Raw genomic sequence first — 60,948 nt, 5'->3', positions numbered from 1 at the left:
ATTTGTTATTATACTCTTAATTATTAGGCTACTTTTGATAGCTCACTGAGCTGTACATTTAACTTTTGTGCACATTTCTAAACATACTGTATGCTCTATACAGTAGAGATTTAAAAATACACACTTTTAGTTGGCCACAAAGTACTCAATCTCTAGTAATAAATAGAATGAAAGATGTGCATAACCTCTATGCAAGGATTCCATGCTCTTTTTAATTATGTTACCTAATTATCTATTCTATTGTGAGAGAAGTTTTGTATGTCAAGCTTCTGTGAGACTACCTTCTAAATTCTTAGGTATAGCAGTTTAATATTTTTAAAAAATGGCTAAATACAAGTAGGAACAGTTACCTCTGCTCCTTTTTGACATATACTTCCAGTTCATTATTGAATAGAAACAGCGAAAGACCTTCCTCTTTGGTTTGAGTCTGACTTTGGAAAGAATTGTTGTATTTCATTAAGTGATGTTTTAGTTTTCTGGATAAATTTCCTCAAGTTATGGGCATTTTCTTTTCTTAAAATCTATTTGTTTATTCAAAAAACAGAGTGACGGAAACAGAGAGAGAGAGAGAGAGAGAGAGAGAGAGAGAGAGAGATTTTCCATATGTTGGTTCACTCCTTGAACAGCTGCAACAGCCAGGGCTGAGCCAGACTGAAGCCAGCAATCAGGAACTCCAACCGGGTCTCCCATGTGGATAGCAGGGACCAAGCACTTTAGCCATTAAGTGCTGGCTCCTAGAGGCAGTAGCAGGAAGCAAGGTTGAAAACAAAGCAGCTGAACTCTACCAGGCCTCCAATATGGATGCTGGTGTCACCAGCAGCAGATTAACCTACTGTACCACAATGCTGGCCCCATAGGGATTTTTCTTATATCTCCAGTGTGTTAATAATTTTCCTCTCATCCTCCAAGGGAGTTTTGTTCAATTTTACCAGACTTTTTGCTTTAAATAGGTGTCAGCAAATGGTGACCTAGAAGCCAAAATATATACCACCTTTAGAATCCATGATCAAAGAATGGTTTTCACAATTTTAAAAAGTTGGATAAAAATAAAAAGAATATATCATGTTATGTAAAAATTATATTTAATTTGACTTTCAGTGTCCATAAATAAAGTTTTATTGAAACATTATGAAACCCATCTGTTTACATGCTGTCATTGGTTGCTTTTGAATTTCAGTGACAGACATGGACAGTTGTGACAGAGATCATGTGGTCTGCAAAACCTAAAATATTTATTAGCTAGTCCTCTACAAAGTTAAGTGATCCCTATTTCAGAACGTCTTGACATCCTAGTTCCTCAGATGCTCAGAACCATTTGGCAATAGATGAGGAATTATCTACAGAGATTGTTTCTTAGTGACTGTGAGAGTGTGTGTGTGTGTGTGTGTGTGTTAGCAAATGTAATTTAAGAACATATTAATCTGATTTCCAATCACCTGATCAGGTGGGTGGACATTATTGGTGCCATATGCAATGGTCATGTCCCAGGCATCAACAACCCCCACATTGAGATCTTTGAAAATGTCCTTCAGAGTAAGATACTGAATGTAACCATGGAAATCTCCGAATCTCTCTGCCTCAATGTGCATCTCTCTGATGTTTTCTGTCTTCACGATCACTTTGGTGGCTGGGCTTCTCAGGAACAGTCGTTCAATAGCCTGTCGGACACTGATGGCTCTACGAATGAAGATGTCAATGGGGAAGGGTCTGAAGTGTTGTCCAAAGGTGATGACGATGACTGTGTCCTTGTCACCTATTAGCCGGTCAATTTCCTGAGGGATGTAACCATGATCTATCACCGAGAAGAGTTGATACGTGACGAAAGGATGGCTATGTTTTTTCCATTGAATCTGAGTGTGTTTTTCTGCATCCAGAAGCAAATGTTTCTTAAAATTTCCAGTTTCGTGAAGATCAAAGAATTTTAGTGCTGATAAAAAAATAAAGAGACCTTTTAACTAGAAGGTAGTGATTAATATTTAAAAAAGAAAACTCATGTAGATCTGTCCTTTCTTTTTGTAAATTTTTTAACTTAAACAGAGAAGGAGAGAGAGATAGAGAGATCTCATCCACTGGTTCATTCTCCAAATATCTCAAATACCTGCAATAGCCAGGCCTGGGTCAGGCTTTGAAGCCAGGAGCTGGGAACTTGCTCCAGATCTCTGATATAAGTGGCAAAACCCAACCACTTGTGCCCATCACCTACTGCTTCCCAGGGTGCTCATTAGCAGGAATCTTAAATTGGGAGCAGTGCCTGGACTGAAATCCAGGCACTCCAATATGGGGGGCAGGCAGGCATCTTAAGTGGTGTCTTAACAACTCAATTGGTTTGTCAAATATCTTCAAAAATCCTCACCCACCCCTAGATTCTTTCTGACAAAGGCTTTGCTGCCCTCTAAGGTAGATTACAATTCACATGTGTGAAATGTCAATTAGATCTCTTCTCGGCCTTTTGGCTAAGATTAAGTGTAAATGTCAAACAAAATGTAAAATTTTCATGTAATTTATAGAGAAGACCACATTTCTTATGAAACATGGAATAAAATATTAAATTCAGAGACCAAATTCACAAAGATAAAATAAATGGAAAACAAAAGAGACAAAATAAGAGAATTAGACCTCATCAAACATACTATAAAATCAGCCTGAATTTCTAAAAGAATATATCATAGCCACATACTTTTCATTACTTTGGGTAAGTAGTAGATCCACTGACGCAGTGTAGAGTCTCCCATGAGATAGATGAGTTTTCCTTTCAAGCAGCCACTTATTTTAGCTGTATCTAACTGAATCTGGTTGCAAAATGTTGTTAACCATCTTCCTTGTAAAATGTAACCGCCAGGTACAGGGATCTTCATTCCAATTTGGCATTTCTCTTTTACCTCTTTACTCTCTGCTAACAGAGATACTCATAAGTGATTTTATTTGCATAAGTTCAACAGCCAGCCTTGTTTCTTGGTTTTTATCTTTCTTGATCTCTTTCTCCATTCCTCTAACTCCTATTTCTTCCTTCTGCCCCTTGCTACTACAGATATGGTCCCCAACATTTGATGGTTCAACGTGTCATTTTCATCTTTCCAATTGTATGCAAAAATCTAGTAGAAACTGTAATTTGAATTTTAGCTTTGATCTTTTCCTAGGATAGCGATATGAAGTTAGATACTCTCTCGCGATGCTGAGCAGCAGTAGCAAGCCAAAGCACCCAGCCAGCCCCATGATTAGGAGGGTGAACAACCAAAATCTGTAGGGTCCTATGCTGCTAAGCTGGAATCTTCTGTCAGTTGGGTGCATTACATGCATTTTCCATTGCACTTCTACTCATTCATTTGAGAGATTTTTCTCCCAATCTGGTCATTAGTTAAAGTCTCAATGTTTTATCTTTTCTTTACCATCTCTACTGCTTCTCCAGAGACTTAGATCTTAGTTTGCAACCTGAATGATTCTAGTGGTTTACCAATTGTGTCCTGGTATCCAATCACTTATATTTGTTTCAATATTGAAAGAATAATCTTAACTTTTCCATTAAAAAATGCTTAAAAAGCATCAAACATAAAAACTTCAAACATGCAAAGTATTAAGCTTGACTTTAATATCTTTTTTTTTTTTTTGACAGGCGGAGTGGACAGTGAGAGAGAGACAGAGAGAAAGGTCTTCCTTTGCCGTTGGTTCACCCTCCAATGGCCGCCGCGGCCGGCGTGCTGCGGCCGGCGCACCGCACTGGTCTGATGGCAGGAGCCAGGAGCCAGGTGCTTTTCCTGGTCTCCCATGGGGTGCAGGGCCCAAGCACCTGGGCCATCCTCCACTGCACTCCCTGGCCACAGCAGAGAGCTGGCCTGGAAGAGGGGCAACCGGGACAGAATCCGGCGCCCCAACCGGGACTAGAACCCGGTGTGCCGGCGCCGCTAGGCGGAGGATTAGCCTAGTGAGCCGCGGCGCCAGCTAAGCTTGACTTTAATATCTTTTTAACAGGGCTTTGTTAAAAATGATAAACAATGGCCAACAAAAACATATTCTGAAGTATTCCAGCAAGTTCCACTAAAATTACAGATTTCTGGCACATGATCTGCTTCCCAAGGTATGACAGGTATCAATGCACCAAATATTTGGCTATGGTATGACAAAGACCATCAGCTTTCACATGCCACATGTCCTTGTCACTCACTGTGCTGGTAACCCACCATTGAATGTTGGCCATGCCTTGAATATTAGGTTTTGTACTACTGACACTTCTCTACTGATGCCACATTATGTATTAATTAAGAAAAAGGCAGGAATTCTACAAGAAAGGGCTCTCTCTCATGTTACAGTCCTAGAGTGAGCAAGTCAGGGCTAACATGAAGTTGCACAGTGTCAGGGACTCAAGAGCCTCCCAGCATCTTGTTGGCCTGCCATACTTAACATGTGATTCAACCTCATGATCTAACATGGATCTATTTTTCCTCACATCAGATTTTCTGTCCTGAATGTGCTCTACAGTGTGATTTAATGCTATAACTAGTACTCAATATTTTTCACTTTGTGTTTCTGTGTGGGTGCAAACTGTTGAAAGCTTTACTTAATATATGCTAAACTGATCTTCTGTATATAAAGAGAATTGAAAATGAATCATTACGTGAATGGAAGGGGAGAGGGAGCGGGAGATGGGAGGGGTGCGGGTGTTAGGGAAGTTATGGGGTGGGGGGAAGCCATTGTAATGCATAAGCTGTACTTTGGAAAATTATATTTACTAAATAAAAGTGTTTATTTAAAAAAAGATTTACAGTTCAGTTAGTAAGAAGGAGAGAAATGAAAGGAGAAGGCAAATTGTTATGCTTTTAAAGCATGACCCAGAAGTTTTTCAAATCCTTCCATTCAACTTCTAGAAAAACTGAGTCATGGCCATGAATATTAGGAAGAACAGCCATGGATTTCAATACAATCATGGTTTTCATTATTAAAAAGGGAGGAGGAAATTCATACTGGGGGGTCCCCAGCAGTCTCTGCTCTACTATCCTTGCTTAGTTCCAGGGAGGCCTCACAGTCTCTGCTTGCCTGGATCCACAGAATAGCATGTCATTACAGAGTTGTACTGTATGTGTAACTTGTGGACAATGTGGCAAATTTGGAAATTTTCAGGTGGCAAGATTGGAAAATGCACCCAGAATATCTCCTAAGCCTTGGTGATATGGGTTGCTAAAGGGCATTTTCATCATCCTATAATTATGTTGGAATTATGTTGGTTTGGCTTCTGTGAAGCACAATAGCATTTCAGAATATCAGAATCCTAGAAACCTAAAATCCAGAGTTATTATTTCTCTATCAAATAGTGTCTTAGTATACTTCAGTGAGAAGATAGTTTTTGAGCTTTTTTTTAAAAAATCATTTCTTGTATAATATGTATGTGTCAGGGTGTTCAACAATGTCAAATATATAACAGATTCTCTTATGATTTCTCTTACCTGTTAATATGACTTCATACTATTATAATAGTCTTGAGTATTCTGAATAGTTTGGGATAATAATATTAGTATTCATTTATATTTTTCATTAGTTCAGAGATTGTTTTAGGTAGACTAATGGCTTCTAAGATAATGAGATTCTTTTTCCTCATAACTGTTAACCTTCCATGGCTCGAGGGACTTTGCAAATGTGATGAAGAGTATGGATTTTGAGATGGGAATATTATCCTATGATATCTGCTGGGTACAATCTTATCTCATTTGTCCTTAAAAATAGAAGAAGGAGGCAGAAGGGTGGGTCACAGAAATGTGACACAAAGGCTTGATCCAATGTTGTGGCTTTGTAGCTAGAGGAAGAAGACCACAAGGAAGGTAGGCATCCTTAGAAGCTGGAAAATACGAGGAAGCCATTACTGCTAGGAATTGCACGTCAGAAAAACTACAATGACTACAGTTTATATTGATAAGCTTCCCTCCGCATAGACACATGTGAAGCAGCACCCAGCGCAGCACAGAAGGGACTTACTGTTACATTGGGAGACATCAATATGTTGGTTTTTCATTATTTCAACTCCCACTTTGGACCTTCAAAAATAAAACAGTAAATCATCCTGTTGTGTGTCCACACAACACAGGTAACATAAATCACCTGCTTGTACATATAGGATAATTTTTATTTTCTATAACTGAAAACTATAATTTTGTAAGTTTTAGATTTGTTTGGCATTGCAAATGAGTCAGGATCTTGGAGGAGGTTCTGCTCTGCTGAGAGCACCTGAAGCCCAGGACAGGTCTACTCATGTGCTACAAGCAATCTGTGTTTTGTGGAGTTTCTACTCAAAATAGCTGTCTCATCTGCAAGTTCTCCTCTCTTTTGGATTCCACATTCCTTATTCAAGCTCATATAATTTTTTTCTTGGATCATGGTCAACCGTTAAATCATCAACTTATCTCAGTTAATCCCACCTAAATTCCTCAGCACAACTACCAGAGCACATTTTATGATTGTAAATGCCACTCCGTCAGTACTGAAGACCCTTTACTGTCCCCCAATCACATGCCTAAGGAGTCCAGGCTCCTTTCATGGTATATTGACCTTTTATTACAGGGCTCCTGACTCCTTCTTTAACCTGTTTTCTGTTATGTTTACCTTCAGTTTTCCTGACAAACTTACTTTCTGAAGATTGTAAGCTTTATGAAGAGAAGTAATGCGTTTGCTTGGTCCACTGCTGTATCCTTAATGTCTATCAAGTCTGTGTACTGGTCGTGTAAGTGGATGTAGGCCGAAAAGGTTTAATGGGAAAATGAGGTACAATAGATAAAAGTGGAACATGGTTCTCTGCTATGAATGTCTTTTTCAGATCCAATCTAGGGATGCAAATGATCAGCATATTTTCATCCGTACTGGAATTTAGGCATAAGAATGATTGGCCAGTGTGTGAAAGAGATTTAATGAGTTGCACCATTAAAAGGGAAGGAACAGAAACCCAGCTACTTATTCAGCAGGGAGTCATGGACTGTAAGTCAGGAGCCAAAACTTGGATGACTAGGTAAAATTCCAGAATGCATGTTACTTTTCCTTGTTTGGCATTCACCCTTACTTCCTCTTAGCATATTTTTGAGATTTATTTATTTTATAATTTTTATTAAAAATATCTGACACATTAAAAATTGCACATATATGTGGGGCTGCCATAGATCTTTGATGCATGTATACACTGTATAATGGCCAAACACTATAAAACTATGCATCTCCTCAAACACTTAAGGTTTCTATATGGTGAACATATCCAAAATCCTGTCCTCCAAGTTTTTAAGAACATTAATGTTACAGTCACCTTACCATGCAATAGAACTCTGATCATTCTTACTTCTGTATAGCTATATCATATAACGTGTTAATTAACATTTTCATCCTGCCTTCCTCCATGCCCCTAAGCTCTGATAACCTCCATTATATTTTTAACTTCTATGAAATCATCTTTTCTTAGAATTCGTGTAATAGTGAGATTGTGCAGTACCTGTCTTTCTGTGCTTGGCTTATTTCTCTTTACATAATGAGCTCCAGTTTCATCACTGTTGTTGCAATTTGAAGCTCAAATACAGAAATAACTCAAAGTTTGCCTTTGGACACTGCTGAGAAATGGGTTTCTGAAAACCTGTTATTGTACTCTGTCACCAACCTTAAGAACAATGAATCTTCAGGGTGTAGAGGCAGGTGACAATTGGCAGAATGGAAAGGGAAGAGGAAATGAGCTGAACACCTGAGACATATGGGAAGTTAGCCAATAAGCAAAAGAAAGGAACTGAGAGGTGTCTCGGGACTTGGTTCACAGTTCTAGATTTGCACATCTTTAAAGTGGCCCATGAAGAAATGTGGTGGTTCTTACTAAGTGAAAGGTTTTCCAGCTCAGTGGAGAGCAGGGAGGCCAGGAAATGAGCATCTGTGAGCAGGGAAAGGTAGGTGTGGCTTTCATGCAGCCTTAACTCATAAGAGAAACATACTTACATCCGAGTTTGGGGAGGAGTCAGCCATCAGATCACGACTTAGAGAGTATGAAGGGTTACTCCACCCTGAACAGTAGGTGCAGAAAAATATGTGACCACAAGATCAACTGGAAAAGATTCATAGGATTTGGCTTTTTAGAAAAATTAGCCAGACTGTAGTACAGAGAATGGATTAGAGGAGGGTAGGGAAGAGGATCAGTTAGAAAGCTGTTAGGAGGCATCTAGAGGAGATGATGGTGGTCTGACCGTGAGTAGCAGCACTAGGCATGGAGAAAACTGGATGAATATGAAAGACATTCAGATGCAGAATTCGTGCAATATGATATGAAAGGTAAAAGAATATGGGTGTTATCATACTCTTCAGAAAGAACATTTATGAGCACTGAGAAGGAAGTATGTTCCAGAGAACATATTTTGTAAAATTGAGGTCCATAGTTAAAGACATGATTGGATCAGATAATAGCAGTCATCATGTAGAAGTACAAGTATACATACTATGCAGCTCTACCTTGTGCACTCCTGTTTTACTGAACATTTCAATGAAACACAAACTTTGTTGTGTAATTGTGAACAGGGTATCCAAGGAGACACCATATGTTTGACCAGAATCTTGGAGTCGAGGGAGTACATAAGAAGGTCATATCAATAAAGGGTATTGCAGCCCTTTCAAGGAGCAACCCTCAGTGTATAGAGAAGTATACTTACCTGTGAAAAAGGTTTTTTTCCTTGCTGGTAAGATATGAAATATCCCGATTCCTGGATGTCACATGAGTTAGGGCTTCACAGGGCATGTGTTGAGGTTTCATGCAGTAGAAGACATCTTGGTCTCTGCCATTCAAGTATTTGCACCCTTTGGTGTTTGAGTTTAAGGTCAGGCTACATTCAGTGAAGACATGGGAAGTCCCATTGACAAATTGCCCTTTGAAAATAATTCTGTCATAGCCTTGGTTCCTTGCCCTCCAGAGAGCTGATGCCCCTTCACTGGGGTGGATGAGCAAAACAGACAGAGAGACCTGGCCCTCCCAGAACAGAGTGAAGCTGACAAGGTAGGTACCATTGTTGAAGTCGGTCACCTTTCCTGAGGCTCCCGCCTTCAGGTCTGGAGAGAACATCCTGGCCCTCAGGAAATCCCCACCATATTCCTTCCGGTGTCCCATGTAGTCCCTCACCTCCAGCAAGACGTCCAGCTGGTCCCCCATGCAATACTTGTCTTGTGGGTTGAGGATGGTGGCTGTGCTGTGTGTGGCACTGGTGGTGGTGTTCACATGGGTGAAAGGTCTGGGTGGGATCAGCCGATCTAGTCTCTCTAGGATTTCCTTTACTCTCAGCTCAGTCTCTGTTAGTGACTTCACCGGGCTCACTGGCATTGTTGGGATTGAGGATATCATGGAGGTATTAGAATAGTAGTGGGAGATGGGTAACTTTAGAGCACCCCAAATCTGAAATGACAAGAAATTTGGCCTACTATGAAATGAAGCTTTTGCTAGTCATTTTTCCTTACTATGAATTTGAATATTTAGCTATATATTATCCTCATTATTTTTAAACTCCCTGAACATTTTGAATGAAATATAACCATTTATGTTTTTGCCTTGATATTTTAGAGAATAGTAACAGATAAATATATTAAACCCAAAGTATGTAGCTCAGAGAATACTTATGAGTAATACATTGACTGTCACTTATTTACTCTTCCTTTACACATAAAACTTACATCCAGTAAGTAATTTCTGTTAGTTCTACCTCTATATTTATCTTTTACCAGTGTTTTTTTACTAGTTAGTTTTTTTCTATCAGTCTTTTCCTCTCCAACTGTATCATAAGTAAATATACTATCATTTATCTCTTGGATTATAGTAGTCACTGCATGGATGAAGATTGTATTCACATTTTGTGAAGACAGTCCTGCTTCCTCTGCATTTAATTTCTAACATTGTGACTAAACCAGTCTTTCTAAAGTTCTATTAATGAATTCGCCTTGCTAAAATTCTTTCAATGGTTTCTCAATTCTTAGAGGAATTGAGTAGGAAACTCCTACTATGAGTTTACTGTGGCTTCTTTGAAAAATTTACTTGTTTTTTTTTAACTTTTATTTAATGAATATAAATTTCCAAAGTACAGCTTATGGATTACAATGGCTCCCCCCACCATAACTTCTCTCCCACCCGCAACCCTCCCCTTTCCCGCTCCCTCTCCCCTTCCATTCACATCAAGATTCATTTTCAATTCTCTTTATATACAGAAGATCAGTTTAGCATGTTTTTTTTCTTTATTCAAAAATGGGAGTCAGAGAGAGAGAGAGTAAGTGTGTGTGTGTATGTGTGTGTGTGTGTGAGAGAGAGAGAGAGAGATCTTCTGGAATCCACTGATTCACTCCCGAAACAGTTATACTAGCTGGTGATGGGTCAGGTTGAAGAGCCACCAGACAAGAACTCCTTCAAGGTCTTCTATATGGGTGGCAGGGACTGAAGTAGTTGAACCATTATCAACTCCCTTCCAGGGTGTGCATTAGTAGGAAGTTGGATTTGGAAGCAGAACCGGGATTCAAATGTAGACTCTCTGATGTGGGATGTGGACATCCCAAGTGATATCTCTTTTTTCTTCTCTAAATACACTTTATTTTTTAAAATTTTATTTGTTATACAAGTTTCATGTACTTCATATATACAGATATATGGATAAGTGTTGAACCCACTATGGGCTAACTCCCAGGCATTGCTCAGCTTGAAGGAGAGGAGGTGAGGGAGTAATCACACCAACAGAGGCAACCATCCCCACCCACCCCCTTCTGTTAACAAGAGGAGATCAATTTGGGTGTTACCCTGGCTACTTGCCCTAAGAGATCCCTGGCCACACTCAGCACACACCTCTTGATATTCACTGAAAAGTGCAGACATTCCAATAAGCCACAGAGGCATAGTTCAAAGATAAAAGCCATCAGAGGAAAAAACCAACAGGTAACTCCACAAATGCCTAAAGATAAATGCAGAAATTCAAGAAACAAAAATAAGGAAGACAACATCACACACACACATGTGCACACACACACACACACACACACGGAACACAACATTTCAATATTAGAATGTAAGGATGAAGAGATTGATGAGATGTCAGAAATGGAATTCAAAAGATTAATCATAAGAGTATTCAAAAAATCCGAAGAAAATCCATGAGCTATAGAAAACCTTACATGACAGAAATAAAATTTTTCCCATGTAATTGATTTTAAATAGAAAAAATTAAATATTAGAATGACTAATTCAATAAATCAAATAAAAAATGTGGTGGAGAGTCTTAACAAACTTGGTGAGGCAGAAGAAATAATATCCGAGTTAGTAATCAATACACAGTTATTCTTAAGTGTTGAAACTTAACTGAAAAGTGATCGCTGTTAAATATAAGAGTGGGAATAAGAGAGGGAAGAGATGTACAATTTGGGACATGCTCAAGCTGACTTGCCCCAAATGGTAGAGTTAGAAACATACCAGGGGATTCCAATTCAATCCCATCAAGGTGTCATGTACCAATGCCATCTCACTAGTCCAAGTGATCAATTTCTGCTCACAATTGATCATAATGATAGGACTAAGAACCAAAGGGATCACATAAACAAGACTAGTGTCTGCTAATACTAACTGATAGAATAAAATAGGGAGAGAACGATCCAACATGGGAAGCGAGATGCACAGCAGACTCATAGAATGGCAGATGTCCTAAACAGCACTCTGGCCTCAGAATCAGCCCTTAAGGCATGCAGATCTGGCTGAAAAGCCCATGAGAGTATTTCAGGCATGGAAAGCCAAGACACTCTGGCAAAAAAAAAAAAAAAAAAAAAAAAAAAAAAAAAAAAAAAAAAAAAAAAAAAAAAACACCTAAATGAAGGATCTCCGCAAGTGAGATCCCAGTGGAAAGAACAGGTCATCAAAGAAGGAGGTACCTTTCTCTGAAGGGAGGAGAGAACTTCCATTCTGACTACGACCTTGCCTAAATATGATCAGAGTCGGTGAACTCAAAAGGCTTCCATAGCCTTGGTAACTTATGACAAGAGCCTAGGGTGATTACTGATGCCATAAACAAGAGTGTCAATTTGTTAAGTCAACAACAGGAGTCACTGTGCACTTACTCCTCATGTAGGATCTCTGTCCTTAATGTGCTGTACAATGTGAATTAATGCTATAACTAGTACTCAAACAGTATTTTTCACTTTGTGTTTCTATGTGGGTGCAAACTGTTGGAATCTTTACTTAATATATGCTAAACTGATCTTCTGTATATAAAGAGAATTGAAAATGAATCTTGATGTGAATGGAAAGGGAGAGGGAGTGGGAAAGGGGAGGGTTGCGGGTGGGAGGGAAGTTATAGGGGGTGGGGGAAGCCATTGTAATCCATAAGCTGTACTTTGGAAATCTTTCAGTCATGCCAAAAAAAAGAAGAAATTAGAAAACTTAAAAACAGTGTTGTAGACTTGTGGACTATTTTCAAATGACCCAACATACGGGTCTTAGGAGTTCCTGAATGTATGGAAAGAGAGAATGAACTAGAAAGCCTATTTAGTGAAATAATTACAGAAAACTTCCTCAATTTAGAGAAAGAAAAGAACTTCCAAGTATAGGAATCACATAGAACTCCTAATAGACATGACCAGAAAAGATCTTCTCCATGACACACTGTAGTCAAATTTTAATAAAATATAAAATGTGCACAAGATAAATGCGAATTGATTTCAGAGGATCCCCAATTAGACACACAGCTGACTTCTCATCAGAAACTCTACAGGCTAAAAGAGAATTGTGAGACATAGTCCAAGTATTAGGAGAAAAAAACTGTCAACCCAGAATAATGTATTCTGCAAAGCTCCCATTTATAAATGAAGGTGAAATAAAGACCTTCCATAACAAACAGAAATTGAAAAAGTTTGTCACCACTTATCCAGCCTTACAAAAGATGCTTAAGAATGTGCTACACACAGAAACACAGAAAGATAGCCATCATTATGAAAAAACCATGAAGACATAAAATCCTCCAGTAAAAGTACAAAGAAATCCAAAGTAAACAATAGGAATATTTATGCGAAAAAATGGTAGAGCCAAGTCATTATTTATCAATAGTCAGCTTGAATGTAAATGGCTTAAACTCTCCAGTTAAAAGGTACAGACTGACCAAATGGATTAAGAAACAAGACCCATCTATTTGCTGCCTATAAGAAACACATCTCACCATCAAAGATGCAGACCCAAAGTGCAAGAATGAAAAAAGATATTCCATGCTAAAGGAAAGCAAAAAAGGTCAGCTTTAGCAATCCTAATAACAGAAAAAATAAGATTAACAAAAATTTAAAAGAGACAAAGGACACTGTGTAATGATTAAAGGATCAATTCAACAGGAAGAGATGATGTACTAAATGAATATGCACCTAATTACAGGGCATTGAGCTATTTAAAAGAAATATTAATGAATCTAAAGAGAGACATAGACTCGAATACAATAGTGAAAGAGGATTTTTCAGAACCTCACTTTCATCAATGGACAGATCAACTAGACAAAAAAATCAACAAAGAAACCACAGAGGTAGTCAATACTATGGACCAAATGGACCTGATATCTACAGAACTTTTCACCTCAGTTGCAGAATACACATTCTTTTCATCAGTGCATGGAACTTTCTCACTAGGATAGACCATATGCTAGGCCATAAAGCAAAATTCAAAATAATAAGTAATAATAAGTAATGCATCTTCTCTGACCACAATGGAATGAAGCTGGAAATCAACAACTCAAGAATTTCAATATTATATGCAAACAGATTGGACTGAACAACATGCTCTTGAATGAACAGTGAGTCATAGAAGAAATGAAAAGAGAAATCAGAAAATTTCTGGAAATGAATGAAGATGACAATACATCATATCAAAACTTATGGACTGGGGCTCCTGGCTTCAGATTGGCCCAGTTTGGGCCATTGTGCCATTTAGGGGGTGAACCAGTGGCTGGAGGACTCTCCTCTCTCTCTCTCTCTCTCTCTCTCTCTCTCTCTCTCTCTCTGCAAATAATCTTATTTGCACCTTAACTGAAGAGGGCTAAAGATTAACAACAGAAACAGTAGCCAGAATCATAGAAATCTCATTTGGTTCAGCTCACACAATTCTAACTTCAAGTGGAGCAAACCTTCTGCTCAATGGATGACAAACTATTGTTCCAGATCAACTGTAGATAAGAGCAGAACGTCAATGGAAATTTTGAATAAGTGGGGTCAAGATCCTGAAGAGCTTCTTTGAAGAACTGTAACAGGACATGAAACATGACTTTACCAGTGGACCCTGAAGACAAAGCACAATCAATCAAGCAATGACTACCAAGAGATGGAAGTGGTTCAGTCAAAGCCACAGTGGATAAATCAAGAGCAAATGTCAAGGCAACAGCTTTTAGGGTGCTCAAGACATTTTGCTTGTTGACTTTCTGGAAAGACAAGAAAAATGGCATTTGTTTATCAGGGAGTGCTTTGAAAAAATTAGCCAAAGTGTTAGCAGAAAAACACCCTGACTTCTTCACCTGAGAGCCTTTCTCCACTATGACACTGATCCTGCTCATTCTCTCATCAAACAAGGACAATTCTGTCAGAGTTTAGATGAAAAACCACAAAACATTCACCTTGCTGTCCTAATTGGCTTCTCTTGAATTCTTCATTTCCAAATCTTAAAAAATCTTTAAAGGGCACCTACTTTTCTTCAGTTAATTATCTGTTGTCACTCACAGAAGTGTCTTGAATTTGATGGTACTTATGTTGAGAAATACAGTTTATGTTTTTGTCTTTTTTTAAAAAAAAAAAGATTTATTTATTTATTTATTTGAAAGTCAGAGTTACACAGAGGGGAAAGAGAGAGAGAGAGTGAGAGAGAGAGAGAGAGAGAGAGAGAGATCTTCCATCTGATGGTTCACTCCCCAATTGGCTGCAGCAGCCAGAGCTACACTGATTCAAAGCCAGGAGCCAGGAGCTTCTTCTGGGTCTCGCATGCGGGTGCAGGGGCCCCAGGACTTGGGCCATCTTCTACTGCTTTCCCAGGCCATAGCAGAGAGCTAGATCGGAAGCGGAGCATCCGGGTCTCGAAACGGTGCCCATATGGGATACCAGTGCTTCAGGCCAGTGTTAACCCGCTGCTCCACAGTGCCAGCCCCATGTTTTTGTCTCTATATTCAATTTTCCCCCATGAAACTCATATATGAATTGGATTGCTATAGTAGCAACACTCAGAGTCAGTGAATGCATAGGATGTGTTTTTTTTTCCCTTCTACTAAAACCTTTCATTTCAGACACAATGGAAAAATCTTACAGGTACACATGGAAGAGCCAAATATCATCACCATTGAGTGAAGATTATCTAACATGAGAAACCTAATGTTGAAGCTGAAGTTCTGTGAATATAGCACGCTATAGTGCTGAAAGGAATGGATGGTATTCTTCTCCTTCCTCCTCATTCTCTCCTTCAATAGAATCCACATCAACTTCCTCCTAGTCTTCTAGAGTAGCCATATCCTCATCTCAGAAAACTCTCCCTTCATTATCTCCTCACCCATGTATAGTGAACAAAGGCACACTTGGCAGACATCAGCCCAGGTCTCAGCAGTATTTGTGCTGTTGCTCATGGTAAACACAGCTCCTATATTTTGACCAGTTGCCCACCAGGTATCACAGTGGGAGGCTGTGCAATTAATGTAATTAATTATAGTAATTAATTGTGGAATAATTAATGCCAACCTTGAAGCCAGTGGGGTTCCAAGCCACAAAACTGGATATTGTGCTTGGTCTTGATGGTGTCAATGGCAACACTGACATCTTTGGAAACCAAACCACTGGAGTATAGTAGGCAGCATGTCATGCATTTACCATAGTGAGGGTCATTTTCACAACTGGTTGTCTGATTCAAAGCAAGCATTAGTGATCTACTGCAGAAAGCTGACCATGGTAGGTTTTCTTAGCAGAGATGGTAAGGGTATATGTATCCAGAAGGAAATGGGTGAGTAGATAGGGCATCAGGTTGGTCTGGAGTTTTGTCAAGTCCACATTCAGGTCCCCATCCAATTGGAGGGAAGCAGTGATGGAAGACTCAGTTTGGCAATTAGGGAGTTTCAGATTAGTGTCGATTGCACTCTCAATATCAACATTGTTCAGACAGATGTCATAGGTGACTCATTGTTTATCATGAAGAACCAATCAAAGTGTTTCAGGGTGTGGGTGGTAAGTATGGAGTGAACTTCACCAATAACTGTGGGTTCCAGGTCTACAAACATTGCCCTTTGCCCATACTTGCCAGTACCCATCTCAGCAAAGATGTTGTTAAAGGAGTCAACTACCCCTCCTGTAGTCTTCTCACTTGATTGCTGGCCATAAGGCTGGCTGCCATGTTCCAGGCTGCAAAGCTCCCAGGAGACATTGTAAAAGTGTACATCAGCCTGGCCAACGTGAATGGAGATACATTCACTCATGGTGGCTATGAGTTAGGAGTGAAAGGTGACAGGAGCAGACACTGGGTTCTAGTTACTTTCCCTAACAAGCTAAGAGTTGATGTAAGAAATACATCCAGGATAGAATTTTAAAAGGATGATTAAGACAACTGGATGATTTTATTGAAAAGTTAAATTTGATAAATAGCTCATACCATTCAATAGGATAAATTCCCTCTGAATCAGATATTTAAATAAAGACAAGTTACAAAAGTAAAAAAAAAAAATAAAACATGGGTGAATTTCTATATTGACTTAAAGTAGAAAAATTTCTCTAGCTATGACTTAACATTTAGAAACAACATGATAAATTAAATTACTTAGAAAATAACTTTAATTATTAGTGGGGTGGGTGTTTTGCCTAGTAATTACTATGCCAATTAAGATATTTATGCCCCATAACAGCATACCTGGGTTTGGTAACCATCTATGTCGTCTCTTGATTGCAGCTTCCTGCTAATGCAGACCCTGGGAGGCAATGGTGATGGTTCAAGTAGTTTGGCTTCTTTCACACATTGAGTGACCTGGACTGAGTTCCTGGCTGCAAGTTTTGGCCTGGTTCAGTCCCAGCTATTGTGGGCATTTGGAGAATGAACTAGCAAATTAGGGATCTCTTAATCTCTTTCTCTGTCTCTCTCTAAAAAACCACTTTTGTGGAAACAAAAATTAAACAGTGTAGCTGTTGTTTCACAGTAGATCAAGCTACCACTTGGGAAGCTAACATTCCATATTGAAGTGCCTGGGATTTGGTCCTGCCTCTACTCCTAATCTAGCTTCCTGCTAGTGCACACAAGAGACAGCAGATAATGGCCCAAATAACTGAATTCTTTCCATCTAGGTGGGAGACCCAGTTAGAGTTCATAGATCCTGGTTCTGCCTATCCTAGCCCCAACTATGTTAGCCATTTGGGGAGGAAACCCTTGATGGAAACCATCTTTCTCTCTCTCTCTCTTTCTCTCTCTCTCTCTTTCTCTCTCTCTCTCATAGCCTATGTCACTCTGCATTTCAAATTAAATAAATAAATATAATAAAAATAAGCAAATAAACCCCCAAAATAAGACAAATGATAACTTAATGCTATAACAAGTACTCAAACAGTATATTTCACTTTGTGTTTCTATGGGGGTGCAAACTGTTGAAATCTTTACTTAATGTATACTAAACTGATCTTCTGAAAAAAAAAAAAAGAAGAAGAAGAAGAAATTATCAATTCCCAACTTGACTCTCACTGGGATTAAACATGACAATAGGTCTGATCTGATTTCATCATCATTTAAAAAATCATCTATTATTTTTCACTTTATGTTTCTGTGTGGAAGCAAACTGTTGAAATCTTTACTTAATGTATGCTAAACTGATCTTCTGTATATAAAGAGAATTGAAAATGAATCCTCATGTGAATGGAAGGGGAGAGGGAATGGGAAAGGGGAGGGTTGCGGGTGGGAGGGATGTTATGGGGGGGAAGCCATTGTAATCCATAAGCCGTACTTTGGAAATTTATATTCATTAAGTAAAAGTTAAAAAAAATTTAGATTTACATGATTAAGTGTTTGGAGGGTGAGGGGGTAATTAAGAAATGAAATTCAAAGATACATTTATTTTGATTGAAAATATTTTGAAATCCATGCATAGTTTCTTCATAATACCTATATTATATGGACATCTTTGAAGATCCCTTGTATATGCACCTAGATTTAGTAACAACGCAATTATTTAACAATGAAAGTGTTGGTGTCATCACCAAGAGTTATTTTAGGGGCATGTGGGAGGTAGAATCCTGATTAAAGTGATTGAAGATGAATGGAAAATGAGCAACTTCAGTCAGGATCTAAAATTCCTGTTAGAAATTAGCTAGAGAAGGGGAAGGAATGGCAGAATTATGTGAAGAGGGATGGGGTTGATTGACAGGGACAAACATGACACAGCACACACAGGTGTAAGCTTCACATCAAGTAGGGGAGAACTGTGCTTACCTTTGTGGAGTTCTGAGAAATTATACAAAGTACACAAATAGCTGCTAAGAGACATATCAACTTCAGATATTTGTGAAGCATTGTACTTGAGAGTATGATAAGTATCCTAGAAAAGATGACATGAGAGAAGGAGTCAAGTGAGAACTGAATCTCTCTGTACTCATTGGTTTATAAGGATTCTTTAAAATGTTTATGGAAAAGTGGAATGAAGAGTATGTTTATTTTGATGCTAAAATTTCCTCTATCATAAAATGCGGGAAATGTGTATTATGCAAATACTATGTGTAGATTTCAAAGTTTTGCCATCACAATAAACTCATACTTTAATCCTATTTCCAAACATGTCCTTACATTTTTAACCTGCAATCTACCATTGAGACTTGGTTCTTCTTTGGGGAGCCACTTTCTTCTTTTTATCTCCTAACTCACAATGCATCCCTCAACTCCCATCTGCCCACCTGTTGGCTACTCCTACCTCAGCTTCAGTTAGGATTGTTCCTTCCTCTTTCCATGACCCTGAAATGGGATCCAGATGCCCCGCCACCACATTCTGTATTTTCCCTGTCATAACATTTATAATTACAGTGAAAAGCAGACAAATAAATTCACCAGCATATCTTTTGGGAAGACTTGAGAAAGTTGATAGGACCATGGAATACGTTTATGTTACCAAGCATAATCTGTAGTGTACATAAAGAATGTTGGTCTTGTTATCTGGGCAGCTAACTGGAGAAGTTTTCATTTTGCTGAGCACCAACTATGAAATTTGGAGGTAGAAACTCCTTCAGGACTGATGTATTCTTCATAAAAAGGCAGAAATGATCCAATAAGGTGAGATACTGCATGAGGAAAGGGTAAGAGAAAAAAACAGGAAGAAACAGTATAGAGGAGAAGGGGCAGGAGAGAGAAAACCCTGCTCATAATATCCATGGTAATATAGACATGGAGAACAGACACAAGCCTCTATGGTTTAAATAGCTTATTTGGGGATGCAAAATATAAGACCCCCTCCTCTTTGTTGCTTATAAACTCATCAGTGAAGTCTAGATTGTGCAAAAAGATTTTGTGTTGGTGGATTCATTTGGTAGAATTTTTAAAAGGTTCAACATTTTGGATCTAGTTGTAGCAGAGCAAAAACAAAGATTTCACATGTAAAATAAAAGCTAGAGAACACAGGTTCAGTCTAGAGCTGGTTCACATTTGGAGAGACATTTGGAGAGTTCACAACAAATTGTTTCAAACAAATGCGGTACACAGACACATCTCATGTTACATCTCCGATATTTGGTTGAATGGTAACTGCCCAATTACTGGAGTACACTAAAGGTGACCTTGTAGAGGGGTTGAGTTCTAGATCCAGATTCATGCTGAGAAATGAAAGAATGGAGGAGAAGACAAAGGGGCACCTCTAAACTATGTCACACATTACAAGTATATTTCAGTAGTTTGCTTACTTTCCAGTCACTAAGACTGCCAGTTACTAAAGAATTAGAATAAAGACCATCTTAGCATTGTCTTCCCAGTGCCTGACAAACACAGTATTTGTTGAACAAATAGGTTAAAAACAGAATCCTGCTTTTTAGACCAACTTGAAATTATATCCACTGAGATTTCATGTTTTCTCGGAATGTACAAATAGCATGCTCAACAGGACCAAAAAACAATCAAAGGGGTTCTTTAAGTAGACTGGGCTTCTCAACCCAAGACTGATCTAGATCTTCTGACATCTAAGAGAATTTGGTAACGTGAGAGATATAAAGTCTGGTATGATACATTTTTCCTGGTGCGATTTCATCTTACCTAGGAAGCAATATGTGTAAAATACTAAAAAACTTGAAAACATGATTACCAGTACACTTCTATGAACCTTAGCTTCTCAACCTCCATTTCATATACATTAAAGTTTATTCTGCATATTCATTTATTTTTAAAAGATATTGGCTACTTACCCAGTATGTGTCTGGTATCATGGAATGTGCTGGAGATGAAGAGACTTAATCAAATCAATCAAATGACCTAAATAAGCACTATGTGGGATTAGAATACAGCAGTATAAATACCAAGTTCTTGCTGGTCTCTGAGTAATCCTTAATTGTCCATGCTCTTGAGTCTCTGCATGTCCTGTACTTCCTGAAATTCTCCTCACTTCTTTCTGCACTGCATTGATAGTTTTCAGTTCTCATTGTGTGCTCTGGTAATTTGGAAAATTCCTATTCCTTGTTTGAGTTTGAACTTAAGTGCCAGCTATTATTTCCTCAGTAATTGTGGTTAATAATTTATTCCTCTGTGCTCATATGGTCTGCTGTGCATACCTTTGGGTACAACAGATGCTGCAGCATGTTGTGTGTCCTTATTGTCTCTTCCTTCCTCAGATTGCTGGGCATCTACAGGGGTACCCCTTATCCAAGAGCAGAATCACCCCAGGCTGAATCCAGTATGGAGGATTGCTGATATGCTTACCACCAGGCCTCAGTCTTAATAATCAACCAGTTCTGTAGCATATATCTCTGATCTGACATTTCCGGTGAGGCACTACCAATCTGCAAGAACTGGCTTCTTTGAGAATTTCCAGAGTGCTTCTTTGTAAGAAGAAATTTCACTTATGGCAAAACCATTCTCCACACCATAATTATTTTTCCATCTATTTTCTCTTGGAACACTAAATCAAGATACCATTTTTAAACCAAAAACAACTGCAAATCAAAATTCCCTTGGAACCTTATGGTCCAGATAATTTCATTTATTTCCATCAATGCCTCACTCAGATTCTACTCCTTAGTTTAGGTCTGTATATCCAGTTGTCTTCAGGATGTCTCTACTTAGAAATCCTTTCTTTATTTTTTCTTTATTTTTTCATTCATTTTTATTTTTCCAAGTTCATTACTATTATTTTACCTCCAAAGAAACCATTTATTTAATGAGCACAAATTTCATTAAGCATAACTTTAGGAATATAGTGATTTCTTCCCATCATACCTGCCCTCCCACTCCCACTCCTCCCTCTACCATTCCCAGTCCCATTCTCCATTAAGAAAAAAAAACTATTCCTCAACAGTCAAGGCAATGGCTGTTCAAGTCATTGCTTCTCAAAGTGCCAATTTCACTTCTACATGTTTCCTTTTAGGTGCTCTATTAGTTATCACAGATCAGGGAGAACATATGGTATTTGTCCCTTTGGGACTGGCTTATTTCAATAAGTATGATGTTTTCTGGATTCATCCATTTTGTTGCAAATGACTGGATTTTCATTTTTTTATTGCTGTGAAGTATTCCATAGAGAAGATATCCCATAATTTCTTTATCCAGTCTTCAGTTGGCAGGTATTTATGTTGATTCCATGACTTAGCTATTGTGAATTGAGCTGCAATAAACATGGGGGTGCAGATAACTCTTTCATTTGCTGATTTCATTTCCCTTGTGTAAATTCCCAGGAGTGGGATGGCTGGGTCATATGGTAGGGCTATATTCAGAGATCTAGGGTATCTCCAAACTGGGAAATCCTTTCTTGAAACATATGCTGTACCAGACTTATGCTAGCTGAGAGCCTATTGTGCACATGTCTTCCCAACTCCTGTTCCAACGACCTCATTATGGTAACTTGAAATAGGTCATAATGAGCATATTTGCATTGTGGAATTTAGCAAAGGCTGCAAACTGCTTTTTTCTTTCTGGGAGCGCATATTTATTAGTATGTCTCTGCTTATAGGAATCTCAAATCCAATTCATCAAACTGGAATGATTTATGTTCCTCAGAATGTTTTCTGCCTCTTCCTCTTCCTATCTTTGTGAATGGTGCAACCTCCTGAAACCTGGTTGCCATTTCTCACTCATGTGTCTCCCTTCTGCTCACATCCTGTCATCCCCAGGAATTACTAAGACATTACCCAAATGTCCTTTCACCAGTAGTAATAGAAACACGTAGCAGGGGACGTGGCCATCCAGTTATACTCCGTTACTTGGCCTCTGTTTTGTTTGCTTGTGGCAGTGGGGCTGCATTTCTGGACTGCAGGATTTACAGATGGCATGTGCCATATCTCCTCCAGGCTCACTTTCTGTTCATATCTGTTGCTAATTAGACATGGTATATAGTTTTGACTATGGATAATAAAACAGTATTCTGGGAAAGAGGGGCTCTTAAAACTTCTTTTAACATGGGCCACTTTGGTGGTCTGATGATCTTTGGATTTTTTTCTGCAAGAAATTTATATATATATATATGTATATATATATATATCATCATATATATATATAATGATGACCAAAACCCATTGAGATACAGTTACCAACATTGTAAACAACCTAATGCATTATATAGCAATTATTTATACACACATTAATTACGATAATTTAGCAGCCAGATCTTAACATTTTCAATAACCTCAAAGCACTGAAAAGTATGAGTGATATTTGCAGTTTTTAATAGGAATATTGCTATATGAATACATCTGTGATTTCAAATGGTTGGCTGAGCCACAGACACTGCTAATGCTACTGATTTGATGTCACTATTTGTAATCGAAGAGGTTGTCGAAATTTATTTAGAAGTTAGTGAAAAGAACAATGTAATTTTTTCCAATTAAAGTTTGCAGAGTTCCTATATTCTAACAGTGAGACAATTTGAGGGTCCTTCATCCCCAGATCAACACCACAACAGAAGATGGCAAAGCCTCCATGGTGCCTGGCTTCCTGGAGAACCTCAAGGGGCAGAAGCTCACTAGGCAGTGACATGAGCATGGAATAAACCTCCATCTCCTTTCCTTGTTTGAGGCATTGCATTTGGGAGTCCTTCTTACCCCCACAGTGGTTCAGCCTCTTTACATCTACTCACGAAGCATCTCTTTAATTTGGGGTCCATTCTCTAGCACTATTGCTGCCCGGGACAGATAGTTCTGAAGTATTACCTGTGAACTGCTTCAGCTTTGAAAGAGAACCTCTGTTGAGGTATAGTGTACATACAACTGGAATATTTGCATTTAAGCCAGAGTTTTATGAGTGTATAAAATGGACACACCTGTGTGCCATCACGCTAAACAGAGAATATTATTATCCCCCAAGTTCCCTTGCACCAGCTTCCAGGTAAGTATGTCCTTCTTCCCCAATCCTACTGTGCCTCTGGCCCCAGGCAACCTCAGATCTGTTTCTTGGCACTGTAGATTAGATTTGTTTTCTAGTGTTTCCTAAAAATGGAACTACATTGAATGCAACCTTTCATGGCTGGTGAGTCAGTGGAATGATTTCAAGGCCTCAGCAGTGTTGCTGCAGTTTTCAGCAGTTGGGTCCTATTAATTACTAACTCAAAATCTACTGTGTAGACATACCATACCATTTTAGTCCATTCTTCATTTTTAGAACATTTGGGCTAACTTGAGTTTGGGGCTACTGTGAACAGGACTGCTGATTATTCACATAGAGTTCTGTATACAAACAGACTTACATTTAATTTTGGTGAAGACCTACGGTGGAATGACTGGATAATAGGGGAAGTAAATGTTTGACTTCTGGAGATTCATGGAAAGCCTGCTTGAATTTATTGCTCTTACCCTGTAGGTAAATTTGGTTGAAATTGCTCTAGTAAAAAAAAAAATGAGTCTTTCAATTCAAGAAAGTTTTTCTCTCTCATTTTAACTGGGTGAAGGTTCGGTTTTATGCACTTTACAGTGGACTTTTGAAAACATTCTGATTTGAACCAAGCCCTTCTACTTTACTGACACTCAAACTACAAATCCTGCCCTATTTGGACAACAGGTGAACTCTCTACAGAGTCATTTAAGGTTTCCGAAAGATTTCTTTCTCTGGGTTCTGTAGAGTCTCCATTATGCTCACACAGTTTGGGGTCACTCAATGATTTGAATGTTATACACAAATTTTAGGGCTCTTCCCTCTAAGGCTTTCCTCCTTCTTGGATATCCCCTCTCAATTTCCAGCCACTCACACTGCCTTGAATTCTATCATGTGACACCTCCAGACCAGAAAGCCAGCAGTTTTCTGCTTGAACTCAGGATAACCTTGCACAATAGACACTAGGGCGTGTTGTCATGGAGAAAGCCCTAGAAGCTCAGCTCCCTCCAAGCTTAGTTCTCTTGTTCAAGGATGAAATCCACTCCAATTCGTCTTTCTGCAGTACTTTGAAATAAGTTTTTTAAAAAATATATTTTACTAGGGTTTAGTACTGTTATTTGCAAAATGTTAGTCCCATGTAAGCAATTCTGCCATCTTTTACATTCTATCATTAGTACATCTGTAATTTTGTTATTTGGTTTTCATCTGTCCTGTCCTCTATCTTATTTTCTCCCTTTTGACTCTTTTATATTAGTAAAATTATTTTAGTTACTGTATCTTTTCCTTCAGCTCATAAGTTACATGAACTACTTTAGTAGTTTTGACTCTCTTTTAGAAATTTCAATATGCATCTTTGATTTAATGCGATCTAATATATATTGGCACTGTTATGAATTTAGGGTAAATGAAGGATCTTACAGACTATATTTCTCCTACATTTAACTCCCTCACTTTTTTGCTATCACTGTCAGAAATTTTAATTCTAGAAATACAGTAAGATGGGGGCCAGTGCTGTGGCATAGTGGGTAAAGCAATCACCAGCAGTACTGGCATCCCATATGGGCGCCGGTTTGAGTTCAGCTGCTCCAGTTCCAATCCAGGTCTACGCTGTGGCCTGGGAAAGCAGTAAAAGATTGCCCAAGTCCTTGGGCCCCTGCATCCGTGTGGAAGACCCAGACGAAGCTCCATGCTCCTGGCTTCGAATCGGCACAGCTCCGGCCATTGCAGCCAGCTGGGGAGTGAACCAGCAGATGGAAGACTCTCTCTGCCTCTCCTTCTCTTTCTGTGTAATTCTGACTTTCAAATAAAAATAAATAAATCTTTAAAAACAAGAAATACAGTAATATGTATAATTTCTACAATTTTGTATAATCCTTATTCATTTAAATGTTTACATTTAGTTTCTTTTTTTCATTCTTCATTACATTAGAGAACTGTTACAACCTTGCCCCCTTATCTTGTTTTCATTTTGAGAAATATTTTTGCTGGGTATATAAATCTACATTGCCACATTTTGTTTTGTGTAGGGTACAGGACTTTGAATATATTATTTCATTTTCCTTTTACTTCCCTAATTACTCTTTGCTTTCCTCATACTTTCTCTCTGGAACCTGGATCACTCAAGGTCTCACTGTCTTGCTAACTCTCTGATGCTTCAAATTGATCCCAAATAAAGTTATACAGGTTTTCTGGTTGTTCTTAAGAGATTACATGCCAATCTGTAAGAAACATATAAATATTACCTACACACACTTATATGTGTCTCTATATATTCATTATTTATATAATACTATTTATTGTATTTCATTTTCTAAATGAACGCTGTGGCTGATCTATAGAAATGCAAGTATTTTATTTTATAGTACTCTTATAATAGTGCACATCCAGAACAGAGGGGATCAAATGAGGCTACATTCAGCGCCTTTGTCTTGTTCTGGCCTTATCAATGATTATTAATGCTTTCTCTGAAGTTTTATTTTTAAAAGCACTTAGCTAAGTATTTTATCAATAATAGGAATTGAATTGTTATCAGATTTCTGATTCAAAGATATTGATAAATTTTTATTTTTTTATTTTAACTTTTATTTAATAATATAAATTTCCAAAGTACAGCTTATAGATTACAGTGATTTTCCACCCCCCATAACTTCCCTCCCACCCGCAACCCTCCCATCTCCCACTCCCTCTCCCACTCCATTCACATTAAAAATCATTTTCAATTCTCTTTATATACATAAGATCAATTTAGTATATATTAAGTAAAGATTTCAACAGTCTGCACCCACACAGAAACACGAAGTATAAAATACTGTTTGAGGCTGGCGCCGTGGCTCACTAGGCTAATCCTCCGCCTTGCGGCGCCGGCACATCAGGTTCTAGTCCCGGTCGGGGCGCCGGATTCTGTCCCAGTTGCCCCTCTTCCAGGCCAGCTCTCTGCTGTGGCCAGGAAGTGCAGTGGAGGATGGCCCAAGTGCTTGGGCCCTGCACCCCATGGGAGACCAGGAGAAGCACCTGGCTCCTGCCATCGGATCAGCGCGGTGCGCCGGCCGCAGCATGCCGGCCGTGGCGGCCATTGGAGGGTGAACCAATGGCAAAGGAAGACCTTTCTCTCTGTCTCTCTCTCTCTCACTGTCCACTCTGCCTGTCGAAAAATAAAAATAAATTAAAAATACTGTTTGAGTACTAGTTATAGCATTAATTCACATTGAACAACACATTAAGGACAGAGATCCTACATGAGGAGTAAGTGCACAGTGACTCCTGTTGTTGACTTAGCAAATTGACACTCTTGTTCATGGCATCAGTAATCACCCTAGGCTCTTGTCATGAGTTGCCAAGGCTATGGAAGCCTTGTGAGTTCACCGACTCTGATCATATTTAGACAAGGTCATAGTCAAAGTGGAAGTTCTCTCCTCCCTTCACAGAAAGGTACTTCCTTCTTTAATGGCCCGTTCTTTCCATTGGGATCTCACTTGCAGAAATCTTTCATTTAGGGTTGGTTGGGTTTTTTTGGTTTTTTGTTTGTTTGGTTGGTTGGTTGGTTGGTTTTTTTGCCAGAGTGTCTTGGCTTTCCATGCCTAAAATACTCTCATGGGTTCTTCAACCAGATTCGCGTGCCTTAAGGGCTGATTCTGAGGCCAGAGTGCTGTTTAGGACATCCACCATTCTATGAGTCTGCTGTGTATCCTGCTTCCCATGTTGGATTGTTCTCTCCCTTTTTTATTCTATCAGTTAGTATTAGCAGACACTAGTCTTGTTTATGTGATCCCTTTGACTCTTAATCCTATTATGATCAATTGTGAGCAGAAATTGATCACTTGGACTAGTGAGATGGAATTGGTACATGCCACCTTGATGGGATTGAATTCGAATCCCCTGGCGCATTTCTAACTCCACCATTTGGGGCAAGTCCGATTAAGCATGTGCCAAACTGTACATCTCCTCCCTCTCTTATTCCCACTCTTATATTTAACAAGGATCACTTTTCAGTTAAATTTAAACACCTAAGAATAATTGTGTGTTAATTAAAGAGTTCAACCAAAAGTATTAAGTAGAACAAAAAAATACTAAAAGATATTGATAAATTTTTAAATATCTTTACATGTGATAAATGTCACTCATGTATTTTCTTTTTTTTAAAGATTCATTTATTTATTTGAAAGTCAGAGTTACACAGAGAGAGAAGGAGAGGCAGAGAGAGAGAGAGAGGTCTTCCATCCTCTGGTTCACTCTCCAATTGGCCTCAACAGCTGGAGCTGCGCCCATCTGAAGCCAGGAGCCAGGAGCTTCTTCCTGGTCTTCCATGTGGGTGCAGGGGCCCAAGCACTTGGACCATCCTCTACTGCTTTCCCAGGACATAGCAGAGAGCTGCATAGGAAGTGGAGCAGCTGGGACTCAAACTGGCTTTACCTGCTATGCCACTGCACCAGCCCCTCATGTATTTTCTAAAGCTAATTTGTCTTATCATTGATGGCTTAAATCCAACTGTCATAATATAGATCACATTTCTATCCATACCTATGCTACACTGTTGAATACAAATTAATATAATAATCTTGGAAAGCAATATAGAAGCATTTTTGATGGTTTGTTTTAAAATGTGTCAACATACGCTGAAAGCCCAGTTTGGATATGTCCAGAGGACTTCCCAGTCAGGTCCACAAAAATATCACATAAAATTTTATTTCAGTTGATTGTGTATCTTGTGTAGCTGTTGAGAAGCTGATGAACTTTGATATGCATTACTATAAAAGTTAAGATAAATGTAGTGGATGTGTACTGTGGGACACTATCTAGCAGCTAGGATCAGCCACACACAACATGGAAGGCTATTCAAGTCAGAGCTAAGAGAACAAAGTAATAAGAATTAGAAGTCTGTGCCACAGCATTCTTTATGTAAATTAAAAATATACATGCAAGTCACAACACAAAGACACACACAGATTCAAGGACACAAATAATGAAAAAAATATTCCAGCTATTACGATTTTGGGACACATACCTCTGTTCACCTGGGACAGCTTGCCTTTACCTCACCCACGTTAGTGGTCGGCCATTCCCCAACATAAGCCCCACCTCTACAGACAACTTCCCAGGATAACTCTACATTGCACTGCTCTTCCCATGTTCTGAGTTCTTGTGGTATATTTACAATTTCCCCCAGAAATGACACACATGAAACAAGGCAGAGGAATGTAACTAGGTGTAAGCCTGTGTTTCTCACACCCATCTCCCCTCTCCGGCTGGCTGTAAGCCTGAGTGACTATGTGCATGCCTGCTCCCCGCGGGACACTGGGCTGTTGCTGGTTGGATATTGGGAAAATATTTTACCTTCATGCCACGTCACTTGTCCTTGTCAGGTTCTCACTACCACTCCTGTGTTTGTCTCCCACCGTTTTCTTCTGAACTCTCTCTCTTTTCTTCTCTGTCTTACTTGAGAGAAGACCTTGGCTCACAAAGTCTTTATGATTTCTTTTTTTTTCCCCGGCCCACCTTCCCCACCCCCTTCACTGACCACAGGCAAAACAGCAGGCCCAGAAGCACAGGGTCCTCATCACTGGCTTTCACTTACCTCTTCCGATGACTGCCTCTGTCTGCGTAGTTGGAAAAACACCTCTGAGTTCTTATGTGGCTACCCTCGATGTGCAGAAGTCCCCTTTATCCTTGTCTGTGAGCACATTTGTTTTCATCAATCTGTATTCACTGCCCCTTGGTTTATTATTACCTTGGGGCGCAGATGTGAAGGTACAATAAAGAAAAGTGCAATTAGATGGTGATATAATCCCAGCGGCTCTGCAGACTGGCTGTCTGTCAGAATCTTTGAGATTTCCTTTTCTCACCCCCTGTGTTACCAGGCACCCTTGGGAGTGGGACTTTCTTAGGTCTAAGACTGCTGGGGTCCTAAAGGTCACAGTGTGAAGATCCCCTGGTGACTCCACAGGATGGCAGATTCTTTTCTGATAACCTGGAGTCTCGAGACAATTCCAAACAAGTGGCTCCCTTGGGAGAACTGGTGAGTGGTTGGGATGTTTCTGTTACCCTGCAAAGGTCACCAATAAATGAGGAAGGATTATTCGTATTCTGGGGTAGATAAAGGGAGCGCATTTCTCCCTTGCCTCCTGCCCTCCACTAACTCCCTGGGTTTTAAGTGACTGATACTTCAGTGCTTGCTCGTTTGCTCTCTCTCTCTCCCTCTCTCTCAGCCTGGATGCCCAAACCCTGTGACAGTTTCTAAGATGTAACATTCAAACTCACAACTAATGTATTTTACTTATGTGTGTATCCCAAACTCACCTACCATTACTTTTTTTTTTTTTTTGACAGGCAGAGTGGACAGTGAAAGAGAGAGAGACAGAGAGAAAGGTCTTCCTTTGCCATTGGTTCACCCTCCAATGGCCACCATGGCCACCGCGCTGATCCGATGGCAGGATCCAGGTGCTTCTCCTGGTCTCCCATGGGGTGCAGGGCCCAAGCATTTGGGCCATCCTCCACTGCACTCCCGGGCCATAGCAGAGAGCTGGCCTGGAAGAGGGGCAACCGGGACAGAATCCGGTGCCCCGACCAGGACTAGAACCTGGTGTGCCGGTGCTGCTAGGCGGAGGATTAGCCTGTTGAGCCGCAGCGCCAGCCAATCACCTACCATTACTTTTTAAAATATAATTAAAATTTGCGTGAATGCTGTGTCCATCAGAGGTTGTTTTTGTAGTTTCAAATGCATACTCAATTTCTGTGTCTACTCTGATGGCAACCAGAAACAAGCCATCCTTGTTTCCTGCCATTAGCGGGAAAAGTGTGATTCCAAGTGAAGAGCTCAGGGCCTGTCCTGTCCTGTGTGAAGTGCCACCCAGGAATGGTGCATATAGGGTGAGTGTGACAGACTATGGCTAATGCTGTAGCCCCTTGACTGGGATCCCAATGAGGGGAGCTAACACACGTTTATCATAACATTTTTGCTCCATTGCAAACTTCTGATAAGGAAGCTGTGTGGAAAGAGGCACAACCTGATGATGTAGTGGATTCTAAATGGAGATGTGTATCGAAATGCCCATTGAACAATGCAAAAGTGGGTGACATGGAAGCTAGCTGGTCTGTTCCAACCTTGCTGAAACTGCCCAGTATTGCACTCAATGGCAGAGAGACAAGGAAGCTGATGGAAGAACATCAGAGACTTTAGGGAGAAGTGGCGAAGCTATCAGAGAACCAGCACCTGGCAGGTGAAGGCTTAAGGCACAGAAGGCAGTGAACTTGGACGAGCCTGGACCCCCCCCCCACTTCCTCCCTCAGAGATCTCATCAGCAGGCCCCTTCCTTCACTTCTTGTGACTGCTGACATTTTCACTGGGTGCTTCCCAGGGAAGCTCGTCTTGTAGAGCATTCACATTGCTATTTCATCTTCAGCAGAAGAATATTGGCTTACCTACACTTTATTAGTAGTGTACCCAGATTAACCATTTTTGTATCACATGAGCTTTGCCTTTCTTGATCTCTTATAGTTAGATAACATGATAAAAACAAATCTTCAGCCGCGGGATTCATCGTATATTACCAGGCATCCTTTCATTCACTCTGGGTGTATCTGTTGGTGAGGTATGTTTCTTTTGAGCACCAAATAGATGGGTTTTGCCTCTTTTTTTGAGATTTATTTATTTATTTGAAAGGTAGAGTTACAGACAGTGAGAGGGAGAGACAGAGAGAAAGGTCTTCCATCCGCTGGTTCATTCCCCAAGTGGCCACAATGGCCGGAGCTTAGCGGATCCGAAGCCATGAGCCAGGAGCTTCTTCTGGGTCTCCCATGTGGGTGCAGGGGCCCAAGTGTCTGGGCCATCTTCCACTGCTTTCCCAGGCCAAAGCAGGAAGCTGGATAGGAAGTAGAGCAGCCAGGACTAGAACCTGAATGATGGGTCTTGTTTTCAATCCATTAAACCAGTCTGTATCTTTTAATTACAAAATTTAGGGCATTTACATTCAAGATTATTGTTGATAAATAATGATTTGTTCCTGCCATTTTTCTATAAATATTCCTATTGTTTGCTTTGGATTTTCTTTTTCCTTCTCCCAAAAGATTTTCTGCCTTCATATCCTTTCACAACAATGACTATCATTCTCTGTTTCTGTGTGTAATGCATCCTTTAGTGTCATTTGTAAGGCTGGACAGTGGTGACAAATTCTTTCAATTTCTCTTTTTTTGGAAGGTCTTTATTTCACCTTCATTTTTAAATGAGAGCTTTCTTGGATACAGTATTCTGGATTTACAGTTTATTTTTCTATGACTTGGACTATTACTCTCCAGTCTGTGTTAGCCTGTAGGGATTCTGATGAGAAATCAGCTGTTAGGCTAATTTAGGATCCTCTGAAGATAAACTGGTATTTCTCTCATGCAAATTTTAGAACATTTTCTTTATTTCTTACATTTGAAAGCCTCTGCTTTTCTTATGAAGATGGTGTTTCCTCCCTGCTCACTGCTGGGTGCCTTCTGTGAATAGGGAGACGGAAATGTGCCTTCCCTTCAGGGGGTTAGGTGGGCACCCTGCCCACACTACAGCTCTAGGCCAGACTCAGAGTTGGTGTCCATAAGGTTCTCCTTCAGGCAATTATCAGTGACTCGGGCTGCTGCACTCTCCTCTCACTTTGCTCTGAGAAGATGGTAGCTGCTGGCGTCCCCACTCACTGCTGTGTGTTTGTGCTGTAATCACCACTAAAGGGTGTCTCTTCCTTCGGTAGAAGTTCACTACAAATTTCTCTCCCACTCTCCCCTTGGAATTCATTTACTCCACTTTTCTTCTATTATCTTCCTATGGTCATAAGTTCTCCCCGTCTGCAGTTTATCTTTTCACTCTCTTCATTTATATTTTGCTTTTGTCCTTTTATAATTTTGGAAGCTTTGCCTCCCTCCCCCCGGCTACACACACACAGATGTTCCATCTGCTGATCCCTCCCCAAATATTCACAAAAGCCAAGCCTGGGACAGGCTGAAGCCAGGAACCAGGAACCCCATCCTGGTCTTCCACACATGGGGCCCAAGTACTTGGGCCATCTTCTGCTGCTTTTCCAAGTCTATTAGTAAGAAGCTGGACCAGAAGCAGAGTAGCCAGGACTTAAATCAACACTCCAGGGGCCTGTGTTATGGCAGAGTGGGTAAAGCTACAGCCTGTAATGCCGTATCTGATACGGGTGACAGTTCAAGTCCCAGCTGCTCCACTTCCAATCTAGTTCACTGCTAATGTACCTGGGAAAGCAGTAGAAGGTGGCCCAAGTGCTTGAGCCCCTGTAACCCATGTGGGAGACCTGGACGAAGTGCTGGCCTTGAGCAGAGCTGGCTGTTGCAGCCATCTGGGGAGTGAACCAACAGATGGAAAATCTGTTGCTCTCTGTGTGTGCCTGTGTCTCACCCTCTCTCTGTAATGCTGACTTTCAAAATAGATAGAAAAATCTTAAAACAAAACAACCCCCAATACTCTGATATTGGATACTGGTATTGCAAGGAGTAGCTTAACTCACTGTGAAACAATGCCAGCCCTTATATTTTATTATTTTTATTAACATTATTCCAATTTTTAAAACATCTCTTAATCATATTATTTTGATGGTCTAATAGCATTTGTTTATTTATTTTAAGAAATTTATTATTCAATTCCAATTTGGCACAATAGAGAATGGTGTACTGCACTAGGCTAGGGATAAGTAGTTTTAAAAAGCGTAGGAAGTACATTCTCAGGGGAGAGTTAGAGAGAAAACTGCACTGGAACTTCTATGGAAGCAAGAGGAATGCCACGGATCTGTCTGCCAGATGTGGACACACAGCATGAACACAGACACAACATACGACTCCAGCAGCTGAGAGCTAGAGAAAGCACCAGTTTCAGAGACTGAGGTGAGATCAGACATCAGCAATCCCTGCCACTGCTGAGATAGCCAGAGGGAGAACGTGGCGTGAGTCCAGCCTAGAGCCCCAAGAGGGAGAGGGTACCCACTGACCCAATGAAAAAAGGGGGGTACTTTTCTCTCACCTCATCTCCCCATCAACAGCAACTGGCAACCGGCTGAGAAGGCAGGAGTCACTAGGGGCCTAAGCTGCAGCTGTGGAAGCCCTTGTGTGCAGGCACAGCAACTGGTTCAGACGAGACACCATCTCCTTAGTAGTACTGGTGGCAGCAGCTCCAGTGTAACTGGGGGGAGAAGGCAACATTCGGCCAGAGACTCCTGTGTACATGTGTGATCAGAGATTCTAACAGAGGGATAAATTCCCATTTCTCACTGACTTTGAGTCTGGCTGGGAGGATTGACAGGGGCTGGGAACCCATGCAGGACTGTGAGGCACCCCTGGCCTCCCAACATACCATAGGCTCCATGGCTCAAACTACCTAGGCAGAGCACCCAAGGCAGCTGGCTCTGGAAATGCCTGCCTCTCTGGGGACAGGACTGGACAGTGCAGAGAGGTCCTCTGCACTCCATGACTGTGGGAGACTTGTGTGCTGAGTCTGTGGGGACTCAGTGATGATAGGAGAGGGCGAAGGTTGTAGCTGGGTCTCTGTATGCAGCTCCTCATGCTGAGAGCTCATTGATGGCCTGGGGTGGGTGGGTCATTGCAGTGGGATGCATGTTCACGTAGAGAACAACACAGATCCTTGGTGTGGTACATATGGCAGCACAGATGAGTACTGTACCCATGTGGGCTAACACCTGGGCACTGATCACCCTGGAAGAGAAGAGGTGACAGTGTGACCACACCAGCAGACATGACCATAGCCTTCTTCTGTTAACAAGAGCTCTAATATGCATAACTTGAGTGTCACCCTAGATACTCACCCCACCCTGGAGCACTGACCTGAGTTCCCTGGCCACACCTAGCACACACTTCTGGGTATTCACTGCAAGTGCAATCATTCCACTAAGCCAAAGAGGCAAAGTCCAAGATAAAAGCCATCAAAGGAAAAAACCAACAAGTATGTACACAAATGCCTAGAAATAAACAGAGAAAATCAAGAAACAAGAATAAGGAAGACAATATGAACCCTCCAACCCTCACAAAGAAACACAAAAACACTTCAATATTAGAATGTGATGATGGGGATTGGGGGGAGAGTCAAGATGGCAGAATAGGGAGGGAGCTTACTGATCTAGTCTAGGGAAGATAGTTTTTTTTTTAACTTTTATTTAATGAATACAAATTTCCAAAGTACAGCTTATGGATTAAAATGGCTCCCCCCCTCCACCAATAACTTACCTCCCACCCACAACCCTCCCATCTCCCGCTCCCTCTCCCCTTCCATTCACATCAAGATTCATTTTCAATTCTCTTTATATACAGAAGATCAGTTTAGCATATATTAAGTAAAGGTTTCAACAGTTTGCACCCACACAGAAACACAAAGTGTAAAATACTGTTTGAGTACTAGTTATAGCATTAAATCACACTGTACAGCTCATTAGGGACAGAGATCCTACCTGAGGAGTAAGTGCACAGTGACTCCTGTTGTTGACTTAACAAATTGACACTCTTGTTTATGGCATCAGTAATCACCCTAGGCTCTTGTCATGAGTTGCCAAGGCTATGGAAGCCTTTTGAGTTCACTGACTCTGATCATATTTAGACAAGGTCATAGTCAGAGTGGAAGTTCTCTCCTCCCTTCAGAGAAAGGTACCTCCTTCTTCTCCTTCTTTCATGACCTGTTCTTTCCACTGGGATCTCACTCGCGGAGATTTTTCATTTAGGGTTTTTTTTTGTTTGTTTGTTTGTTTGCCAGAGTGTCTTGGCTTTCCATGCCTATAATACTCTCATGGGCTTTTCAGCCAGATCCGCATGCCTTAAGGGCTGATTCTGAGGCCAGAGTGCTGTTTAGGACATCTGCCATCCTATGAGTCTGCTGTGTATCTCACTTCCCATGTTGGATCGTTCTCTCCCTTTTTTATTCTATCAGTTAGTATTTGCAGACACTAGTCTTGTTTATGTGATCCCTTTGGCTCTTAGTCCTATCATGATCAATTGTGAGCAGAAATTGATCACTTGGACTAGTGAGATGGCATTGGTACATGCCACCTTGATGGGATTGAATTGGAATCCCCTGGTATGTTTCTATCTCTACTGTTTGGGGCAAGTCAGCTTGAGCATATCCCAAATTGCACATCAGGGAAGATAGTTTTAAAAAAATTGAGAGAGTGCAGTCTCTGGAAAGAGCTAGAAAGAAACACATCAGAGGAAATTCCACCAAAATTAGAGGGACACTGTGGACTTATGTGGAGGGTGTGGACATGCAAAACTTTGGATCCCAGCAGCCAAGAGCCTCAGCACCAGCTTTGGAGTGAGGTGAGACCAGACTGCAGCAGCCCAAGTCACTGGTGATAAAGCTGTGGGAAGAGCCTGGCACAAGTCTGGCTTGAAGCCCTGTGGAGGACAGTGTACCTGCCAACCTAGAAGGAAAAAAGAGGGGGCATGTGTCTCCCTGACAACCCTGCACTGGCATCCTGTAACTGGCTGAGAGAGGGTGGGTGGCTTTTTGGACATATGTAACAACTGTGCCAGCTCATATCTGTGTGCCTAGCAACCATATGAGCAGGGATACCTGAGTCTGGCTGGGAGAACTGACAGAAGGCTGGGTGCTTGTGGCTGTAGGAGGCTTGTGTGTGGGGACTGTGAAAACACTGTGGCTGTGTGGCAGAATGCAGGGTGTGGCTGGGACTGTGGGCAGTCACTGTGGACTGCTTCACACGCTGACAGCTCCCTGATTCCCTAGTGAGGGTCATTGTTGTGGGATCCATGCTGATCAAGGACTGCACAGATCCTTTGTGTGGTTCTTCTGGCAGCATGGATGAATATTGAACCCACCAGCATTAGTACCCAGACACTGGTCTCCTTTGAGGAGAGAAGTGAGCATGAGATTACACCAACAGAGCAGAACAAACCTCCATCTGATAAAGAGAAAGAGAGAGAGAGAGAGAGAGAGAGAATGAATGAGAATTTACCATGCCCAACCTGGATGTAACCTTGGATATTCCCTTCACACTGGAGCACTGAACAGAGCTCCCTGGCCACACAGAGCACATGCCTCTGACTATTCACTGGAATACAATGCCACAGAAGCATAGTCAGAGATAAAAGCCATCACAAGGGGGGAAAAAAAAACAAAACCAACAAGTATCTCCACGCATGCCTAATAATAAATACAGCAATTCAAGAAACAAGAATAAGGAAGACAACATGACAGCTCCAAAAGAACACAACACTTCAATACTAGAATGTGAAAATGAAGAGATTGAAGAAATGCCAGAAATGTAATTCAAAAAATTGATTGTAGGATTACTTAGAAGTAATAAGAAAATCCATGAACTAATGAAATCTGTACATGATGTGAAAGAAAATTTCTACCAAGAAATTTTCTTCAAGAGAAAGTCAAAATGAAATATATGAAGAATTTAATAGAACAAATAAAAAATGTGGTGGTAAGCCTTAACAGACTCGGTGAAGGAGAAGAAAGAATATCTGAGTTAGAAGACAAATCTCTGGAAATTTTACAATAAGGAAGAAGGAGGAAGAAGGAGAAGAAGAAGAAGAAATTAGAACTCAAAAACAGTGTTGGAGATCTATGGGATACTATCCAACACCCAACATATAGGGCTTAGGAGTTCCTGAAGGTGTGGACCAGAAAAGATCTTCACCATGACACATTGTAGTGAAACTCTCCACAAAGACATGAAGAAGGAATTGTAAAATGTGCATGGACAAATGCTAGATTACTTTCAGGGGATCTCCAATTAGACTCACAGCTGACTTCTCTTAAGAAACCCTATAAGCTATGAGAGAATGGCAAGATATAGTCCAAGTCTTAAGAAAAAAAAGCTGTCAACCCAGAATACTGTACACTCAAAGCTCTCATTTACAAATGAAGGTGAAATAAAGATCATCCATAACAAACAGAATTGAAATAACTTATTACCACTCATCCAGTCTTATAAAATATTCTAAGGATGTGCAACACAGAGAAACACGGTCATCACTATGAAAGAAGGTGAAGGCAGAAAATCTCTCAGGAAAAATACAAACAATATTCAAAGTAAACAATAGGAATACTTATGGAAAAATGGCAAAGCAAAGTCATTACTTATCAATAGTCAACATGAATGTAAATGGCCTCAACTCTCTAGTTAAAATATAGAGATGGCTGAATGGATTTAAAAAACAAAACCTATCTATTTGCTGCCTACAAGGAATACATCTCACCAACAAAGATACACACAGACTGAATAGATGGAAAAAGATATTCCATGCTAACAGAAATCAAAAAATAGCTGGTATAGCCTTGCTATTAAAATATCAGCCAAAATAGACTTGAACACAAAAACTGTTAAAAGAGACAAAGAAAGGCACTATGTAATGATTAAGGGACCAATTCTACCTAATTACAGGGCATCTGGCTATTTAAAAGAAATGTTAATGAATCTAAAGGGAGAAAGAGACTCCAAGACAATAGTAATGGGGGATTTCAATACCCCATTTCCAGGACAAGTGCTGTGGCGCAGTGGGTTAAAGCCCTGACCTGAAGCACCAGCATCGTATATGGGCACCGGTTCTAGTCCCGGCTGCTCCTCTTCCAGTCCAGCTCTTTTCTATGGCCTGGGAAAGTAGTAGAAGATGGCTCAAGTCCTTGGGCCCCTGCACTCGTGTGGGAGCCCTGGAAGAAGCTCCTGGCTCATGGCTTCGGATCAGCACGGCTCCGGCTGTTGTAGCCAATTGGGGAGTAAACCATCAGATCGAAGACCTCTCTCTCTCTCTCTCTCTCTCTCTGTGTGTGTGTGTGTGTATGTGTGTGTGTAACTCTGACTTTCAAATAAATAAATAAATCTTTTTAAAAAAATATTTCATTTTCAGCAATGAACAGATAACTAGACAGAAAATCAGCAAAGAAACAGCTGAGTTAGTAGACACTATAGACCAAATAGATATCTACAGAACTTTGCATCCTACACTATAGACTGTCGCTCCCCCTCTTCGTGGAGGAATGACACTTAACCCTGCCTAGGTTTCTTATCCGAGTCACGGCACCATTATGTCACTCCCCCTCTTCGTGGAGGAACGACACAGGACCCTGCGCTGTTCTTTTGTCTGCTCGGCCTTCCCCGGGTTTGCTGCTGGTTCTTCCTGGGTTGGCTACCGACCCTTCCACCTCCGTGGAAGGGCGGTTCCCCCTGCCACTTTCCCCACTTCCGCGGGGGAGCGGCACACCGCCGGCCAGCTCTCTCGGGGGCTGCTCAGATGTTCCTCAGGTGTTCCTTCAGATGTTCCTGGTGCATGTTGTCTCTCTCCTCCTTTATAATCCTCTTCCACCAATCCCAATTCTGCTACCCACACGCCGAGTACGCTGCTCTCCTCCGATCAGGAGCAGGATCAGCTCCTGCAGGTTATTGGTTGAACTGGAGGCAGCTGTGTAAAAGTTATTTACTCCTCTCCCAGCGCCATATTGTGGGAGAGCAGATGCATAGAATAAGTCTTAATTCCAGTAACTTAGTCTAGTCCGAGTTGCTCCCCACAATAGACCTAATAGATATCTACAGAACTTTGCATCCTACAGTTGTAGAACACATTCTTCTCATCAGTGCATGGAACTTTCACTAGAATAGATCACACGTTAGGCAATAAGTAAGTCTCAGCAAATTAAAAAAAAATTGTACCAGGCATCTTCTCTGACCACAGTGGAACAAAGCTGGAAATCAACAACTCAGGAGGCTCTGGAACATACGCAAACAGATGGAGACTGATGGAGACTGAATAGCATGCTCCCGAATGAGCAGTAGGTCACTGAAGAAAACACAAGAGAAATAAAAAAAAGTTCTGGGAACAAAGATGACAGAGCAACATGTCAAAACTTATGGGATGGAGCCGGCACTGTGGTGTAGTGGGTTAAAGCACAGCCTGCAGTGCTGGCATCCCATATGGGCACTGGTTCGAGTTCCAGCTGCTCCACTTCCAATCCAGCTCCCTGCTATGGCCTGGGAGAGCAGTAGAGGATGACCCAAGTCCTTAGGCCCCTGCACCCACATGGAAGACCCCGAAGAAGCTCCTGGCTCCTGGCTTCAGATCAGTGCAGCTCCAGCCATTGTGGTCATTTGAGGAATGAACCAGCGGATGGAAGACCTCTCTCTCTCTCTCTCTCTCTCTCTCTCTCTGCCTCTCCTTCTCTCTGTGTAACTCTTTCATATAAATAAATAAATCTTAAAAAAAAAACCTTATAGGATACAGCAAAGGCAGAATAAAGAGGAAAGTTTTCAGCAAGTGGTGCCTAAATCAAGAAATTGGAAATACATCAAATAAATGAGCTATCAATGCATTTCAAGGATCTAGAAAAACAACAGCAAATGAAACACAAAACAAGTAGGAGAAAAGAAATGATTAAAATTAGAGAATAAACAAAATTGCAACAAAAAATAAAAAAGATCAGCAAAACAAAGAGCTTTTTCAAGAAATAAAAAAAAATGACATACCAATGGTCCAAAAAACTAAAAAAAGAGGGAGAAGACCCAAATCACTAAAATTAGAAATGACAAAGAAAATGTAACAACAGGTACCACAAAAATAAAAATAATCATCAGAAATTAGTACAAAGAGCTGTATGTCAACAAACTAGGATATCTAAAGGCATAGGTTCCTGGACACATGCAATGCACATAAATTGAGCCATGAAGACATAGAAAACCTAAACAGACCCATAATCAAGGCAGAAACTGAAGCAGTGATAAAGACACTCGCAACAAAGAAGAGCCCAGGACCAGATTGCCTCACTGCTAAATCCTACCAGGCATTTAAAGAACTTACTGCAATTCTTCTCAAGCTGTTCAAAACAATTGAAAGGGAGGGAATCCTCCCAAACTCTTTCTACAAAGCCACCATCACCTTAATTCGTTAAGCTTTCTAAAAGAAATGAAAGCTGTGAATCCTACTATTAAGAAGAGTCCCGGCCGGCACCGCGGCTCAATAGGCTAATCCTCTGCCTGGAGCACTGGCACACTGGGTTCTAGTCCCGGTTGGGGTGCCGGATTCTGTCCCAGCTGCTCCTCTTCCAGTCCAGCTCTCTGCTGTGGCCAGGAAGTGCAGTGGAGGATGGCCCAAGTCTTTAGGCCCTGCACCTGCATGGGAAACCAGGAAAAGCACCTGGCTCCTGGTTTTGGATCAGCGTGGTGCGCCGGCCGCAGCAGCCATTGTGGGGTGAACCAACGGAAAAAGGAAGACCTTTCTCTCTGTCTCTCTCTCTCCCTGTCTACTCTGCCTGTCAAGAAGAAGAAGAAGAGTCCCAAGCAGTATAAATAAGGATAATCCACTCTTAGGCACAGTATGAAACACCAATAGAAGTAAAAGGAGCCCAGATTTCAGGACAGAGTGCTGGTCCCATTTTCTGTGATGGGACACTGAGGGAAGTGCGGTTTGGAAGCAAAGGGCATAAATGTGATTTGGAACAAGTTGGTTTGAGAAATCTTTGGTCTTGGAAAAGTAGGTGCCAATGAGTTTCTCATGGAAAAATATTTTTCCCATCATTTGTCCAAGACAGGGATCCCCGATCATGACACTGTTGACATTTTGAGCCACACAATTCTTTTCTGTGGGGAGCTGTCCTGTGCATTCTAACGTTGTTAGCAGCATCCCAGGCCTCTACCAACCAGATGCCAGTAGCAGCCCTCCCAACTGGGAAAAGCAAAAATGTCTCTAGATGTTGCCAGAAGTCCCCTAGAATACAAAATCAGCCTTTGTTAAAAACAGATAAAAGAGAAGGCTGTCACTTTTTATGTACAGTATCTACTGACCCTAAATCTTTCTCAAACACATTGTTATCTCCCAGGTCCTTCCCATTGGTCCTGAGCCACAGTGCACTTCATTTGACCAGTCTATTGGCCTTCTTGGAACAGTCATAAACCATTAGCCCTGAAATAAATAAAGCATTTCAATGGCCCCAAAGATCCCTCCCTGAATCTTGAAGTCACCACATTTGAACAGGGGGAAAAAGTCACCAAGGAACCAGTCATTCTATAATATTCAAAATATCTTAAATATACCAAAAACAATGACAAACATTATGTCTTCTGAAATTAAAGAGTATAATCCAGAGATGATCTGAGATTCATACTGATTTCAATGCTTGAAGAGCTAACAACTTAATTGTCTGTTTCCCTTTCTTAAAGGTCCAGTCTTCACATTGAAATAATCAAAAATTTGGAATCCACTGAGGTCTCATAGGGTTCCTGGAAGCTTGTTCTTTGAGGTAAGGGTCGGCACTTGGGGAAATGACTTCCAGATTGACTGAGTATCTCAGAATCACAGCAGCTTTATTCAGAATTGCTGAACACTAGAAACAAACCAACAGTTCATCCAGAGGAGATAGGAAAATAAATTGTGGCATAGTCATACAAAGGAATGCTACAGAGCAATTTTAAACAATGGGTGCTGGTGTTGTGGCATAGAGGGTTAAGCTGGCCCTGCGATGCTGGCATCCCATCTAAGAGCTCTGATTCAAGTCCCAGCTGCTCCATTTCTATTCCAGCTCCCTGCTAATGCACCTGGGAAAGCAGCAGAAGAGGACCTAAATATATGGGCCCCTGCCACCCACATGGGAAGCACAGATAGAGTTCTAGACTCTTGACTTCAGCCTGACCCAACCCTGGTTGTTACAGTCATTTGGAGAGTGAACCAGTGGATGGAAGATCTCTATCTCTCCCTCTCTCTGACACTTTGCCTTTCAAATAAATGTTGTTGTTGTTGTTGTTGTTGTTTTAATGCACTGCTAATTCTGGAAACACTTTTTTTTAAGATTTATTTATTTACTTGAAAGAGTTACACAAAGAGAGAAGGAGAGGCAGAGAGAGAGAGTTCTTCCATCTGATGGTTCACTCCCCACAAGACTGCAATGGCCAGAGCTGGAACAATCCGAAGCCAGGAGCCAAGAACTTCTTCTGGGTCTCCTACATGGGTGCAGGGGCCCAAGGACTTGGGCCGTCTTCCACTGCTTTCCCAGGACATAGCAGAGAGCTGGATTTGAAGTAGAGCAGCCTAGACTTGAACTGGCGCCCATATGGCATACTGGCACTGCAGGCAGCAGCCTTACTCGCTACACCACAGCACCAGCCCCTGGAAACACATTTAAATACACACACACTATGTTGAAAGAAAAAGGCAAGACACAAAGCAGCACATCCTGTATAATTTCATGTATATAAACTTCCAGCATTGACAACAGCAGGAATCCTAACAGGGGAGGTGGGGAAGTAGAGACTGAGTAGCAGGTGGTATGAGGAAGCAATCAGGGAGTAGGAAGCTCTGCATCATGGGCACTACGTTGGTTACACACATGGATACATTGTCAAACCCATCAATGTACAATTAGCATGTACATGTGCAGTTAAAGATTAGCATGGAATAAGAAACATAAATGCACTACTCTAAGCTAAAAACCCTGAAAATAAGGTCAAATACATAATATAGTAACAACACATAAACTTCCAGAAATAACTTGAGAAAGGCGTTCATCTGGATACCAAGACTGTAAAAGAAATGGAAATGTTTTGACAATAGGTCTGATCTGATTTCATCATCATTTAAAAAAAATCATCTATTATTTTTCACTTTATGTTTCTGTGTGGGTGCAAACTGTTGAAATCCTTACTTAATGTATACTAAGCTGATCTTCTGTATATTAAGATAATCGAAAATGAATCTTGATGTGAATGGAAGGGGAGAGGGAGTGGGAAAGGGGAGGGTTGTGGGTGGGAGGGACGGTATTGGGGGGAAGCCATTGTAATCCATAAGTCGTACTTTGGAAATTTATATTCATTGAATAAAAGTTAAAAAAAAAAGAAATGGAAATGTTTGCTTACAAGGTAGTTCCAGGAGCTGGACCCTGTCCTGAAACTTTATCTGTGAGTTCTATCACAGGTTTAAGGGCAGAGAATTCATATGCATTTAAAACTGTTCTGGAGCCTAGAGAAAGATGGCACACTTGCCAATTCATTTCCCCAAACCAGAACACTAATACCAAAGCCCAACAAACCAAGCACAAACAAGGAAATCACATACTAATCTCACTATTAATATAACATGCTAATCCGGTGGCATGCTAAATATGCCAGCCACATCAATATCTCAGAAGATTAAAAACAATTATTTTAATAAATGCAAAATTAAAATAATTAAAATATATGCAATATCAAAATAAATACAAAAGCCTCCTCAAAATAGAAGAAATCTTTCTTAACCTATTAGACAATAATTACTGCATATAGATAGCCAACATTATAATTAATGATGAGATATTAGATTTCATTCTCATTAAACTCAGTTACAAGAGCAGTATGCTCATTACCACTCAGCAATTTTCTAGAACTTCTAGTCAATGCAATAAAGGACAGAATAATTTTTTAAATAATAATTATTTATTGAATAGACTGTCCTTGCTCAAGGAATTAGTCAGCCCTAAAGGCATTCAGATCTGGCTGAAAAGCCCATGAGAGTATTTCAGGCATGGAAAGCCAAGACACTCTGGCAAAAGATCTCTGTCAGTGAGATCTCAGTGGAAAGAACAGGTCTTCAAAGAAGGAGGTACCTTTCTCTGAAGGGAGGAGAGAACCTCCACTTTGACTATGACCTTGTCTAAACAAGATAAGAGTCAGAGAACTCAAGGGGCTTCCATAGCCTTGGAAACTCATGACTGGAGCATAGGGAGATTACTGATGCCATAGACAGGAGTGTCAATTGGTAAAGTCAACAACAGGAGTCACTGTGCACTTACTCCTCATGTAGGATCTCTGTCCTTAATGTGCTGTGCATTGAGATTTAATGCTATAACGAGTACTCAAATAATATATTTCACTTTGTGTTTCTATGGGGGTGCAAACTGTTGAAATCTTTACTTAATGCATACTAAACTGATCCTCTGTAAAAAAAAAAAAAAAAAAAAAAAAGAAACTATCAACTCCCAACTTGACTCTCACTGGGATTAAACATGCCAATAGGTCTGATCTGATTTCATCATCATTAAAAAAAAATCATCTATTATTTTTCACTTTATGTTTCTGTGTGGGAGCAAACTGTTGAAATCCTTACTTAATGTATACTAAGCTGATCTTCTGTATATTAAGATAATCGAAAATGAATCTTGATGTGAATGGAAGGGGAGAGGGAGTGGGAAAGGGGAGGGTTGTGGGTGGGAGGGACGGTATGGGGGGGAAGCCATAGTAATCCATTATTCGTACTTTGGAAACGTATATTCATTAAATAAAAGTTAAAAAAAAATAATAATTATTTAAATGTATAAAAATGAACCTCTACTTTTAAATAATGCATGTATATACATATATATATATATATATATATATGGAAAGCCTAAGTAAATCAAATGAAAACCACCAGAAGTCAGTAATGTTAACTAGTTACAAAATACACACAATTCAACAGTTTTATATACAATTGTCACCAGTATTCAGCTAAAAAATATAATAGGGAAAAAGCTTAATCTTACATAACAACTAGAATAAAAACATGCATAAGAAACATCTTAATAAAAATATGAAGCAGCTTACATAATGTAAGACCAAGCTGATGTCTAGAAAATTGTTTATTAGAATGTTTAATATCAAAAACATAAGGCAATCTTAATGAAAATACCAATGAAATGCTTAAGAAGTTAACTCAATTCCAATGTTCATTTGAAAGAATAAACAAGCTGTAATTGGCAGAAGCTGTTTTAAAATGTGTGTAATAAGAAAGAAGATACATGTTTGTTTGACCAATGTGGAAATGCATTATGAGAGTGGGTGTTTGCCACAGCAGTTAAGCCATCACATGGGGATGTCCACATCCCATACTGGACTGCCTGGGTTAGAGTCCCAGCTATATTTCTGATTTTAGTTTCCTGCTAATGTGCACCTTTGGAAGGCATCAGCTCAGACTTCCTATTTTTTCTGGTAGTAAGAACATTCAGCATCTAATCGCTCAGCAATTTTCAAGTACACAATACACTAATGGGAACTACAGTCAGCATGCTGTACAATAGCTCTCCGATACTTACCCTAACAGAAACTCTGTATGCTTTATCAACTCTTCTCCCTTCCCTAAACCCCACCTGCCCCACAACCCCTTGGCAACGTCCAATGTCTCTGCTTGTATGAATTTGGCATGTTTTTATTGTTTATTTATTTCCATCAACTTAAAAGGCAGAGAGCAAGAAAGAGTGAGAGAATGAGAGCAAGAGAGAATCTTCTATCAGCTGGTTCATTCTCCAAATGCTCACAACAGTCAAGGCTGGGCCAAGCTAAAGCCAATAGCCCAGAACTCTATCTGGCTTTCCCACATGGGTGGCAAGGACTCAAGTACTTGAGCCATCATCTGCTACCTTCAAGGACGTGAATCAAAAGGAAGCTGGATCAGAAGCAGGAGCAGCCAGCCTCAAATCAGGCACTCTGATATGCAATGCAGGTATCCCAAGCAGCAGCTTAACTTTCTTGTTTTTTTTTTTAAGATTTATTTATTTTATTTGAAAGAAAGAGTTACAGAGAGGGAAGGGGAGGAGAGGGGAGGGGAGGGGAGAGGAGGGGAGGGAGGGGAGAGGAGAGGAGGGGAAGGGAGGGGAGGGGAGGGGAGGGGAGGGGAGGGGAAAGGAGGGGAGGGGAGGGGAGGGGAGGTCAGAGGAGGGGAGAGGAGGGGAGGGGAAAGGAGGGGAGGGGAAAGGAGGGGAGGGGAGGGGAGGGGAGGGGAGAGGAGGGGAGGGGAGGGGAGGGGAGAAGAGCTTCTTCTGGATCTCCCACATGGGTGCAGGGGCCCAAGCACTTGGGCCATTTTCCGCTGGTTTCCCAGGCACATTAGCAGGGAATCGGATCAGAGGTGGAGCAGCCAGGACTTCAACTGGCATCCATAAGCAATGCTGGCACTGCAGGTAGCAGCTTAACCCACTATGCCACAGTACCAACCCTGGAGGCTTAACTTTCTGAGCTGACTCTTTTAGATTCTACGTATAACTCCATTCTGTTTTTTTTTTTAAGATTTATTTATTTATTTGAAAGAGTTACACAGAGAGAGAAGAGAGGCAGAGAGAGATAGAGGTCTTCCATCTGCTGGTTCACTCCCCAATTGCCCGCATCTCTAGAACTGAACCGATCTGAAGCCAGGAGCCAGGAACTTCTTCCAGGTATCCCATGTGGGTGCAGGGTCCCATCTTCTACTGCTTTTGAGCCATCTTCTACTGCTTTTCCAGGCCATAGCAGAGAGCTGGATTGGAAGAGGAGCAGCCGGGACTAGAACCAGTGCCCATATGGGATGCTGGCACTTCAGGCCATGGCTTTAATCCACTGTGCCACAGAGCCGGTCCCCAACCCCATTCATTTTTACAATTTATTTTTAATTTGAAAGGCAGAATAGGCCAGCGCCGCGGCTCAATAGGCTAATCCTCTGCCTTGCGGTGCCGGCACACCGGGTTCTAGTCCCGGTAGGGGTGCTGGATTCTGTCCCGGTTGCCCCTCTTCCAGGCCAGCTCTCTGCTGTGGCCAGGGAGTGCAGTGGAGGATGGCCCAAGTCCTTGGGCCTGTACCCCATGGGAGACCAGGAGAAGCACCTGGCTCCTGCCATTGGAAAAGCATGATGTGCTGGCCACAGCGTGCCGGCCGCGGCGGCCATTGGAGGGTGAACCAACGGCAAAGGAAGACCTTTCTCTCTGTCTCTCCTCTCACTGTCCACTCTGCCTGTCAAAAAAATAAAAAGAAAAAAGAAAGAAAAAGGCATAATAACAGAGACAGAAAGGGAGAGGGAGGGAGGGAGAGAAAAAGAGAGAGAGAAATCTTCCACCCACCGATTCACTCCCCACATGGCCACAATAGCCATGGCTGTGCCAGGAACCAGGAACTCCATCCTGCCATATGGGAGGCAAAGTCCCATACACTTGGGCTTCTGCTGCTTTCCCGGGCACATTAGCAGGGAGCTATATAGAAAGCAGAGCAGCCAGGACTCGAATCAGCACTCAGATATAGGATGCTGGCATTGCAGGTAGCAGCTTAACCCATTGTGCCACAACACTGGCACCAAGCCCTTCTTTTTCGTTGCTGAATATCACACTATGGTATAGATATAATGCAATTGATTTATCCATTCACCTGTTGATGCACATTCAGATTATTTCTGATTTGGGGCTATTACACACGAGGCTACTAACATTCACATGGGTCTCTGTAAATACCTAGATACAGAATGGTAGGAGCACACAGTCAACATGTGTACTATTTAACTCAAATAATATGACATAATAGCTTTAGCTGGCTTCTGTCAGTTATATAAAATAATTCCTTTGCCAAGATCCCCCTCCCCACCAGAGCTCCTACCTGTATACACTCATTATTATATGGAGTCTTTTTCCTTCATATAGACACATAGGAGCCTAAACTTTACAACTCGAAGAAGAAAGAGTAAATATCACTGGAGAGAAAGACAAAGGAATAAATGAGAGGAAGGAGTGTTCACAGTGGGTCCCTCCACCAACCCTGACCCCTTAACCCTGGAAGGACTTATTTGTTTATATAATTACCTTACTTGTAACATTATAGAAAGATGTGTAAAATTTTCCCATCAGTTTTTTTAACGTGTATATATTTTACAAACAAAATACTTTACTTCAAAGCTATAACTACAGGAGGCAGGCATTCCTCACATTGTACAATTCTAATATATAGGAAAGTCAGTTACCATATTTTAATTAACACCAGCTGCCAAGGTTCAAATTTCAGTGACCACAGATACTGGGTGTAATCAGTTATAATAAAACTTCACTGCTATGTTCAAAGTCCCAAAGTCACAGCATGAATAATAGACACACAGAAACAGTGATAAACCACATTACTGAGTGATTGGCCACTGTGTCTGTGTTATCAGTTCAGGCAGGGATAACAAAATGTGTAGTTGTGTTGCCTCCTTGTGTTCTAATGATATTTTATAAAACTGGATAATCAAAACTGGCGAGCAAAGATGAAATCAAAATTCAGCTTAAAAGGAGTACAAAAGAAATGGTTGACCATGGCAATCCTGACAGTCACTGTTAAAAATACTCCAGATGGGGTTGGCGCTGTGGCACAGCGGGTTAAAGCCCTGGCCTGAAATGTCAGCACCCAATATTGGCGCCAGTTCTAGTCCCAGCTGCTCCTCTTCTGATCCATCTCTCTGCTATGGCCTTGGGTAGCAGTAGAAGATGGCCCAAGTCCTTGGGCCCCTCACATGGGAGACCTGGAAGAAGCTCTGGGCTCCTGGTTTCAGATCTGCACAGCTCTGGCCATTGTGGCCATCTGGGGAATGAACCAGTGGGTGGAAAACCTCTCTCTCTCTTTCTTTCTCTGTTTCTACCTCTCTCTGTAACTCTTTCAAATAAATAAAATTAATCTTTAAAAAAAAAGAAAAAGAAAAATTCTCCAGATGTGAACTAATGGACATTAACAATGACAGCAGTTGTGACAAAAAGAATGAAGATGTCCCCCAGGAAGTGATCCCAGAACTAACTTTACATGAAGTGGAGTCTCGGAGAAATTACGCAAATCTAAAAGATGAATCTATGAAATGTTGGAAATGGATCCAAACACAGAAACAAGTGCACCACAGAAATGAGACTTGCTGGGAAGTCCAACATGGCTGAATAGGGTGCAGCCACACTAACTTACAGAACAAAGGAAGGACTACGTTTCCGGGTGTCTGACTGAAATTTTTTGGTGAAGAAGTGAGAAAAAAAAAAGAACACTCCATGGGACAAAAGGAGAGAAGACAGACACCTCTGCAGCCAGTCGCCAGCTGTGAGCCAGCATCTTACCAGGTCAAGGGAACAAGAAATCGTCACATGCCCCACCACACGCCACGTTAGCTGAGAGGGGATTCCAAAGAAGCCACTGGCTTTTCCTTCAGCCTAGAGAGCTGACTGGGCTCTGAGCAGCCATCAGGCTTGGAGCAGGGAAGCTGTGTTGCTTTCCTTTCCTCCTCTCCCCCACCTACACAGAGCACCATCCCCAGGAGTGAAAAGCTGCAGTGTGTCTCTGCTCTGCTCTGATCAGCATTGTAGTCAGGGTTGGATCAATGTGTAAGGCAAAGGACAGATCCCCTGCATCCTGCAACTGTGGGAATTTGGGGGCATTAGTCCCAGAGCTCTGTCTGTGAGCAGGGGGATTCACCTAAGCTTCTGTGGGTTAATAGCAGAAGTAGCCCATAAAAAAAAAAAAAACTCCACGTGTACCCTTGAAGAGCTGGATAATGAGCCCAATATATCCTGGAACACCAGGACTGTAACAATTCATTCTAGATTTCTCAATGCTACTGGAATCTACCTGATGGACATATGAAGAACCTACCTGCATTCCACCTCTCTGCACTCAAACCCTCCAGAGTAAAACCTCCTGTGTACCTGTAGTCACCCTGAAGGACGGGAACAGGGTTCATTCACTTCGCATGCCCTAGTCCTAGGATTAGGGCTATTGGCAGTGTAAGCCACAGCACCAGTCAGACTCTCCCAACAGGACCTGAGGAAGGGTTTACCCACATCACACAGTCTGTCTTAAAGCCACAGCAGTTGGTGCCACAAGCCCCGGCATCACTCAGGCTTGCCAATAGGACAAGAGGGCAGCCACCCTTGTCTCCCACAGCACCAAGAACAAGGCCCTGGATATTACATTTGTATAGAGGCTGACACCAAACTCTCAGTGGGCCAAAGATACACACCCAAGGAAGCCCTTAGTCCTCTCAAAGCCAGGCTCTATCCCTATGAACTGCAGCAGACTAGACCACTGTGTCACTTAGACACAGCTGAAACTGATAAATACAAAAGAAATCACTCAGAGACTATATTCTAGGGCTCACTTAGAAACAAAGCCAAAGCAACAAGCCAAGTGATACCCTGCATTGCAGCTAGATCATAAGCTGTTTTCCAATAAAATGTACTCCATAAAGCAGAAGGGACAAGTACAGAAAATGGACAGATGTCAACATAGGGACACAGGAGACGTGAAGAAACAAGTAGCATAAGATCTCCAAAAGAACACAGTAATCCTCCAGAATTAGATCCCAAACTGAAGGAATCTATGAAATGACAGATATAGAATTCAAAATAATTGTGGTAAGGTAAGAAAACTCAATGAGATGAAAGAGAAAACACACAAATTTTAAAAATGAAGAATCAATGAGTGATGCAAATGAAAATATTACTAAGCAAATAGAACTCATTAAGAAGAACCAAACAGAAATCTTGGGGCTGAAATCTTCAATCATTGAAATAAAAAATACAACTGAGACTTTAACAGAAGAATTGACCAAGTAAAGAAAGAATTTCTGATCTTGAGGACCAAAATTTTGAAATAACCCAATCAGACTAAAATAAAGAGAAAAGAATGAAGAAAGTCTACATGAAATAGGGGATACCGGAGGATCAGGCAAGATGGCAGAATAGGAAGGGAGCACACTGATAGTCCAGGGAGAGACAGTTTAATAAAAGTGGAGATACTGCAGGTTCAAGGAAGAGTAGGGGAGGAAACAGCAGAAGAAACTCTTCCAGAATGCGTGATTCACAGTGGACCTGCATGGAGAGCGTGGGAGCCCACAGTTTGGGACACCAGTGGCAGACTCAACACACCAGCGCTGGAACGTGAGGTGAGCCGAACCTCAATAGCCCAAGACACCAGCAGGCAAGCGGAGAGAGGAGACTAGAGGGAATGACCCCCAGGGGGGAAAAAGTTCACCAGGCTAACTGGCAGAGAGAGAGAGAGAAAAAAAAAAAGATGACTGGTACTGACACGGGTTTCTCTCTCTCCGCTCACCTCTCAAGGGCGAGCAAGACAAAGAGCAGGCACCATCTTGGACATACGTCATAAGCAGAGCGACCTCAGGTCTGCACGGGCCCTGAGCCTAGCAGAAAAACCTGACTCTGGGCAGGGCAAATTAACAGGAGATTAGGACCTAGTAAATTTGTGGGGCTACTGAACTGAGACTGTGAAAAAAAGAGACGGTGGGGGAGAGAACTCACAGAATTCACGTGAGTACTCTCCAGAGATGCTACAATTCCGTAACTTTGGCAACCCAGTGGGAGACTGAAGGAGAATTGGAGCCCACTCTGAGGGCCGAACAGATTCCCTGTGTGGTCCCTGGGAAAGAGCTTCCGATCTCTGGCTCCTGTGGGTATATCATTTGCCTGCTAACTACCTCCAACTTCGTTCAGCTGTGCGGAATTACTTCCCTTTTGAATCAAAAAAAGAAAGAAAGAGAGAGAGAGAGATCTACCACGCCTAACCTGGGAGTGTCACCTTTGGCACACCAAACAGAGCTCTCAGGCCACACCCATCTCAAGCCCTAAGGCTCCATCAAAAACAGACAGTCCACTTAATCTAGAGTTATAGTATAACAAGAAAAAGCACCACAGTGAAGAAACCAAATATCTCCAATATGCCAAATAACAAACGCAAAAACCGAGGTAATAAAAACAAGGAAGTCACCATGACGCCCTCAAATGAAAAAGACACCCCAATTCAAGATTATGAAGATGATGACATAGAAGAAATGCAAGAAGCAGATCTCAAAAAATTGATAAGAACATTAAGAAGTTCTCAAAAACAAATTCTTGAACGACAGAAATCCTTAATGGACAAGATAGAAAATCTCTCTCGTGAAAATGAAATATTAAGGAGGAATCAAAATGAAACGAAACAACTAGTACAACAGGAAACTGTGATAGTGATGAGAAATCATAATGAAATGAAGATTCAATAGATCAAATGCAAAACACAATAGAGAGCCTTACAAACAGAATGGGTGAAGCAGAAGAGAGAATATCGGACGTAGAAGACAGAGAACAGGAAAGGATACAGTCAGACCAAAGAAAAGAAGAGGAAATTAGAAATCTAAAACATATTGTCAGGAATCTTCAGGATACTATTAAAAAAAACCAACATTCGGGTTCTAGGAGTTCCTGAAGGCATGGAGAGGGAGAAAGGATTAGAAGGCCTTTTTAGTGAGATATTAGCAGAAAATTTCCCAGGTTTGGAGAAGGACAGAGAAATCCTAGTACAGGAAGCTCACAGAACCCCTAATAAACACGACCAAAAGAGATCCTCACCATGACATGTTGTAATTAAACTCTCCACAGTGAAACATAAAGAAAAGATCCTAAAATGTGCAAGAGAGAAACATCAGATTACTCTCAGAGGATCTCCAATCAGACTCACAGCTGACTTCTCATAAGAAACTCTACAAGCCAGGAGGGAATGGTGAGATATAGCCCAGGTACTAAGACAGAACAACTGCCAGCCCAGAATATTATATCCTGCAAAGCTATCATTTGTGAATGAAGGTGAAATAAAGACTTTTCATAGCAAACAGAAATTGAAAGAATTTGTCGCCACTCGCCCAGCCCTGCAACAGATGCTTAAAGATGTGTTACACACAGAAACACAGAAACACGGTCATCAATATGAAAGAAGGTAAAGGAAGGAAAGCTCACAGCAAAAGATCACAGGGAATTCAAAGCATATATTAGAACTTATCTTTGGCAAATGGCAGGGCAAAGTTACCACTTCTCATTAGTCACATTGAACGTTAATGGCCTGAACTGTCCAGTTAAAAGACACCGATTGGCTGATTGGGTTAAGGAACAAAACCCATCTATTTGCTGCTTCCAAGAAACACATCTTTCCAACAAAGATCCATACAGACTGAAAGTGAAAGGCTGGAAAAAGATATACCATGCCAACAGAAATGAAAAAAGAGCGGGCGTAGCCATCTTAATATCGGACAACATAAACTTTACCACAAAAACTGTTAAGAGAGACAAAGAGGGACACTATATAATGATTAAGGGATCAATACAACAAGAAGATATAACAATTATCAATGTATATGCACCTAACTACAGGGCACCGGTTTATCTAAAAGATTTGTTAAGGGACTTAAAGGGAGACTTAGACCCCAATACAATAGTACTGGGGGACTTCAATACTCCACTCTCAGAAATAGACAGATCAACAGGACAGAAGATCAACAAGGATACAGTAGATTTAAACGACACTATAGCCCAAATGGATCTAACAGATATATACAGAACCTTTCATCCACACAGAAAGCATTTACATTCTTCACAGCAGTACATGGAACCTTCTCTAGGATTGACCACATACTAGGCCATAAAGCAAGTCTCAGCAAATTCAAAAGAATTAGAATCATACCATGCAGCTTCTCAGACCATAAAGGAATGAAGTTGGAAATTAGCAACTCAGGAATCCCTAGAGCATTCGCAAACACATAGAGATTGAACAACATGCTCCTGAATGAACAATGGGTCATAGAAGAAATTAAAAGAGAAATCAAAAATTTCTGGAAGTAAATGAGGATAACAGCACAACATACCAAAACTTACGGGACGCAGCAAAAGCAGTGTTAAGAGGAAAGTTTATATCAATAGGTGCCTACATCAAGAAATTGGAAAGGCACCAAATAGATGAGCTTTCAATTCACCTCAAGGATCTAGAAAACCTACAGCAAACCAGACCCAAATCTAGAGGAGAAGAGAAATAATTAAAATCAGAGAAGAAATCAACAGGATTGAATCAAAAAAAAAAAAAACATTACAAAAAATCAGCCAAACGAGGAGCTGGTTTTTTGAAAAAATAAACAAAATTGACACCCCATTGGCCCAACTAACTAAAAAAAGAAGAGAAAAGACCCAAATCAATAAAATCAGAGATGAAAAAGGAAATGTAACAGCAGACACCACAGAAATAAAAAGAATCATCAGAAATTACTACAAGGACTTGTATGCCAGCAACCAGGGAAATCTATCAGAAATGGATAGATTCCTGGACACATGCAACCTACCTAAATTGAACCAGGAAGACATTGAAAACCTAAACAGACCCATAACTGAGACAGAAATTGAAACAGTAATAAAGGCCCTCCCAACAAAGAAAAGCCCAGGACCAGATGGATTCACTGCTGAATTCTACCAGACGTTTAAAGAACTGACTCAAATTCTCCTCAAAATATCCGGAACAATCGAAAAACAGAGAGTCCTCTCAAATTCTTTCTATGAAGCCAGCATCACCTTAATTCCTAAGCCGGAAAAAGATGCAGCACTGAAAGAGAATTACAGGCCAATATCCCTGATGAACATAGATGCAAAAATCCTCAATAAAATTCTCGCCAATAGAATGCAACAACACATCAGAAAGATCATCCACCCAGACCAAGTGGGATTTATCCCTGGTATGCAGGGATGGTTTAATGTGCGCAAGACAATCAATGTGATACACCACATTAACAGACTGCAGAAGAAAAACCATATGATTATCTCAATAGATGCCGAGAAAGCATTTGATAAAATACAACACCCGTTCATGATGAAAACTCTAAGCAAACTGGGTTTGATCCCATGTTGGATCACTCTCCCCTTTATTTATTCTATCGGTTAGTGTTAGCAGATACTAGACTTGTTTATGTGCTCCCTTTGACTCTTAGGCTATGGAAGCCCTCTGAGTTCTCCGATTCTTATCTTGTTTAGACAAGGTCATAGTCAAAGTGGAGGTTCTCTCCTCCCTTCAGAGAAAGGTACCTCCTTCTTTGAAGACCTGTTCTTTCCACTGAGATCTCACTGACAGAGATCTTTTGCCAGAGTGTCTTGGCTTTCCATGCCTGAAATACTCTCATGGGCTTTTCAGCCAGATTGGAATGCCTTTAGGGCTGATTCTGAGGCCAGAGTGCTGTTTAGGACATCCACCATTCTATGAGTCTCCTGAGTATCTCGCTTCCCATGTTGGATCACTCTCCCCTTTATTTATTCTATCTGTTAGTATTAGCAGGCACTAGACTTGTTTATGTGATCCCTTTGACTCTTAGTCCTTTCATTATGATCAATTGTGAACTGAAATTGATCACTTGGACTGGTGAGATGGCATTGGTACATGCCACCTTGATGGGATTGAATTGGAGTCCCCTGGTATGTTTCTAACGCTACCATTTGGGGCAAGTCAGCTTGAGCATGTCCCAAATTGTACATCTCTTCCCTCTCTTATTCTCACTCTTATGTTTAACAGGGATCACATTTCAGTTAAATTTCAACACTTAAGAATAACTGTGTATTAATTACAGAATTAAACCAGTCATATTAAGTAGAACAGACAAAAAAAAACTCCTAAGAGAGATAATGTATTAAGTTGTTCATTAACAGTCAGGGCTATGCTGATCAAGTCACCGTTTCCCATAGTGTCGATTTCACTTCAATAGGTTTCCTTTTAGGTGTTCAGTCAGTTGTCACCGATCAGGGAGAACATATGGTATTTGTCCCTTTGGGACTGGCTTATTTCACTCAGCATGATGTGTTCCAGATTCCTCCATTTTGTTGCAAATGACTGGATTTCGTTGTTTCTTACTGTGGTATAGTATTCTAAAGAGTATATATCCCATAATTTCTGTATCCAGTCTACCGTTGATGGGCATTTAGGTTGATTCCAGGTCTTGGCTATTGTGAATTGAGCTGCAATAAACATTAGGGTGCAGACTGCTTTTTTGTTTGCCAATTTAAATTCCTTTGGGTAAATTCCAAGGAGTGGGATGGCTGGGTCGAACGGTAGGGTTATCTTCAGGTTTCTGAGGAATCTCCAGACTGACTTCCATAGCGGCTTGACCAGTTTGCATTCCCACCAACAGTGGGTTAGTGTCCCTTTTTCCCCACATCCTCGCCAGCATCTGTTGTTGGTAGGTTTCTGTATGTGAGCCATTCTAACCGGGGTGAGGTGAAATCTCATTGTGGTTTTGATTTGCATTTCCGTGATTGCTAGTGACCTTGAACATTTTTTCATGTGCCTGTTGGGCATTTGGATTTCCTCTTTTGAAAAATGTCTATTGAGGTCCTTGGCCCATCTCTTAAGTGGGTTGTTGGTTTTGTTTTTGTGGAGTTTCTTGATCTCTTTGTAGATTCTGGTTATTAACCCTTTATCTGTTGCATAGTTTGCAAATATTTTTTCCCATTCTGTCGGTTGTCTCTTCACTCTCCTGACTGTTTCTTTTGCAGTACAGAAACTTCTCAATTTGATGCAATCCCAATAGTTGATTTTGGCTTTGACTGCCTATGCCTCCCGGGTCTTTTTCAGAAATTCTTTGCCTGTGCCAATATCTTGAAGGGTTTCTCCAATGTTCTCTAGTAACTTGATGGTGTCAGGTCGTAGATTTAGGTCTTTAATCCATGTTGAGTGGATTTTTGTGTAAGGTGTAAGGTAGGGGTCTTGCTTCATGCTTCTGCACGTGGAAATCCAGTTTTCCCAGCACCATTTATTGAATAGACTGTCCTTGCTCCAGGAATTGGTTTTAGATCCTTGATCAAATATAAGTTGGCTGTAGATGTTTGGGTTGATTTCTGGTGTTTCAATTCTGTTCCATTGGTCTATCCATCTGTTTCTGTACCAGTACCATGCTGTTTTGATTACAACTGCCCTGTAGTATGTCCTGAAATCTGGTATTGTGATGCCTCCGGCTTTGTTTCTGTTGTACAAGATTGCTTTAGCTATTCGAGGTCTCTTGTGCCTCCATATAAATTTCAGCACCATTTTTTCCAGATCTGAGAAGAATGTCTTTGGTATCCTGATTGGTATTGCATTGAATCTATAAATTGCTTTTGGGAGAATGGACATTTTGATGATATTGATTCTTCCAATCCATGAGCATGGAAGATTTTTCCATTTCTTGGTATCCTCTTCTATTTCTTTCTTTAAGGTTTTGTAATTTTCATCGTAGAGATCTTTAACGTCCTTGGTTAAGTTTATTCCAAGGTATTTGATTGTTTTTGTATTTATTGTGAATGGGATTGATCTTAGAAGTTCTTCCTCAGCCATGGCATTGTCTGTGTATACAAAGGCTATTTATTTTTGTGCACTGATTTTACATCCTGCTACCTTGCCAAACTCTTCTATGAGTTCCAATAGTCTCTTAGTAGAGTTCTTTGGGTCCCCTAAATAAAGAATCATATCATCTGCAAAGAGGGATAGTTTGAGTTCTTCCTTCCCAATTTGTATCCCTTTAATTTCTTTTTCTTGCCTAATGGCTCTGGCTAGAACCTCCAGAACTATATTGAATAGCAGTGGTGAGAGTGGGCATCCCTGTCTGGTCCCAGATCTCAGTGGAAATGCTTCCAACTTTTCCCCATTCAATAGGATGCTGGCTGTGGGTTTTTCATAGATTGCTTTGATTGTATTGAGGAATGTTCCTTCCAAACCCAGTTTGCTTAGAGTTTTCATCATGAACGGGTGTTGTATTTTATCAAATGCTTTCTCGGCATCTATTGAGATAATCATATGGTTTTTCTTCTGCAGTCTGTTAATGTGGTGTATCACATTGATTGTCTTGCGCACATTAAACCATCCCTGCATACCAGGGATAAATCCCACTTGGTCTGGGTGGATGATCTTTCTGATGTGTTGTTGCATTCTATTGGCCAGAATTTTATTAAGGATTTTTGCATCTATGTTCATCAGGGATATTGGTCTGTAATTCTCTTTCAATGCTGCATCTTTTTCCGGCTTAGGAATTAAGGTGATGCTGGCTTCATAGAAAGAATTTGGGAGGATTCCCTCTTCTTCGATTGTTCTGAATAGCTTGAGAAGAATTGGAGTTAGTTCTTCTTTAAATGTCTGGTAGAATTCAGCAGTGAATCCATCTGGTCCTGGGCTTTTCTTTGTTGGGAGGGCCTTTATTACTGTTTCAATTTCTGTCTCAGTTATGGGTCTGTTTAGGTTTTCGATGTCTTCCTGGTTCAATTTAGGTAGGTTACATGTGTCCAGGAATCTATCCATTTCTGATAGGTTTCCCTAGTTGCTGGCATACAAGTCCTTGTAGTAATTTCTGATGATTCTTTTTATTTCTGTGGTGTCTGTTGTTACGTTTACTTTTTCATCTCTGATTTTATTGATTTGGGTCTTTTCTCCTCTTTTTTTAGTTAGTTGGGCCAATGGGGTGTCAATTTTGTTTATTTTTTCAAAAAACCAGCTCCTCGTTTGGCTGATTTTTTGTAATGTTTTTTTTTTATTCAATCCTGTTGATTTCTTCTCTGATTTTAATTATTTCCCTTCTCCTACTAGATTTGGGTCTGGTTTGCTGTAGGTTTTCTAGATCCTTGAGGTGAATTGAAAGCTCATCTATTTGGTGCCTTTCCAATTTCTTGATGTAGGCACCTATTGATATAAACTTTCCTCTTAACACTGCTTTTGCTGCGTCCCATAAGTTTTGGTATGTTGTGCTGTTATCCTCATTTACTTCCAGAAATTTTTGATTTCTCTTTTAATTTCTTCTATGACCCATTGTTCATTCAGGAGCATGTTGTTCAATCTCCATGTGTTTGTGTATGCTCTAGGGATTCCTGAGTTGCTAATTTCCAACTTCATTCCTTTATGGTCTGAGAAGCTGCATGGTATGATTCTAATTCTTTTGAATTTGCTGAGACTTGCTTTATGGCCTAGTATGTGGTCAATCCTAGAGAAGGTTCCATGTACTGCTGTGAAGAATGTAAATGCTTTCTGTGTGGATGAAAGGTTCTGTATATATCTGTTAGATCCATTTGGGCTATAGTGTCGTTTAAATCTACTGTATCCTTGTTGATCTTCTGTCCTGTTGATCTGTCTATTTCTGAGAGTGGAGTATTGAAGTCCCCCAGTACTATTGTATTGGGGTCTAAGTCTCCCTTTAAGTCCCTTAACAAATCTTTTAGATAAACCGGTGCCCTGTAGTTAGGTGCATATACATTGATAATTGTTATATCTTCTTGTTGTATTGATCCCTTAATCATTATATAGTGTCCCTCTTTGTCTCTCTTAACAGTTTTTGTGGTAAAGTTTATGTTGTCCGATATTAAGATGGCTACGCCCGCTCTTTTTTCATTTCTGTTGGCATGGTATATCTTTTTCCAGCCTTTCACTTTCAGTCTGTATGGATCTTTGTTGGAAAGATGTGTTTCTTGGAAGCAGCAAATAGATGGGTTTTGTTCCTTAACCCAATCAGCCAATCGGTGTCTTTTAACTGGACAGTTCAGGCCATTAACGTTCAATGTGACTAATGAGAAGTGGTAACTTTGCCCTGCCATTTGCCAAAGATAAGTTCTAATATATGCTTTGAATTCCCTGTGATCTTTTGCTGTGAGCTTTCCTTCCTTTACCTTCTTTCATATTGATGACCGTGTTTCTGTGTTTCTGTGTGTAACACATCTTTAAGCATCTGTTGCAGGGCTGGGCGAGTGGCGACAAATTCTTTCAATTTCTGTTTGCTATGAAAAGTCTTTATTTCACCTTCATTCACAAATGATAGCTTTGCAGGATATAATATTCTGGGCTGGCAGTTGTTCTGTCTTAGTACCTGGGCTATATCTCACCATTCCCTCCTGGCTTGTAGAGTTTCTTATGAGAAGTCAGCTGTGAGTCTGATTGGAGATCCTCTGAGAGTAATCTGATGTTTCTCTCTTGCACATTTTAGGATCTTTTCTTTATGTTTCACTGTGGAGAGTTTAATTACAACATGTCATGGTGAGGATCTCTTTTGGTCGTGTTTATTAGGGGTTCTGTGAGCTTCCTGTACTAGGATTTCTCTGTCCTTCTCCAAACCTGGGAAATTTTCTGCTAATATCTCACTAAAAAGGCCTTCTAATCCTTTCTCCCTCTCCATGCCTTCAGGAACTCCTAGAACCCGAATGTTGGTTTTTTTTAATAGTATCCTGAAGATTCCTGACAATATGTTTTAGATTTCTAATTTCCTCTTCTTTTCTTTGGTCTGACTGTATCCTTTCCTGTTCTCTGTCTTCTACGTCCGATATTCTCTCTTCTGCTTCACCCATTCTGTTTGTAAGGCTCTCTATTGTGTTTTGCATTTGATCTATTGAATCTTCATTTCATTATGATTTCTCATCACTATCACAGTTTCCTGTTGTACTAGTTGTTTCGTTTCATTTTGATTCCTCCTTAATATTTCATTTTCACGAGAGAGATTTTCTATCTTGTCCATTAAGGATTTCTGTCGTTCAAGAATTTGTTTTTGAGAACTTCTTAATGTTCTTATCAATTTTTTGAGATCTGCTTCTTGCATTTCTTCTATGTCATCATCTTCATAATCTTGAATTGGGGTGTCTTTTTCATTTGAGGGCGTCATGGTGACTTCCTTGTTTTTATTACCTCGGTTTTTGCGTTTGTTATTTGGCATATTGGAGATATTTGGTTTCTTCACTGTGGTGCTTTTTCTTGTTATACTATAACTCTAGATTAAGTGGACTGTCTGTTTTTGATGGAGCCTTAGGGCTTGAGATGGGTGTGGCCTGAGAGCTCTGTTTGGTGTGCCAAAGGTGACACTCCCAGGTTAGGCGTGGTAGATCTCTCTCTCTCTCTTTCTTTCTTTTTTTGATTCAAAAGGGAAGTAATTCGCACAGCTGAACGAAGTTGGAGGTAGTTAGCAGGCAAATGATATACCCACAGGAGCCA

General features: G+C 40.7%; 1 protein-coding gene across 1 annotated transcript; it reads right to left on the bottom strand.

Annotated features, from left to right (window-relative positions):
- Window positions 1-1,067: 1,067 nt before the first annotated feature.
- On the bottom strand, window positions 1,068-38,396 carry NXPE1 (neurexophilin and PC-esterase domain family, member 1; the record flags this gene model as incomplete). The annotated part of the gene is given in 7 exon segments (NM_001101712.1): window positions 1,068-1,927; window positions 2,678-2,890; window positions 5,962-6,020; window positions 8,649-9,382; window positions 18,419-18,524; window positions 29,049-29,157; window positions 38,351-38,396. Coding segments are annotated over 5 exon segments (1,623 nt in total). The 3' UTR covers window positions 1,068-1,391.
- Window positions 38,397-60,948: the final 22,552 nt, after the last annotated feature.

This window comes from Oryctolagus cuniculus, chromosome 1, assembly GCF_051225735.1.
Source record: "Oryctolagus cuniculus isolate XC-2025 breed Fujian yellow rabbit chromosome 1, ASM5122573v1, whole genome shotgun sequence".
Lineage (NCBI taxonomy): Eukaryota > Metazoa > Chordata > Mammalia > Lagomorpha > Leporidae > Oryctolagus > Oryctolagus cuniculus.
This window is presented reverse-complemented; position numbering and strand designations above follow the sequence as displayed.